A 72,089-nucleotide genomic window follows, 5' to 3' on the forward strand; every position below is an offset into this window, starting at 1 on the left:
CCTGTGAGTCCAGAAATCCTAAATCTCCATTTTCTCTCCATACTTGTGTGTTTAAGCTTGAAAGGTGGATCTTGGTGAGGAAAGGCTTGAAGATCAAGAATCTTTGAGCAAGGAAAAGTTGGGGATCTGAAGTCTACCTCAGTTTATCACCATTTGAAGGTATCAAGTCATCACCTTGAGCTTCTTCTAGCTAGATCCCTTTTATATTTGAGTTTTGGGACCATTTTGGGCATTTGGTGTTACATTTCGAGTGATGAACCAAGATCTGAAGTTGCAACTTCAGATCTAGGCTCATATTGGCTCTTATCATCATAAAGTATCAGTCTTTAGCATGTTGGTGAAGCCCTTTTTCCTAGAACCTCTTCTTTAGCTTGATTTGAGTCATTAGAGCCTTGCATGCACGTAAAGTTTGCAACTTTACGTTATGAGCATGCCTTGGGAAGTTGGATCTGCAGTGTGGAGCCTTAGCATGGCTTAAAAAGCATCTGTATGGATGAAGGACCGAAGGGACTCGGCGAGTGGCATGGTCGACTCGGCGAGTCCGATGAAGATTGTTGTAGACTCGGCGAGTCAGTAGAGTGACCCGACGAGTCTGATGAAGATTGCCTTGGGCTCGGCGTGTCAGATGAGTGACTCGGCGAGTTGGCAAGTTATGCAAGGAACTCGGCGAGTAGCTGAGGGCACTCGACGAGTTGAGGTCAACATGGACTGTTGACCTTGGCAGTTGACTTTGACTTTGACCAAGGGTTGACCAGTTGACTTCTGAGGATATTTTGGTAAATTGGATATTTATAGCAAAGGACATTGGTGAATATAGGTGTTGGAGTTGGGGTTACATTTGGAGGAGTTTGACACTATCTTCCGAGCTACTTGCGAGGTGAGTTATCCTCACTATACTCAAGGGTCAAAGACACCAAGGCCGACCCTTTGGATTGTTATCTGTTTATGTTATGCTAGTATGATCTATTAGATCGGTATCCTAGAGGGTAGGATAATATTATATGATATGTGGTATGACCTGTTAGACAGGTATCCTAGAGGGTAGGATAATATTATATGATATGTGGTATGATCTGTTAGATCGGCATCCTGGTAGATAGGATTGTGTCATGTGCTATGTGGTATGATCCGTTAGATCAAGTATTGTCTATAGACTGTTATGTGATTATCTATTATATGTGCACATGTTCGTTTAGCGGTTGAGGTTTATCTGCTTTGTGCTGAGGCCAATAGACCTGGGCATTCCAACCTGTAGGTTGTGGGCCGTGAGTATTCCATCCCGAGGATGATTGGACTCGTAGTATGTGGGCATTCCAACCTGTTGGTTGTGGGCCTGGGGTATTCCATCCCGAGGATGATTGGACCCATTGTATGTTGGCATTCCAACAGGATGGTTGAGGGCCTGGGGTATTCCAACCCGATGTTTCAGGTATTTTGGGGGAACTCACTAAGCTTTCAGGCTTACAGTTTTAGTTTATTGTTTCAGGTACATCAGGGGATCGCGGCAAGGCGAAGGCGTGATCGTACAGTGTCACACCCCCAGCCATTGGCGGAAAGACCGGGTGGTGTAACGTCATTCTTCGTATCACAGTTATATAACATACATTGAACAGTACTAAAGAAAATACATACCTTTATTGATAATTGAAAGTTACATAACTGTTTTTCTAGAACCTATTACATAATATCCGACTATGGCATACTTCTTAATGAACAGCAAGGTAATAGTAAAACTTTTTCTGTTCGAATACATACCAACTTTTCAAGTTCCTGAAAACACATGCATTTTAAAATACGTCAACATAAAGTTGGTGAGTCCACAGGTTTTGACTCCATAAAATAATACATTTTCCACGTTCAAAAGTATAGTTTTGAAAGTATCATTTTGACTCTCCAGCATTTAGTATGTATATTAGGTATAATAGTTTACTTATCAATTAAGTGATATACCTAAACATTCCTTGAGCCTAAGGTATAAGTAGGGGGAAACTTATACTTAACATTAATACTTGTATACGACAAAGTATAATGTTTCTAACAATTTGCTACCATGAGCCTGTAACCGTTGCTATGACATAATACGTCTGATAAAATACACTTATGATTTACCATGAGAAACAACACACTCATGATTTACCATGAGAAACAACACCGTACGCTTCATCGACACCGGAACAATAACAAGTAAAAGGATAGTTCATCACTCGCTTTTGGTTGACTGTAGCTAATAGTCATAAGTGGGGTGGTCAACCCGTATACTAATTATACACGACTTCCTCGCTCACACGGGATTAACGGTTACAATTCAGAGGATTTCCGCTAAGATCCCCAATCTTAGTTGATGAATACAATTACTCATGTAGACTTCGACGACTTCCTATAGCTCTAACAACAAAAGCATTTTCATGTCTAAAACCCTAAGTTACTAGACCATGCTTTTAAACATTACTCCTAACTTCATAATATTTAGGCAGTATAACAGATATAACTTGAAGTAAAACTAGGATTTATCTTGACATAAAACCAATAACAACAACAACATATAACATACCAAGTTTTATCTTGTCATAAAACTAACAATAACAACATACAACATACCAAGTTTTATCTTGACATAAAACCAATAATAGCAACATACTTTATAAATTAACATATAGAACTTCCGAATATAACTTCGGAACTATATCGCACACAACATATATATAGAATCCTAAGTATAACTCAAGATCTACATTAGTATAATAACATGCTGACAAGTTGATAATAGTTGTATATATTCAAAATATTATATTTAGAACAACTATACCCCAGTTATTATAACTATATACTATCATATATACATAATAGTAATGTATATACAATATTTAGCATGCGTTTTCCCCAAAATATTAGAAAGTGGGGCCGTGAAACTCACCCTAGTAGCGTGATTTTATGTAATCTAAGCAGAAACGGTCAGCGTACGAGGTCGTCGGGGCTCGGGATGCAAGAGGGCTTCAGCAAATGAGAGAAAGGAAAGAAGTTCAGGTGTAGGAATAGCTGAAGTCGGACCTGCTATTTATAGGAAGGATTTTGGACCTTCACGTCGTGAGCCATATAGTCTCACGTCGTGAGTTTGGATCTTATCCCCGTAGACTTGACATTTGCATCCCTAGCTTCGGAAGGTGGCCATGTGACTCCTCACGTCGTGAGATATCCTTGCTCATGTCGTGAGTTTGGATCTTATCCCCTCGTAGCCTCGTCACACACCTTTTAGATTCCGAGATATGGCCAAATAACTCCTCACGTCGTGAGTTTCTGTGCTCACGTCGTGAGCTCAGTCAGATTAGGGTTTCTGACAGCTGAATCTTAGGAAGGTCGTAACTTTCACATACGAACTCCGTTTTTGACGTTCTTTATATACATGTGTAGGTATTTACAAGTACTACAACTCTGTTTTAGACTCCAATAGCTAGTTCTAATTCTATTTTAAATTACTCTTATTATAGAGATTTATAGTGTTCGGTTTATCATAACTTCTTCATGCGAAGTCAGATTCAGACGTTCTTTATATTTTTGGAATCGTATGGACGTATACTTTGAGTTGTATCATAAAGAAAGTTCATATTTGTATTAGAATTTATCATGAACCACATAGCACTCTTATCACATTACTAGTTTAACAAAATCACATTACATGATTGGCATAATCACATGTGATTGTTTATTGACCTATTTTGACTAGTGTTACATTCTCCTCCCGTTAGAATAATTTCGTCCCGAAATTTATCTTATGGATGGGGTTTTGTCAAACAGTTGGGGGTATTTTTCTTTCATCTGATCTTCACGTTCCCAAGTAAATTCAGGTCCTCATAAAAAGTTCCATCGAACTTTCACTATGGGAATACGACTTTGCTTTAATCGTTTGACTTCTCGATCCATGATCTCAACAGGTTCTTCTATAAAGTTGAGTTTCGTATTGACTTGTATCTCTTCGAGAGGTATAACAAGAATGTCATCGGATAGACAGCTTTTGAGGTTTGATACGTGAAAAACATCGTGCACATTACTTAGTTCTTGAGGCAACTTGAGTTGGTATGCGACATAACCAATTCTTGCTAGAATTTCAAAAGGTCCTATATACCGTGGGTTTAGTTTGCCTCGTTTCCCGAATCGAATTACGCCTTTCCAAGGAGAGACCTTCAACATTACTTTATCTCCAACTTGTAATTCTAAAGGCTTACGTCTTACGTCAGCATAACTCTTTTGACGATCATGTGCAGCCATTAATCGATCCTTAATTTGCACGATCTTTTCAGTTGTCTCGTGGATTATTTCTGGTCCAGTACGTAGGGTATCACCCGTACGTTCTCTGGCCATCTGCGTATCTCCAACTTCTGCCCAACATATTGGGGAACGACATTTTCGCCCATAAAGAGCCTCAAACGGTGCAACCTTGATGCTGGTGTGATGACTATTGTTGTAGGAAAACTCAATTAACGGTAAATGAGTATCCCACGCATTTCCAAAGTCTATTACACAGGCTCGAAGCATATCTTCTAAAGTCTGAATGGTCCTCTCACTCTGACCATCAGTCTGTGGATGGTAAGCTGTACTCATATCTAGACGTGTTCCTAAGGATTTTTGTAGAGATTGCCAAAATCGTGAAGTGAATCTACTATCTCGGTCAGAAATAATAGAATTTGGAACTCCATGCAATCTGACAATTTCCTTAAGATAAACTCTAGTCAGCTTCTCCATCTTATTGTTCTCCTTAATTGGTAAGAAATGGGCGGACTTAGTCAATCTATCGACTATTACCCAAATAGTGTCGAACCCACTATGAGTTTTAGGTAACTTAGTGATGAAGTCCATTGATATCTGCTCCCATTTCCATTCAGGTATTTCCGATTGTTGAAGTAAACCTGAAGGCTTTTGATGTTCTGCTTTTACTCTAGAACAAGTCAAGCATTTGCTCACATAAGTAGCAATTTCAGCCTTCATGTTTGGCCACCAATAATGTACTTTTAAATCTAAGTACATTTTGTCAGAACCTGGATGCACGAAATATCTGGACTTGTGGGCTTCTTCTAAGACCAAGTCCCTGACTCCACCGAACTTAGGCGTCCAAATTCGGTTCATAAAGTGTTGCGTTGGTCATCTTTTTGTATAAGTTGCTTTTCCATTCCTCTCAAAGCTTCGTTCTTGATGTTTTCTTCTTTTAGAGCCTCAAGTTGAGCTTCTCTAATTTGTGCGGTAAGGTTAGAATGGATAGTTATAGTTAATGCTCGTACCCGTCAGGGTTTAATATATTCTTTCCGGCTCAAGGCATCTGCTACCACGTTTGCCTTTCCGGGATGATAACGAATCTCACATTCGTAATCATTCAACAATTCGAACCATCTTCGTTGTCTCATATTAAGATCTTTTTGGTTGAAGATGTGCTGGAGACTCTTGTGGTCGGTAAAAATAGTACACTTAGTACCGTATAAGTAATGTCTCCAAATTTTTAGTGCAAAAACTACAGCTCCCAATTCAAGATCATGGGTAGTGTAATTATTCTCATGCACCTTAAGTTGTCGTGACGCATAGGCAATAACTTTTCCTCTTTGCATCAACACACATCCCAATCCTTGATTTGATGCGTCGCAGTATACGACGAAATCTTCTGTCCCATCTGGAAGGGATAAGATTGGTGCACTACAGAACATTTGATTCAGTTTCTGAAAAGCAGCTTCTTGTTTGTCTTCCCAGTTGAACTTCGTATCCTTCTGGGTTAGTGTTGTAAGTGGCTTGGCTATTTTGGAGAAATTCTATATGAATCTACGGTAATAGCCAGCAAGTCCTAGGAATTGACGCACTTCTGTTGGCGTCTTTGGTGCTTCCCAATTCCTGATTGCTTCAACTTTGGATGGGTCAACATGAATTCCTTCGTTGCTAACTACATGATCTAAAAATTGTACTTCTCTAATCCAAAACTCACATTTGGAGAATTTGGCGTACAACTTTTCTTTTCTTAGTAGTTCCAAGATTATTTGCAGGAGTTGACCATGTTCTTCCTTGGTTCGTGAATATATCAATATATCATCGATAAATACGATCACGAATTTATCCAAGTATGTCACACCCCCAAACCTGAACGGCGGAAACGTTCGGGGGCGGAGGACGTCATGTCAAGTATCATAACAAATGAATAGTAAAGAAAGTACACACCACCATAATATAAATATATTTGAAAAGTTTACATGATTGTATGTGTTACATGTTTACAAAAGAAATCAAATACACTATGGTGATCCAAAATATGTTACTAACGCCAGCGCGTTAGTCTTCAAAAGTAGTTGCTACCTGGTTTAGCGGTTTCCTGAGAATACAAGTTATTTCAAGAAAAAATGTCAACAATAAAGTTGGTGAGTTCATAAGTAGAGTTTTGAGAAATGAATGCCATTCGAAAGTTCGTGTATGTTTTCCAGAAAATCCCTTATTTTCTATTAAATGTATGAAATGAGTATGAAAGATTCGTTGTATAAACTGTATGTATTTGAAACAGGAAAATCCCTTATTTTCCTAAAAGTGAAATGTAGTCTCAAATGACCAAAGACCGTAAGTTGTAAGCAACTATGATATGCTTAAAAGAATGATGTATAGTCTTATTATAAAACAAAACTATAAGAAGATCGTATTTGTAAATGAAAAGTGACTGTAATAGTCACTTTCCCCGTGAAAACATAATACCATAATAATTGTCTATCCAGTGTGTTTTTATAACCGTACTATCATAATTTGCATGTAGCGACGTTCTTCAGGCGTCGAAATGAGATGACACTTGTCACCCCGGGGACTGTAGCTAGCAGTCAGGGCGTGGGATCATTAGTCCCGTATAGATCTATACACACTTGTCACGTTCTCCGGACGGGAGATTCTGGTTCTAAACAGGACTTCTAGCAATACCTTAATAGGTATAATGAAGATGAATGTCTCACAGATTCTCAATTAAGTCCCGTATTAAAATGAATAATGTTGTTTCTGAAATGATTATCCTTTTTCACAATGTTAACAAAGGCATAATAAAAGGTGGATGTTCTTGTATGTATAAAAATGGTATACTGAAAATTAGTTACCCTTAATATGATGCAAACGTATAAATAAGCTTATAGTATTTATAATCATGTTTTATTCCGAGAGGGTAAAGTAAGGTAAGATGTTTTGCATGTTAACAGATCCATATGATAGTTATTAAAAACAATCTGAAATGTATAACGAAAGATAGATGTTTTCACACAAGATTAACCGTGTGTTTACTTGTATTCTCCCCCGTAACGTGTTAAAAGCATTTAAAAAGTATTTAAAAGCGTAGAAATGGGGGTATGAACTCACCTGGTTGAAGAGGCGGGTTGAAGAAAATAAGGCAATAATCGAGCAGAACTTCGACAGGAGAAAGCAGATTTCTCGGGATTCTCGGGAATCTCGAGAGCGTAAAACTTCCTTCAGGGCTTGGATATGAAGACCGGGGCTTTGGGATGGCTTCGAGGGTTTAAACGCAGAGCTTTGGCACGAGAAAGAAGAGAATTGAGCAATGAAACCCGGAACCCTTTGAGCTCTATTTATAGCCCAATTTTTGGGTCCCACGTCGTGGCAAAAGGGTTGCCCACGTCGTGGAGTCGATCCTATCCCCTTCCATGGACGAGACGTCTGCTGCCAAGCCTGAAAACCCATCAGTCATGGACCCACGTCGTGACCATCTGTGCCATGTCGTGGCCAGCCTGACAGCCTCGGATTTTGTGTCTCGAACTTGTAAAATCCGTAACTTCCGTGTACTAGCTCCGTTTTCGACGTTCTATATATGCACGCGTAGGTGAGAATATGATCTACAACTCTCGTTTAGATTTCGTCGACTAATTTTGACTTTATTTTTAATTAATTATTTTTAACAGGCCGGGACACGAAAACTCCGTCATAAATCCATAACTTCTTCATCCGACGTCCGTTTTCGTCAGACTTTTTACCGTTGCGCTACTTTTGTTGAGATCTTAGATTCTCATTTAGGTTGTTTCGGCCAAAAGTCGCTCGATCTCGATTTCGAGTTTTTTTTTGCTGTCTACTGCTATGTCCGAAACTTCGAAAAATCATAACTTCCTCATATGAAGTCAGATTTGGGCGTTCTTTTTATGTATGTTTACGGTTTTGGGATATCTACGACTTTCATTTAGACACCTAAGGTTGAAAAGTATTTTATTGAAATTTCTCGTTTTGTGCTTAACAGTGTTTTACCGGTATTGTCGCGCATCTTCGATCGGTCATAACTTCTTCGTTATAACTCGGATTTTAGTGTTCTTTATATTCTTGGAAACCTAGTTACGATATCTACCACATAGTATACTCAAACTGAGCTTTTTGAACATTTCATTTTTGACGCTATTTTATTATTTCACAAAGAGATTACCAAAAATCGACTTTTAGTCATTACAATGGTCTGAAATAACGGGTTGTTACAAAGTATGGTTTGCAAACACGATTCATGAGATCCATAAACACTGCTGGGGCAATTGTCAATCCAAAAGACATAACTAAGAACTCATAATGACCATAACGAGTTCTAAATGCTGTTTTTGGAATGTCGTCTTCTTGTACTCTAAGTTGATGGTATCCTGATGTAAGATCTATCTTTGAGTAGTAGCTGGATCCTTGCAGTTGATCGAATAGATCATCAATTCTTGGAAGCAGATAACGATTCTTGATCGTTAGCTTGTTTAGCTCCCGATAATCAATACACATTCGAAAGGATCCGTCCTTCTTCTTGACAAACAAGATTGGTGCTCCCCAAGGTGAAAAAATTAGTCGGATAAAGCCTTTGTCAAGAAGTTCTTGTAGTTGGCTAGAAAATTCTTGCATTTCGGATGGAGCCAACCGATAAGGAGATTTCGCTACTGGTGCTGCTCCTGGAATTAAGTCGATTCGAAACTCGACTTGTCGGACGGGAGGTATTCCAGGTAGATCTTCAGGAAACACGTCAGGGAAATCACATACTTGAGCTATGTCCTTGATTTCTCTTGTCTTTCTCTTCTTATCTACAATGTGGGCTAAGAATGCGCTACATTTCTTATGTAGATATTTCTGGGTCTTAGTACAAGAGATGACTTTGAGGTTCTTCCCAGATTTATCACCATAGATAATCATGGCTTCGCCGTTTGGTAAGGGTAGTCGTATGGCTTTCTCATGACATAGAATTTCGGCATGGTGTGAAGATAACCAATCCATGCCAATTATGACATCAAAACCACCGATAGACATTGGCATGAGGTTGACGTAAAAAAGGTAGTTATTAAGAGTTAACAGACAATTTTCTAGGATTTCATGTGTTTTCTCAGTTTGACCGTTAGCGATTTCTACTTCATAGATTTTTTTTAATTTGCTAGACTTATGACTTAACAATTTTCTAAACGTCGGAGTTATAAAACTTCTATCTGCTCCAGAGTCGAAGAGTATAGTAGCATATAAATTATCTATGAGAAACGTACCAGATACGACCGAAGGGTCCTGGATAGCCTCTCTGCTTCCGATCACAAACGCCCTGCCATGCCCTATGCCTCCTTGACTCCTTAACTTTGGACGTTCTTTCTTGATGTGTCCAACCTCCACACACTCATAGCACTTTCTTCCTTCACCACGACCTGTTCCAGTATTTGTTTGCTGATTGACTGTTGCAGGTGTTGTGCTCTTGCAGTAACTAGCAGTATGCCCCTTTTTCTTGCACTTCGTGCAGACAAAACAGTCACCTGGATGATGACGGTTGCACTGATTGCACCATGAAGACTTTGGCTGCGTAGGTACTGTTGTCGTGGCTGCATAATTGGTTGCCACTTCTTGTCTTTTCTCGGATGATTGTTTGGGATTCTCCTATTAAACTTACGCTTGTTTGTTCCAGATTTGGGAGACTCAGCCTTTGAGACCACTTCTGTTCCTTGGATCTTTGTGAGGGTTAGCTGATGAGCTATTCTCTTGGTGCTGTCATAGGTCGTAGGCTTTGATGCGATCACCATGCCTTTGATTTGCGATGCTAAACCCCAGATATATCGCTCAATTTTCTTATATTCAGGGGTTACAAGTGCTGGACACATTACGACAAGATCATTAAATCTAGCGGTATAAGCTTTTATCTCCGAACCCTTCATGGTTAGGGTCCACAATTCTTGTTCCAACTTATGTATATCCTCCCTAGGACAATTCTCCTCCACTAGAATCATTTTAGCTCCTCCCATTTCATGGAATTTGCAGTATCAATTCCCATGGTATTCACATGGCTGTTCCACCATGTGAGTGCTGCATCAGCGAAAGTACATGCTGCAAATCGTACTTTAAAATCATCTGGACAGAAGCTTATTTAAAAGACGAACTCTGTCTTTTCTATCCACCTCGTCAAATTAACTACCCCTTCATTTCCATGAAAGATTTTTGGCCTGCAATTCATAAAATCTTTGTAGGTACACGTTCTAGCGGTCCCTACATGACCTTCATTTCTAACTCCATCTCTTGTGACATTAGATAGAGCCGCAACAATTCTTTGAGCTATGATTTCTTCCAGTTGTGTTGTACTTATTGGGGGGTTTGGTTCTGGTGGTTGTTGTTGTGGTGCTGATCGTCGGTTAGGGTTTAGCCGAGCACTACTCCTCCTAGGCATTTTGTTTTAGTTCCTATTATAAATAATAAGAATTTTATAAGTTTTGTTAATCATTTAACACACGAGTACTAAATACTTCAATTATTCTTCAAAGTGTAAAACATAATGGATAACACAATGATTACTGTAATATATGCTTCATATTATTACCAGCGGTTACATCAGTTTATTTAGGTTTATAAGAGAAAAGTTTCTATAAACATTGCAAAATTTGCAAGGTTTTCTACATCCTTGCTATAAACTTTACTCTTCTTGCCTTAACTAGTCTGATTTCCGTATTTACACAACCACTAGTTTTAACTTATCTACCAGAAACCTAAGTGATGACCTAGCACGTCAGTGACATTAACCACTTGCTCCTCAAGTGCTTGAGTTCTCTGCTCAAGACTTCCCGTGCGTTCTTCATTTCTTGAGGTTTGATTGTAGAGCTCTAACTCTGCAATCCTTGCATCGTGAGTAATCATGTCGTTATAAGCGAAATTTATACGATGATGGACATCCATCACCGATTCCTGATCTCGCGTCCTTTGTCCTTTTAGCCTTCGTACTCTTCCGGAGAGATGAGTAGCCCTTCCTTCGACAATTTCCATCTTATCTTCAATTTTCACACTTTTCTCAAACAATTGAGATAAAGTGTTAACTTCAGAAGAATGTGGGAGATGTGGTCGAGATGATTGACCAGTCTCATACATCTTAGCATCTCTTTCTTCCGCCACCCACCTATCAACGGTTTGTGCGATCTGTGCAGGTTCATCTTGAACTCTATGACTTCCTGAAGATGTCGCCTTCTGATTCTTCTTAATCTTTTGCCATATCGGTATGGATTTATGTGCCGTGCGTTTCATTTTTGCTCCTCCTGGAACTTTACGGTAAAGAGTGTTCAGTGGTGGTAAAGATGATGACACCAATTCTGTCTTCTCCATTGATTCGCTTTCTTCCATTGGTTCACTCTCTTCCCATTCGTTGGAGGGTAAGGGTGCTCCATCGTCAGAAGGTATTGGATGAAAGGTGGTTGGATTTATAGGGTAGTAAGGATCGCCTACCATCATGGGGAATGAAAGTTCCTCTTCTTCATCCGTATCCTCGATGATTATCCATTCTCGTGAATGTGCCATGTCGAATTCCTATATATTTTGGATCACCAAGAGTTTTAGTCTATCAAATATTACTCCCAAATTAAATAGTTCATATGGTCTGATCATAATAAAATGTAGTTGCGCACCTACACCTAGTTGTGATAGGATATATGCACATATAAACTTTAGTTGGAATATTTGATCTAAATCCTTGAGATCAAAAACATTCCGGGTATTAAGGTGTATTCTCATCGCGGGTCTGAGTCTTTATATATGACTCTATATTCTTATTTATTGTATTCCAACCTGTTGGTTGTGGGCCTGGGGTATTCCATCCCGAGGATGATTGGACCCATAGTATGTTGGCATTCCAACCGGATGGTTGAGGGCCTGGGGTATTCCAACCCGATGTTTCAGGTATTTTGGGGGAACTCACTAAGCTTTCGGGCTTACAGTTTCAGTTTATTGTTTCAGGTACATCAGGGGATCGCGGCAAGGCGAAGGCGTGATCGTACAGTGTCACACCCCCAGCCATCGGTGGAAACACCGGGTGGTGTAACGTCATTCTTCGTATCACAGTTATATAACATACATTGAACAGTACTAAAGAAAATACATACCTTTATTGATAATTGAAAGTTACATAACTGTTTTTCTAGAACCTATTACATAATATCCGACTATGGCATACTTCTTAATGAACAGAAAGGTAATAGTAAAACTTCTTCTGTTCGAGTACATACCAACTTTTCAAGTTCCTGAAAACACATGCATTTTAAAATACGTCAACATAAAGTTGGTGAGTCCACAGGTTTTGACTCCATAAAATAATACATTTTCCACGTTCAAAAGTATAGTTTTGAAAGTATCATTTTGACTCTCCAACATTTAGTATGTATATTAGGTATAATAGTTTACTTATCAATTAAGTGTTATACCTAAACATTCCTTGAGCCTAAGGTATAAGTAGGGGGAAACTTATACTTAACATTAATACTTGTATACGACAAAGTATAATGTTTCTAACAATTTGCTACCATGAGCCTGTAACCGCTGTTTCAATTAACCGCTGTAACAATTTGCTACCATGAGCCTGTATACGACAAAGTATAATGTTTCAATTAACCGCTGCTATGACATAATACCTCTGATAAAACACACTCATGATTTACCATGAGAAACAACACACTCATGATTTACCATAAGAAACAAAACCGTACGTTTCATCGACGCCGGAACAATAACAAGTAAAAGGATAGTTCATCATTCGCTTTTGGTTGACTGTAGCTAATAGTCACAAGTGGGGTGGTCAACCCGTATACTAATTATACACGACTTCCTCGCTCACACGGGATTAACGGTTACAGTTCAGAGGATTTCCGCTAAGATCCCCAATCTTAGTTGATGAATACAATTACTGATGTAGACTTCGACGACTTCCTATAGCTCTAACAACAAAAGCATTTTCATGTCTAAAACCCTAAGTTACTAGACCATGCTTTTAAACATTACTCCTAACTTCATAATATTTAGGCAGTATAACAGCTATAACTTGAAGTAAAACTAGGATTTATCTTGACATAAAACCAATAACAACAACAACATATAACATACCAAGTTTTATCTTGTCATAAAACTAACAATAACAACATACAACATACCAAGTTTTATCTTGACATAAAACCAATAATAGCAACATACTTTATAAATTAACATATAGAACTTCCGAATATAACTTCGGAACTATATCGCACACAACATATATATAGAATCCTAAGTATAACTCAAGATCTACATTAGTATAATAACATGCTGACAAGTTGATAATAGTTGTATATATTCAAAATATTATATTTAGAACAACTATACCCCGATTATTATAACTATATACTATCATATATACATAATAGTAATGTATATACAATATTTAGCATGCGTTTACCCCCAAAATATTAGAAAGTGGGGCCGTGAAACTCACCCTAGTAGCGTGATTTTATGTAATCTAAGCAGAAACGGTCAGCGTACGAGGTCGTCGGGGCTCGGGATGCAAGAGGGCTTCAGCAAATGAGAGAAAGGAAAGAAGTTCAGGTGTAGGAATAGCTGAAGTCGGACCTGCTATTTATAGGAAGGATTTTGGACCCTCACGTTGTGAGCCATATAGTCTCACGTCGTGAGTTTGGATCTTATCCCCGTAGACTTGACATTTGCATCCCTAGCTTCGGAAGGTGGCCATGTGACTCCTCACGTCGTGAGATATCCTTGCTCACGTCGTGAGTTTGGATCTTATCCCCTCGTAGCCTTGTCACACACCTTCTAGATTCCGAGATGTGGCCAAATAACTCCTCACGTCGTGAGTTTCTGTGTTCACGTCGTGAGCTCAGTCAGATTAGGGTTTCTGACAGCTGAATCTTAGGAAGGTCGTAACTTTCACATACGAACTCCGTTTTTGACGTTCTTTATATACATGTGTAGGTATTTACAAGTACTACAACTATGTTTTAGACTCCAATAGCTAATTCTAATTCTATTTTAAATTACTCTTATTATAGAGATTTATAGTGTTCGGTTTATCATAACTTCTTCATGCGAAGTCAGATTCAGACGTTCTTTATATTTTTGGAATCGTATGGACGTATACTTTGAGTTGTATCATAAAGAAAGTTCATATTTGTATTAGAATTTATCATGAACCACATAGCACTCTTATCACATTACTAGTTTAACAAAATCACATTACATGATTGACATAATCAAATGTGATTGTTTATTGACCTATTTTGATTAGTGTTACATACAACTCCTCACGTTTTATGACTTTGTTTCTGGGATACTCTGATGTGATACATTTTGAAAACATGTTTTGCAATGGTCAATGGTTTTGGAAATGTTTTAAAAGTTTTAAATTGGCTTGAATTTTATGGGTGTTACAATTTTCATCATTCCATGTTTTACTCCCTTTATTTAATTAATAAAACCCTCTTACGTATTTACCGCCATACGGATAAAAGCGTCGATCATACTCACATTTATAGTCCTAATTAGACAGTTAGTCGATTCCACTTCGATTTTCATTAATTGAGGATCAAGAACCCTAATCCTATTTCCAGGTTGTGAGTTTCGATCAGGCAAGTTGATCAGTTAATGCAAATACCAATGTGGAATGTAAGGTTGTATGAGAAACCATTCAACGCAAGGATGGTTTATGGTATATATTTTTTATTTTGCTCACTAAGTTGCATTTTTTATGTGAAATCCTCTCATCCGAAACTTCTTTTTTGTTCTTGTTTTGAAGATGGACACCCTACTCTGTTTACCATCAAGCTACATTATGGGGGTGAGTTCACAAAGTTTCCAGATGTGAACTACATTGATGGAACTGTGACATACGTTGACATGGTGGATATAGAAGAGTTTTATGTTCATGAAATGGATGCCATCATGAAAGGGTTAGGATACTCAAGTTCCTCCAGTTATCTATTATCATTTTCGGTTGCCCAAGGGAGACATGCATTTTGGACTACGTGCCCTAGGAAACGATGATGGTGTTCGTAATATTGCCCAATATGTGAAGGAGCATAAAGTCATAATGGTGTACACTAAACACAGTATGAGAAAATTGCTTACTTACTTTATGGCGCCTAAACCTGTTAAAAAGGTTATTATTGAGCAATTACATGAAATTGAGGAACATGAAACCACCACAATTGATAACCAAGCTAGTGATAGGCCACATAGACACACATCCCCTGTTTTACATAATGATCTGGTAACTTCACCAAAACAAGATGGAATTATAGGCAGTGAAGGTGCTTTGTCATTATCCCCTGAGTATAATAGGAAAAGGAGTTGGACCAAGGACAAAGCTTTGTCATCATGCAGTAAGAAATTAGCCATGGATGATGTTGGTGAAGTTAATGTAGGTGGGGATAAGGATCATGCACCTAATGATTTTGATGAGGCAGCTAATGAATTTGATCTTGGGTTGTACCAACATATTTTACAGCCTAATTCTGAATTTGATAAGGGAGTCAATGTAGAGAAGGAAGGGGAGGAGGTAGTTAATGAAGTTAGTGATAATATAGATATGAGGGATTATGATATGGATGCTAGAGTTGAAGATGATGTAGATATGGGGGGTTATGAGATGGATGCTGGAATTGAAGATGAAGTTACTCGTAATGTAGATATGATGGAGGAGACTAATGAGAGTAAAAAAGAAAGTGATGAAAGAAGTGACGGGGAGGAGGATAGTGATGACAGTGACTATTGGGTAGATGAGGAGAACATAATTCCTGATGTAGAGGTATATATGAAGGATTTTTACATGAGTGTTGGTCTGGAAGATGAAGTTATGGAAAAGAGAGTAACAAATCCCATGTATAATGACAGTGATGAAGATCGTAAAGACCCTAAAGATTTGGATGTAATTGATAATGACCAATGAGATTCAATGGATGAGGGTTCTGATATGGAAAGGAAAAGGAAAGGTTTATTAAAAGAATTGGGGAAGGAGATAAGGTGCTCTCAAGGAGAGATACATAAAGTAACTTTTAGGATAGGACAAAAATATAAAAGTAAAAAGGAGTTAAAGGAAAAGATATAATTGCATGCATTGGAAACCAGGAGAAATATATTCTTCAAGAAAAACGACAAAACAAGGTTAAGGGATTTATGCAAAAGGACTGTAGCCTTTAATGAGGGTGATGTTGGTGAACCTACCCCATGTCCTTGGGTGATACAAGGTTCTAGGTCAACTAAAGATGGTAGTTGGATGATTAAAACATACAACCACAAACACAAATGCTTGCACACAAGAAAAGTTAGATCTGCAACTGCAAAGTTCATTGGTAAGAAAATAATGGATCAAGTTGAATCAAACCCAACAATCCCAGTGAAAGCTTTAAAAGAGCAACTGCAAAAGGAGTATCAAGTGGGTTTCTCTATACATCAGATTTTCAGGGCTAAATCTAATGCAAAAAAACAAGTTCAAGGAGATTACAGAAAGCAGTATGAGGTTCTCAGAGATTACATCTTGGAGTTACAGTCTACCAATCCAAATACAACTGTGAAGTTAGAATTTGAGTCTGAACCCAACTCCAATGCTACCTCAAGAAGGTTTAAAAGAATTTATGTGTGTCTGGGTGGAATGAAGAAGGGGTTTAGAGCTTTCGTGAAGGATTTTCTAGGTTTCGATGGGGCATTTATGAATGGCCCTTTCTCAGGACAGATTTTAACTGCAGTTGGTGTAGACTCCAACAATGGAATATACCCCTAGCTTATGTCATTGTTGAGTCTGAGAACATTCAAAGCTGGAAATGGTTTCTTGAGTCTTTAGGAGATGACCTGGACCTATATGCAAACTCAAACTTCACATTTATAAGTGACAGACAAAAGGTATGTAATTGGTAGTTTAAATTTTCTATATTTGGATGTAATATACTAACTATGTTTTATTTCCTTTATAGGGTTTACAGGCTGCCATTGCTCAGTTTTTCCCATGTGCTGAGCACATGTATTGTCACAGGCATATACATGATAATATGAAGAGAACATGGAGATCCAGTGAACACAAAGACCACTTGTGGAATTATGCCACAACAACAACAGTCCAAGAGTTCAACCATTTGATGAATGAATTCAACTTATTTGAAAAAGATGCATATAATTGGTTGAAGCAGATCCCCCCACAACACTGGACAAGAAGCCACTTCACATGTAATTTCCAAATTTGCCCCTGTGGTGTATTACTTTGTTAGTACAATATCTTGCTTACTATTTTCTTTGCTTTTGACAACATTTCAGGGAAAGCAATATCATATATGCTTTTGAATAATCTTTGTGAAGTTTTCAACAGCAAATTGATTGAAGGAAGGGACAAGCCACCAATAACTTGCTTGGAGTACATCAGGGAATACATGATGAAAAGAATCTGGAATGTCATCAAGGTACAAAATAAGTGTGTAGGGCCACTAACTCCTTCTGCAACAAATATTATGGACAAAAATGTCAATTTGGCATCTCAGTACACAGCTACATGGAATGGGTCAGACAAGTACCAAGTGAAAGGGCCATGGCAGGATCAACATGTTGTTGAAATGGCTGAAACTGAAAGGGTGTGAAATTGCAGGAAGCAGGAATTAATTGGCCTCCCTTGCAAACATGTCATAGCAGTCCTAAATGACAAAGCAGATAATGGTGAGAAGATTGGAGAGTTACACACTTATGCCCACAGGGTACGCTAGCTAGAAACTTGGAAAGCAACTTATGTCCATAAGGTAGAGCCTATTAAAGGGAGAGCAATGTGGCCTATAAGTGAATGTATAATTATAATCATCCCTCCTCTGCACCATAATCAGTGTGGGAGGCCCAAGAAAAGGAGAAGACAATTTGAGGGGGAGAGAAGCCAAAAGAAGGGAGAGAATAGTAATGGTGCTAGTGGGAGTCAAACTCATGGGGCTAGTGGGAGCAAAACTCATGCTGCTAGTGGGAGTGGGAAGTTGACAAGGAAGTTTATCAGTGTAACTTGCATCAAGTGCAAAAATAAAGGGCACAATGCTAGAACTTGCAAGGGCCAAGCAGGAAACTGATTGGGTTTGAAGCTACTTTGATGTCTTTTGGGGTTTAAATGTCAATTGCTTATGTTTATTGTATGTTAGGTAGTTAATGTCTTTTGGTGTGGAAGATACATTGATGTCCTTTTTGGTACTTGATAGTATGTAGACATGTCTAGTATGTATTTTGATTTGTGGGAACAGCTTATCAGGAATTTGATTTTATGGTTTATGGTATGTTTAATTTGATGTTAATTGCATATTTTACAATGTTTAAATCATATACAAAATAGAATGGTCAACATATAGATACCAAATATAATTTCCATTGACATTTTGTTGCAAAACATGTCTTACATTGCTTACATCTTAAACAAATTCCACTTTCATGCAACTTACCAAAAGATTACATTGCTTACTGATTACATCTTCAACAAAATACTACCCTACCCAAACTATTACATTCCAAACAACTTGTAAACTTGAACAAACACAAAGAAAATCTAACTGCATAACAAGTAAATTTTGAGTCTTGTGGTTTGAGCCTTCAATTTGTTGATTATCCTCAGCAATCCAGGTATGATGGCTTTTGAACGTTAACACATTGGACCATCATACCACCCAATAAAGCGACACTTGGATCCCTTCAAAATTAAAAAAAGCTAACACTGATCTTAACATGTAATGGGAGAATAATGATGAAAATACAAAATCCATTTTCTTACCTCAGTAGGGCATCCCCAGAATCGTCGACTTGGGTTTTTGTCGGTCCATGAAGTGCAAACAATAGCCATTTTACCATAGAAACACAACACCATTGTCAATTTCTTCAGATGAAAGAGTGAATAGTGACTGTGTTAGGGCTTGTGAAGAAGACGAGAACGAGGGGATAAAAGCTTGAACACCGTAGTATCATCGATCTTATAGGAGGGTTTTATTAATTAAATAAAGTGAGTAAAACAGGGAATGTCGAAAATAACCTCCCTTTGACAAGTCAAATGGATGGTAACGGGGGAAAAGTGATGGCAGTTAAGGTTTTAGACCAAAGTGGCAACAAAATGTAAACCTTTGGACCATGAGTGCTAGCACAAACCTTTTTGGCCCAAAGTGGCAATTTCCACCTAACCACAATGAAAAGAACGAGAAGAAGTTAGTTGGTGATTCGAGATTTGATAACAACTACTGTAATAGAAAGAATCATTTCGCAAAATGTTGCATGCTTAAGAAAAGGCAATTGAAAGAAGAATATGATAAGGATGAAGCTTACTGTGTTGAGAAGCTGAAAGAAATTCGTGAACTAAAGGAACAAACAAAAGATCTCTTACTTATTGCTCATGAAAATGATTACGAAGGCACACAAGTTTGGTCCTCTAGTTCAGATGATGAAGAGATGAGGCGTTTAACTCATAGAGCTTTCATGGCAACTCACGATTGCAGTTTCACAACTAACAAGGCTGAATCATTTATGATGCCAAGGGTATAATCACCCAACAAATAGTTTCTATTATCACTTCCAATAATATTCCTGTTTCCAAATATAAATATGACATTGATGAATTTAAAAAAGATTGCACAGTCATGACTCATGAGTCAAGGGATAGATGTTTTAGTCGTAGTTATTCATTTATTGAATAATTAAAATTCCCGAATAGGATAATTGTTAGTCGTGCACGTTACGGACTATATAGACCTTTTATCACTAAGCGATAAAAATAACATTTTTTGATAAAGATTCTTTAGGATAAATAATCTTGATGAGAGTTGTATTAGTTGTGATGACGATTCCGTGGGTATATAGAACGCTCAAATCTGACTTCGCATGAAGAAGTTATGATTGTTCGAAGTTTCACGTTCAACCCAATATGACAAAGTGTGTCGTGAAAATTGAATCGAAGATAGGTTACTTATTAGCTTAAATAATCTAAAATAAATTCTTAGTAATCGTAAAAGCGAAAGTGTGCATATAAAGGACACCAAAATCTGACTTCGTATGAGGAAGTTATGATTTTTTAAAGCTCCGATACATCAGTGTTTGACACATAAATTGAAATTTAAATCGGTTGAGTGTTAGCCAAAACAATATCAATAAGAGTTGAATATCTCGTAAATATGACTCCTTCGGTATAAAGACAACCGAGAATGGAGTTCGTATGAAGGAGTTATGATTTTTGCACAGACTTTAACAGTGTAATATCTATAAAAATATGAATTTAAAATAGAGTGAGAATTATCTATTGGGGTCTAAAGTAATGTTATAATACTCGTTGATAGCTACATGTAGATATAAAGAATGTCGAAAACGGAGCTCGTATGTGAAAGTTATGGCCGTTCGAAGATCTGTGAAAAATACTTGGCTTGATGAGCGTGCCACGTGGCCCAATGAGCATGTGACACGTGGCACCATGAAATAGCGACACATGGCGATGTTGGAGTCGGCATTTGAAAAAGAGGCGTATGATGGGATTCATAGGTTATAAATTTCATGTACAATGCGGAAAATAACACTTAACAATTATGGGTACATGCAAACTATTAAGGATCTATATCTTCACATTAAGGCATTATACTACGAACTAGAAACCCTGTACTATCCCAACTATTTTTGAAATTCATAGATTAGGGTTACACACCTTTTGAATTGTTATTGTAAACAATTCCTTTGATTCCTTCCTTTGTAGATCTGTAGAAGGCAAGAACCAAAATGATGATGCCTTTGATGGCTCACACCCAAAGCTAGAAGCTAGAACACAAGAGAAGAGAGAGGAGAGGGATGCAAATTTTCGGCTATGGTTCTCTAGAATAGAATGGATGAAATTTGCAAGCCAATGCCCCTTTATATAGTTGATAGGAAAACCTAGAAACCCTAGATTTGAACATAAAATAATATTATTTCAAATCCTGATAATTATCTACTTTCCTTTAATTAAATGGAACATTCTAGATTGCCTTGCAAGACACTCTAAAACTGTCCCCATCAAGAGGTTTCTAGAACCTCTCATTTGCTCAACTATTAAGCAATTACCAAGCAGCCCTTGCACTTATAATTAATTCTAATTGACCACAAATTAATTCCAAATTAATTATGATCAATTATTAATAAATTTAAACTATTTCTAATTAATTTATTAATCATATAATAAACTAATAAATTATTTCCTCTCTAAAAATGTTATTCTAATCAGTTTCTAGTTATGAGGGCAAGCCAAAAAGGATTTTGCTTCTAATTACAAGTTTATACCAATTTAGTTATGAGCTTAGACACCTTAATCCAACAGTCTCCCACTTGGATAATTCTATAACTACAACTGCTAATATTACCCTGAACCAAACAACAAATAGTGCTTTCCAAAACCGTTGCTGAATTCTATATCATATCGGACATTTAAGATAAGTGATCAACTACTCATTCGTTCTTCAAGATCGTATGGACACAAGACATGAATTATAATCAATCTCATTTTCTAAGATTATGTTTCCCGATTTCCCGATTTATGATGAAGTCATCATAATACTTATTGAACACATCAATCTAGTCCTGGCTGGGCCCAACACTACAATGTCAACATCAAATCATCGAGGGCCCCAAATATATCGCTTTTCATGTTAGGGCAAAAAGAACTATATAATCATACGCTTTACTTACCAAATCATGCATGGAATTACTCTTTATAACATCCAGTTACGAGAGGTGTTTGGGTAACCAATGCATAACTGATTCGTAAACTATGAACTATATATCTCCGCTTTAAGAATAGTAGATATTATCGTCTTAGAATTACTCGTGATAAAATCCATGAAGTAGTCTCTAAGAGTGGGTTTATTCGATACTCAAAATCCCCATTTTCCAAGTACTCATAGACAAGCTATAATCAATACATAACAATATTGATTCACTACTTACTTCGAAAAGTATGAACGACTGCGAAATTTGATAACAAAATTATTCAGGAAGTAAAACATGCAAAATGAAACACAATAATAAAGAATTAAAGAAGGCAGTACCAATACTCATAAATAAATCTCCATTATATAATCATCAAAAAAAATTACAATTTATTTTGTTTAAAAGTTTAAAATTTTCAACCTATCAACTAATTACTAAAACTAATGTCGTCTCTCAAACCAATGCTCTTAGCATGCTCGATGTGCTTCCCCTTACTTAGAGCCTTTGTGAAAGGATAAGTAGGATTATCTTATGATGACACTTGCTTCACTAGGAGATACCCATCTTCAACTATATGTCTAATGTAATGATATTTCCTATCAATGTGCTTGGACCTTCCATGATGTTTCAGTTCTTTGGTTAAAGCAACCGCGCCTTCATTATTACAAAAGAGTTCCTCAATAGTCGGAATGTCTCCAAGATCCCCGATGAAATTCTTCAAACAAGCTGCTTCTTTTGACGCTTCACTCGCTGCTATGTACTCGGATTCACAAGTAGAATCAGTCACTGTCTTCTGCTTGGAACTCTTCCACGTCACCGCTCCACCGTTCAATAGGAACACCCATCCAGATTGTGAACAAAAGTATTACCTTAAAAAAATATTTAATGTTTATACCTTGATATTAAACTTTTTTTATTAATTAACTCGTGTAATGCATATGTTTCACACCCTATATATATATATATATATATATATATATATATATATATATATATATATATATATATATATATATATATATATATATATATATATATATATATATATATATATATATATATATATAGGGTTGGGTTCAACAAGGAACCATTCCAAACCTTAGAACCAAGGAACCAATCTTTTCTCAACTTTTAGAGCAAATTTTTCATCAAAAAAAAAAACACTAAACATATAGATATTCATAATTTTTTATCCTCCATCCATTGATATCAAATTTGATTAAAAAAATGATCTGTTCAGACACTGTGAATTTGTTCAGATTTACCTTGTGAAATCTGTGCAGATTCACACTGTGAATTTGTGCAGATTCATACATCGAATTTATACAAAATTAATGATTTATAGTGCATATTCACAATGTGAATCTGAACTAGATAAAAAAAGTAAAAAAAAATAAAATTATCAATTTTTATATCAATGGAAAGAAGATAAAAAGTTATGAATTTCTATATTTTTAGAATTTTTTTTCGATAAATAATAAGATCTAAACTTGAAAAAATAATGGTTCATTGGTTCTATGGTTTAAAATGGTTTCTTGTTGAATTTTTGCCTATATATATATATATATATATATATATATATATATATATATATAATGAATCATTATATTTTATTATTATATTTAGTTAACTTATAAGATGTAATTAGTATTGAAACTTACGAATAATAAATAGATATACACTTAAATCAAAATAAATTAATAAATAACATCAAGAATAACAATTTCTTACACATTGACACCAATATCATAATTGATGAATCGTAATAATCAAGGAAAAGATTCAAAAATTGCAAATCTAATCATACCAATCAACATGCATGATTTTATGATAAATATCCACACCAAAAATTCTATGCTTTATATAGTGAGTTCTTAGTCATCTTCTTAGTCATCTTCTATCTTCTATTGTTTGATATTCTAAAAGTATATCATAAGATAAACTAGAATAAATTATATGATCATGAGTTCTTTAGTTCTTGCTCGATCAAATGCTCTTTAACAAGGTATTATATTGTTCTTGAAAAATCATGGAGTTGCAGCAAGAAATGGGTACAATCAAATCATCAGAGACCATGGAAGAACTGAAGCAACAACTGAAACAGGCTGGACCTCTTTGCTTAGTCAGTTTCTTAGATTACAGTTTGCAGATTATATCGGTCATGTTCATCGGCCATCTCGGAGAGCTCTCCCTTTCTGTTGCTTCAATGGCTTCCTCTTTTGCTGCAGTCACTGGTTCCCACTTCCTGGTAATTATAAAAAGAACAAATTTTCATTTCTTAACCCTTCAATCATCACCTTGATTTATGTACTGCTAATCTCCATGCATGTTTATCAACACAATCATATAAAGAAACTTGGGTTGTTGTTTTCCTGAAAAAAAAATGACCCATATATAATTAGCTAGGAACTGGAAGTGCACTCGAGACGTTTTGTGGACAAGCTTATGGAGCACACCAATATCACATGCTTGGAGTATACACTCAACGAGCTATGCTAGTTTTGATGCTTATAGCTATTCCAATATCAATCATATGGACTTACACATGCACTATCTTCATTTGGTTTGGTCAAGATGTAGAGATCTCAATGAAAGCCGAAACCTACACTCGTTGGTTGATTCCCAGTATTTTCCCATATGGGATTCTTCAGTGTCAATTCCGATTCTTGCAAGCTCAAAGTAATACAAAAGTGTTGATGTTGAGCAGTGGATTTACATGCTTAGTTCACATTCTTGCATGTTGGATTTTGATCTTAAAGTTTGGATTAATGAGTAATGGGGCTGCTTTGGCCTGTGCTATTTCTTATTGGATTCAAGTGTCGTTTTTGGCGATTTATATTAAGTTTTCATGCACTTTTGAGAAGACATGGACAAGGTTTTGTAAAGAAGCATTTCTAAATCTTGAAGAGTTTGTTTCGTTGAGTATACCTTTTGCACTCATGATCTGGTAAAATTTTGAAGTTATTTTTTGGTTTTTGTAGAGAGAATTTAGATTTAATTGTGGGATGTTTTATGTGAATTAGCTTGGAGTACTAGGCGTATGAATTTTTGGTTCTCATGTCGGGCATTCTTCCTAATCCAAAGCTTGAAATATCGATGATAGTCAGGTACATACACTGCATTTACAAATTTTAATTGTAGTCCAATAACATTATTATTTTGATTTCAAGAATCTAAATCAAATGATAATTAATCATAGTTAGGGTTAATTTGTTCTTTTTATGTTTATCTTGATAACAGTTTCCGTACAAGTTTCCTTACAGCAAGTCAACACTCTTGCTTGACCGTAAAAAATATATATACTTTGTGTTTTTAAATTGATTATTGCTAAATAATCAGCTAATTATAGGCTGATTTGTTCTTTTTATGTTTATCTTGATAACAGTTTCCGTATAAGTTTCCTTACAGCAAGTCAACACTCTTGCTTGACCGTAAAAAAATATATTTACTTTGTGTTTTTAAATTGATTATTGCTAAATAATCAGCTAATTATAGGCTGGTTTGGTAATTGTATATGATCTAGATAGGAATTTCGCTACAACCACCCCCTACATGCTCCAAATACGGTTGATATTGAAATATCTTTTAGTTTAAATCAAACGCTTCACATCTAAAAACTACTAAATTTAGTGTTTAAGAAAAAACCATTGGACTTTTAGAATCAATTTTTATAATTACGCTTAAAAATATATTTATATATTTATCTTTTCTAAACAATTGTTTTTAATGTAAGTTTACGTATTTTAAAAGTTTTCAACTACTTTTGTCAAACACTTATGTAACAAATAAAAGATACAGCTTGCAGCTACTTGCTACCAGCTAGTTTTTCTAAAAACGTAATTTGTGTTTTTAAATTGACTATTCCTTCTTGAAGAATGAGAATCAACTAATCAACTAATTAAAGTTAAGGGTGGTTTTGTAATTTTTTATGGTATAGATAGGAATTTCTTTCCAACAACTCCTTGTTTGCTTTTTCCAAATACGGTTAGTTTGAAATAATCAAATGGTTCTTCAGCACACGGTTTTTGGAAACTTCTGAATTATAAAATAATAGCTTGAAAAGAAAAAAAAAGTTTTGTTCGTCAAATTCAGTTAATTATGTGTTTTGAAAATCAATGAGATGTTTTAAATAAGTTCTCTTATGTAATTTAACATGTTTTAAAAGCTTTCTGTTATTTTTGTTGCATACTTATATACAAATATTATATACAAATAAACGTTACATGTATCAACTTGCAACTAATTTTATTGAAACACGTTCATTGAATGCTAAATTAAATTAATTCCACTTCAAGAATCATAATGAAATATTCAATCACCTAAAACTAAGGAAATTTGAAAATTAACTTTTGTTATAAGACCAGGAGGTGTGGTAATAAATCCTACCATACTTTTGTTCATGTCACCTCAAGGTCATATTATTTTTCACTCACCCCACAAAACGGATGATACCATACTTTACCTTACACACACAACTATCAAAAGAAAAAAGAAAAAAGGTGTGGTATACTCTCATTCTTTGCGGTAGCCTTACCGTCTTTCCCTCAACTAAAGGATGTCGTGTTCACCGCATCACCATGATGATACATCATCTACCGCGGCGTGCGACAACCTCTATACTAGTCTAACAATTCATTGCTTACACGTTTATTTTGGCTATAAACAAACAAATACATCCTTTTGAAATTATATTAGACTAGAGGGCCTATTACCTTTTATCAAAAAAAGTCACTCGATGCATTTAATTATTTTTTTTTGTTAATTCGTTATGTCACATTTATTGCCTTTTTTTCCTTCTGATCTCTTCTTTAAGATATGCCACCCCACACTATTTTTTCTGAAGAATAAAGTTTTTTTTTTTTTTTTTTAATATGTCAACTCATACATTTTAAGGGCCTTCATTATTTACAAACTAGGTGTGTTTCCGCTCGTTGCACATGAATAAAATTATACGGTTTAAAGTATGCGTAGGAAATCTATAACCTATATTAGGAACTATCATTAAAAAATAAATGAATGTAAAATTATAAAATCTTTGGATGAAAAAGGAAGACAATATTTACAAAACTTTCTTTTAAGTTATGATGCATACCAAGAACCGTGTAACAAACATATTGATGTGATGTACTGTTGATAAAAGTTTTTAATAGTTAATGACTTTTGCAAGAGATATGTATCCACGTTAATAAACCTTTGAACCATATTAATCCAATGAAAATTGTTTAATTATATAAAAGTTTTATTTTAATATTGAAACTTTTCAAATTTAAATTAAGATTATTTAGCATTAGCCACTACAACTCAAAATATTTTTTTACTTATGATAGTTAGATGATATTTATGGGCTTAGTTATATATTTTGTCGTTTATCCGCTACGTCTATATAAAACTATCTTCTTTAACATGTTAAATATAAACTAATTATATATAAAAAAATTGAATAAAATAAAATACAATAAAATTTCAAGAGACAATTTTATTTGCATCAAATCTATTTGAAACTCCACTATAACTCACGAGTTTTTTAATTTATTTGTACTAATGATTTCAAGTTTAAGTTAATTGATCACTATAAGAGTTTATTATTATTATTATTATTTTTAACTTATGGTTATTAATTGGTAATGACTTTTTTATTTTCCTTTCATTTATACATAATGTAACTATATTAGTAGTATATAAGTATGTTTTGATCATAAATTTTTTTAATGTGTTTGGACATATTTCTGCGATTCAAATATAAAGAGTTGAAAAATAAGTTTTGTCATATGTTATTACAACATGAATTTTTCTTCTAATAATAGAGTTTCTATATATCAAATCTATGAATTATTATATAAAATTTGCTTATTTTAATTTATATTGATAATAATATTTAATATTTTATGACTTTGTAGGAGATATGTATCAAATATTCAAATTATTTAATTAATAGTAAATAAGCGAAAAAAATCCTCTCTACCTAAAAAAAATATAACCTTAAAATTACGATAATAACTAATCATAATAAGTTTGGTTTATAAATCCATTAGTAAACACATTTCATCAATCATTTCTCTCTATTTTCTTTTTCATTAAATTCTTATTAGTTAGTTTAGTAATTGTTATTTATTACTCAGTTTCGTAATTACCAACAAAAACATCAATATTGACGTTTAAGTTTTTCAAATTTCTTTACACATATACTTCTAAAACAAAATTATTTAGTGGCCAATCAATTCTTTAAGTACTTTATATTTTTATTAACACTACTAGAAAAAGGTTAATAGAGTACGGTTGAAATTATGAATATAGTACGTGTACATGTAGGGCGTATTAGTAGAGGGGTGTATTAGATTACATGCATAATAGAGTACGGCTATTTAACCGTACTATATGTATCATATACCATCGCATACAATCATTACATACAATCATCTAATACGCCATATATACACATCTAATACACCAATACACAACCGTACTTGATGTCTCAAGTATCATCTAATACACCATATATACACATCTAATACACCAATACAACCGTACTTGATGTCTCACATCCCCATTCCTTCCAGCCCATTCTGGCTTTGCATTCCAGCCTTATTAATCAGCCAATTCCACTCCATGGATGCTGCGGAACACATGGATCACCATTCCAACTATTCCAACCGAAACAAACGCTTCAATTTCTGCAAAGCTTTTACCATGTGAATTGTAACCGAATGATCAATCTCTACAAAATACAAACCTACTATGATTCCATTCCAACCATAAGAAGTGGGACATCACTGATCATGTTTTCATTTTAAGAAACAGAAAAAAAAAATTACAATAACCATTTAGTTCATTAAGCATAAAAACATTCTTAAATTTGTTAATGTCACACCTCTGACCTCTCTTTCCCCTTTGTGGCTAATTCATTGTATGCCTACAAAAACAAGAAAACTTAGGATTCAAAATCTCAAATAATTTTTTATGATGAAAACTCAAATAATGTTTGTTAATATGTATACCTCGCTTCAAGATGTTTCGTTTTGGGTTTACCAACACTTCTTTTTCTGGTTTTTCTTTCTACCATACGGATCCTCCTGCTCTTGGTTGTTTGCACTAGTACCTCATCCATATGTAATGGTAAATTTCCGATGTATAACCTCAGACCTGTTGATAAGAAAATGAGCATACATATTGCTTAGGTTATAGTTTTTCATTCATTCCATTATGAAAATTTCAAAAGGATCAATGTGATTGAAGATTACACAAATAAAAAATCGATCGGTTACTTTGTAGTTTTCATTCCATTCTAAATGCATCTTTCTACTCAATAGTGCAAAGGTGGCGACTCAGGGGAGAATAAACTCTCTCTTCATTTCTGATGATTGGTATGTAAATTGCCTCATATTCTCAAAATCGACTTTATTTATTAAAATCCTGACATAGAATTTTATAGAACATTTTAGTAATTCAGCTGTGTTGACTTGTTTTCGAGCCAAATGTGGATGGAAAGGGAGCACACGAGTAAATATTCACATTTTTCACTACTTTTTTTCTTCATTTAACTGTTATATGATATTTCTCTTATTCTTTAATTTCAGGCTTTTGCAGATGTTAAATCAAGTTACAAAAGGATGAATGCACTCCCTAAAGTGAAAAAAATTAAGGAACTCACAGAAGATGAATTGAATTTGGAACCTTTGTGCAAAGATGTAGAAATCTTTTCTCCTATTCACTTTTCTTTTTTACCTACAGAAGGGTAAAATGGTCATTTACTCATTTACTCACATTAAGACAGTTGATATTATATGATTATATCTTGTATTTGTGAATCAGTTACTTGAATATTTTTCTGAAAGAATGATATCTAAAGAGACATTACGGAGAAATCATGTCATGCAAAGAAGATATGAAAAACAGGTAGAAAGAATTTACTAATTTACAAAACTACCCTTCTTCTCCATGTACTTTTGTTAACTTTTTTCCAATTGTGTATGCAGATTGTTATTGCATTTACTTATAGAAGAAAAAAAGAACTTGTTAGTTGCAAATACAGAGATATCTCAAAGAAATTCTGACAGGTGAAAATCGATATATCAAAACTTACTATTTATGGTAAAAATCGGTTGAATAAAGTCAAAATTGACATTTTTACCCTTTTAGGAAAGTGATACTGAAAAGATATTATATGGACTTGATGATATAGAAGGAACAAGTGATATCATCATAGTAAGTTTTCACTTTTTCATCTTGAAATACATAATCTTTTTTGGTGTTTCTAATTTTAATTCATCAAAATATTAACACATATGGACTACTTCTTGCAATAGAATAGTAACCATTAGTAAATAATGTTGAAAAGAGTGATCATTCCACAAGAGAAGGTTCTTACTTTTACCTTTGTGATATCAGGGACAAATAAGACCCATGGTGTTCTTCATTGATATCCACCTTAATAATTAAATAATCATAAGCAGAAGTAGGTTACTAGAAATTAATATGATTATGATATCATAGACCAGTTGAAATTGTCGATTACTAGAAATTTTTCTGATTATGATCTAATAAACCAACAACTGAGTAGCATATATACTTTTACACAGTATAACCATTATCGACTCCTAGCCAACTAGCAACATTGCATAAACACAACATTAATATGTCGTACAAAGAAGACATTGTCATAAACAGAACATTAATCAAAGAAGGCCGATCGTACCTTTAAACAACGTGAAAGAAGGAGGAGGCGGAAGCGGCTGTAGGCCGGAGTAGGAGACTTCGTCTGTGTCGTCGACCGAAGACCGGAGGCGGAGGCGTCGTTGGCCAGAGGCAGAGGCGTCGTCGGCTGAAGGCGAAGGCTTCGTCGTTCTCGTGATAAGCAAACAAGTATACGCAAAAGGGAACATAATTGCAATTTTGACTTTTGGGTCAATTTTGTTAAGTTTGCAAATTTTGACAGATGACGAATTGAAAATGTGTTCATATGGGCTACTGATGGCCCCCTTCAATATACACATCCATATAAAAGAAAAATGGGATTCTCGTCCATATATATGTAAAAAGGACAAAAGAAATTCATTTTTTTTTTGCTTTTGTTTCTTGTTTAATAATATACATATCTTTTGATGTATTATTTTTTTTGGTTTTAAATTTGATGTTTGTGTATATGTACAAAAACATAATGTATGTACAAAATTGTTTAACTTGAATCAACACATTTTTTGGAGAATTTTCAACCTTTTTTTTCATTTTTTTTTGTTTTTTATATTGGAAATACATAATACAACTTCAAACATAAAAACACAAAACATCCAAATTGTCAAACTAATACATCTTCAAAATTTCATTTTTTTTACACTTGGGTTTTGATGTCTATTTTGGTATTTTCATCAATTTTTTTTGCTATTTTTTTAATAAAATTATACAATTAGACTAAATTTACAAAAAATACACAAAGATTAATGTTCATCACTTACCACGTGACACTTACCAACATAACCACCCCATAAAATACACAAAGATTAATGTTCATCACTAAAACATGACTTTGTATAATATAGAACATATTACATGTGACATAAAAATCAAAAACTCAACATAGTTTTTTATCCTCGCATCAGGTTGATACTACACAAGTTTTTTATAATGCAATCATAGTAAATCTCCCCATGAAGAACCTCATTGCCCTATTCCTCTTCTCTCTCTGGTGGAAGACCACATGGCAACAACATTTTCTGCAAAATAAAAAATAAAAAAAGAATTACTTGAACTCTTATAACATTCACAATAGCAAAGTAATTTCATTGATTTGTTTCTTATAGCATCTTACTTAGCTTTTTTTTTTTTTTTTTTTTTTTTTTTTTTTTTTTTTTGCATTTAGCTTATCAAAAAGGAACAAAGTGAATATATAAAAAGTAACCACTCTATAGAAGGATAGTTGATGTATGATTATAATGATTATATAAAGAATAAATATATGCATAAAATTGTAGCGTTCTCTTCCAATTGATTTATTTTCTGCTATTGCAAAATATTAAAAGTTAAAACACTTTATCTCAATAAGTGAGAAAAAAATCAATTTGAGGTGAAAATCAGTAAGTCACTAATACTAATATTAAAAAATGACATAGATAAAAATGTCACTCACAATCTGTTCATGTCTGCATGCCCTGTTCCCACATACTTAGCTTGAAGATGCTCAAGTTGAGAGTTGATATTAAACCTGTCACTAGCCTATGCTCAAGTTAAGAATTTGAAGATTAGGGAATGACTTATTCAACTGGATTAATTCCTTATCATCTAATCGTATGGACTTGAGTGTTAAACTTGTTACCATTAACATCTGATTCAGATTTTCAACAGAAAGCCATGCGTTCTTCAACTCTAATTCAACAAGATTGTGACCTGAATCAGGCAAATATATCATGTGTTACCAAAAATGTTGATCATTAATAAGCCCGTTTCAAGGATAATTTGGTCCGGATAAAAGATTTAACTAAATACAAATCAAAAAGATTCTATTAAACAGTTGATTACATTGGAATTGATACCATTATTAGAAGAATATTATAGAAATGAAAGAATAACCATTGTTTATGAGGTACAGAGGGAATCTTTATCCTTTCAGTTGATGCAAACTCAAATGCTTACAGTAAACAAAAAAACAGCAATTAACCACCAATTTTATCATTTCTTGAAAGATTTTAGCCAAAATTTCAAGATTATTAAGCATGTATACATATTATGTTTGCACTATATATGTGTGTATTATGGAACTTAATCTGATATTTTGACAGGCTTGATGAAATAGGGAATGTGGTCTCTGTGAGTAAGAAGTTGATATGTTGAAATTGATTGGTATGAACTTAGTACTCAAGGACTGTTAAGCTTAACTGTCCAGTAGTATTTAACAAGAGGGTGTTTGAATTTTAAGATTCCAAGGTCATCTGGTTAAAATTAAACAATAAGTTTTCAAAATAGAGATCCTACCATTTGATTTTGCATCTCGATCACAGCCAAAATGCTTCCTTATCCTTCGTGAACAGTTGTAGTTCCTTTGTATTTCTGCCCTTGTTTTTCTATTGCAAAAACAGAAATCAAAGCTCTTACCTTTAAATTTGAACCGCTACCTGTGTTTGTCTATTGCAAAAACAGAAATCAAAGCTCTTACCCTTTAAATTTGAACCGCAGGTGTGGTTAATTTGTATGATGATGATGGTCCGGTGGTGGGATTTTTAGGTTGGTTGAATTATTGGAGGTGCGAGGCGAGGCGAGGCGAGGCTGGTCGGTGATGATGGTGTTGCGACAGGGGAGATGGAGATGAAGGACCAATTAGTGGTGTAGAGATGGAGAAAGGGTGGTGTTAAGGTGTTCGGTTGGGAGGAGACAAGTGTGGGATGAGGAAGCTAAGTATGTGAGGAGGAAGCGTATTCAATTTAGGTATTAGCCGTACTTAATCAAAATGGGAGCGTATTTTATTTAGTTATTTGATCTTGTTTCTAGTACATCTCATTAACTGTTTCTAGTACATCTCATTAACCGTATTAGATGCTGCAATTGTGCGTATTATATTTATTTATCCCTTTATAATACAGTTTTTATTTACAGCCGTATTAGATATGAGTGTATAATATAGCCTATTTTCCAGTAGTGTAATCTACTTTTATTTACATATTATTTATAAGTATGATAGAAAAACTAACTGGTGATTAAAAATCTTTAAAAATCTAAATAGTTTTCAATTAGCAATGGTAATTATAATGGTTTTTTTGGATTGATCGATGTTAAGTTAAATGGTTATACTCTATAGACGTCTAAATATTTATGTATCTTTTTTTTGCTAATTCTACAAATACAAAGATGGTTTAGCCTTCCAGAATGCGGTCTAACAACAATGCTAAAACCGGTCTGCATGCACCTGTTACGTTAATGCTAGCTAAGTTCAATAGTTATACTTCATATTCTTCTAAATATTTATGTACCTTTTTTTTTCTAATGCTGCAAAACCAAAAATGTTTAGCCTTCCAAAACGTGGTCTAGCAACAATGCGAAAAATGGTTTGCTTCAATGGTTGCACATGTTTTTGCTTATGATTACATAACAAAATCGGAAATATTAGGGAACGAAAAACAATGAGAGTAGCCAAACATGAAAATAAGGTTCTTATATAGGTAAAACATTTCAATTAAGTAATCAATTTTCAATTAATAAAATAAGTTGAAAAGTTAAGAGAGTTTCAAATGAATATGGTGCAAGATAGGTGAATTATCTTAAACCATATTCATTTGGATGACATCCTATAAAGATAGATTTTGAAAACCAACTTATCATTTACGTTCTTTATATATAATCATGGTTAGTAATTACACTCCTTTCTACTTTTAAATTGAACTATAAATAAAAATTTTACGCTCTTTATATACAATCATGGGCATACGAGTTTTTGGTTCTCATGTCGGAGCTTCTTCTTAATCTAAAGCTTGAAATATCGATGATGTCAGTCAAAACATTGCATTTACAAATATTGATTGTAATCCAATTAGATTATTATTTGACTTCAAAAATCTGAATCAAATGATTAATTTATTAAAGTTAGGGTTAGTTTGCTCTTTTTACGTATATCTCGATAACAGTTTCGTTACAGCAAGTCAGCAACTCTTGCCTGTTTCTCCATATACGGTTATTTTGACCTTAAAATAATTTTGTGTTTTTAAATTGATTATTGCTATTTCAAGAATAAGAATCAAATAATCAGCTATTTAAAGGGTGGTTTGGTAATTTTATATGATCTAGATAGGAATTTCATTCCAACAAAATGACGTGTTTTGCAAAACTAGCGAAGTAACATGTAAATTAAAAAATATCCAACCAAAAGTTTGATTTTATTCGGTTTGGATTATCTGAAATCCAATATAGCAAAATCCGACTATATCCGATCCAAGTAAAAATAATCCGGTTTGGATAAATTCCGGTTTTATGCACATCTACATCAAAATGCAGATGTGGTAATGTTAATTATTTTTGTTATCCAGCCTCACGACCAGTACGCTCATCTATAGGATTCCTTATGGTTTTGGCAGTGCAGTAAGGTAAATTTGGATCAAAATAATTAATCCATATATAGTTTAACTAATTATATGAACTACAAATTTATGTTGGTCTATTTTAATTACACGTGTCAAATTCATTGTTGAAGCACAAGAGTTTCAAACGAGTTAGGAGCCGGGCGACCTCAGGCTGCACACCGGGCTGCACATGTTGTGATGCTTGTGGCCATGACCGAAGGGTTAGTGGTTAGCTTCCTTTTAGTTGTGGTTCGTGACTTATGGGGCTATTTGTTTACGTATGAAGTGGAAGTTGTGAGTTATCATAATGCCGATTCTTGCACTTTCCAATTTTTGTGATGGAATTCAGGGGGTACTTTCAGGTTAGAGTTTCTAATTAATTGAGGAATAAGTTATAAACCTAAACAAGAAATTTCAGTATCTTGAGTTGAAATTGCCGTATGTATTCACAGATGTAGAAAATTTCAAGATTTTGACGGTTATCGAGTCATGACAATTTTTACACCAACTATTCACTTCGAGGTGGAAAAAAATGATACCACCCTGAAGTGCTTTCCGGTTGACTCTCGTGTAGTGGCACGAGAGGCTTCTGTTGAGGCAGTCCAACCGTATACTGCTCGTCGTTGGTAAATCGTAATGATTAAAACTATAAAGAATACCCTTAAAATTTTACTTGTGTGGGTATCCATTGATAGATCGAATGATATTATATTATTTATCTATGTTTTATTTATTAAATTTAACGTTTATCTATGTTTTATTTACTCAATTTAACGTTTATTCTTTTTATAATCAATTGATGTATTGTCGTAAAAAAAGGTATTGTAAGAGGATGAGGATGGCAAAAGATTGGTGCTTTTGTGAATCTTGGGGCATATTACCTTGTTGGTCTTCCTTTTGCAATCCTTTGGACTTTTGTATGTTAGTAATCGGACCGGGTACACGCAGCGGAAACACACTGTCACACACTCACAAACTCACAAAATAAAGCAAGAAGAACACAAGGATTTTACGTGGTTCGGATTCGGTGCAAATCCTACATCCACGGGCTGCAACTAGAGATTTTAGTATTATGAGAAGATTACAATTGTGATGAACACACTCTGCATTCTATGTTGTGTTTTTTGTTTGCTCGATACCTTCTGCATTTATAGGAACTCAAATAATTCCAATGGACAAAAGCAATGGTGGAGAATTAAAGAAAAAAAGCAACAAGTATTGATTGCCACTCCTTCTCCAATTTGTCTGCCATTTTATGAGTGGGTCTTCACACCACTAGCAATTATCACCATCCACTAATTTGGCCTCCACCAATTTTCTCCACCAACCAACAATCTCCCACTTGGAGAAAATAATCCAACAATTCTCCAGTAATCTTAAAACAACCAAGTCTTCCAAGCCTCCAGTTCCCAAGAACAAGCTAAACTTAGTCGAATTTCTCTAATTGCAGCCGCCCCTCATCATCATCTAGAAGGGCCAGTTGAAGTTCCCACTAGCTCCAACTCAGTCGTGGCTAATCCCACCACCGACTCATCCTCTGTCTCAACCGGTTTGGACACTCCACCAGATCCAGAGATACACCGAGGACCACTAACACTCTCCAAACATAGCAAACATCCAACATGAGAGAATTTTTCAATCTTAGTCTTCAAAACCCAACGGCTCTTTGTAACTTTACCTGAAACACGTCCCGTGCTCCTACTGTCACCAAATTCCCTGAATGGTTTAGACTTTCGAACTCGTTCAACTAACATCTCTTTGGCTCCAGAGTTCATGTTTGCAAAATGAACTCTCTTAGCACCAGATTTAGCGAACCAGATTTTGTCATGCTTAACCGGGACGGTCATACTTCCCTCAGCAGGTACCTCAACCATATACAATGACCCACACTTCATACCATGAGCAATCACCGAATTACCATTGACCACCCTCCATTTACCACCACCAAACCTTACTTCCAGTCCTTGTTTATCCAGCTGACCAACAGAAATCAATTTCTTTTTCAGCTCCGGAATTACCCTGACATTCTTCAGGTTCCATGTAGTTCCCAATGAAGTAACCAGATCAATATCTCCTATGCCCGTTACTTGAAGCATCTCGTCATTTGCCAACCGTACCTTCCCAAAATCTCCTTCTTTTAGATTCACCATCGTTTCCCCGTTGTCCATGGCGTGAAACGAAGCCCCTGAATCCATGACCCAAGAGTCTACAGAACTTTCCATACTGAGTAACAATGCATCATCCCCAGAAAAATTCTCAGCATCAGCAATGTTCAATTCTTTCTTTGGACATTGACTCTTAACATGTCCCACTTCTTGACAGTTCCAGCATTTCACATTCTTCAAAGTTGTAGAAGAACTTTTTCCCCGACTCCCACTGCTCCCACTATTCCTGCTATTCCCTCTACCTCTTCCGACATTTAATAAATCAGAAGTGGAAGATCCACCTTGATTCTTGCGTCTGATATCCTCGCCTAGAACCAAATCTCTAACCCCTTCAAAAGTCATACCACTGGTCCCCACGGAACTCGTAACAACAGTAACTGTTCCGGACCAGCTATCAGGTAGAGAAGCTAGTAGCAGCGAAGCTTGAGTCTCATTATCAAATTTAATTCCCACAGATGATAATCTGGACAGAATTGAATTTAGATTGTTAATGTGAACCGTAACTGAGCCTTCCTCATTCATCCTTGTAGTGAACAGCTCCTTCATCAAGAACACCTTGTTAGCCGCTGATGGTTTCTCATACATATTTGACAGAGCCTCCATCATACCACGCGCCGTGGTTTCATTCATGATGTTGAAAGCAACGCTCTTCGTCAACGACAATGTAATAACCGCCTTGGCTTTCTTGTCCTTTGAGTTCCACGCATCTTCAGCAGCCTTTTCCATTTTCTCCGGTTTGTCTCCGAGTACCATGTCCAAGTCTTTCTGACATAGCAATGCTTCTAATTGCATTTTCCACCAGCTAAAATCAGAACCATTGAACCTTTCGATTATAACCTTGTCTTCAGCCATTACGGCAAACAAAAAAAATAAGGTACACTCGTGTGTGACAGAAAAACGATCGTACCCTCCAAAACCTCGCTAACCAGGCTCTGATACCAGTTGTTAGTAATCGGACCGGGTACACGCAGCGGAAACACACTGTCACACACTCACAAACTCACAAAATAAAGCAAGAAGAACACAAGGATTTTACGTGGTTCGGATTCGGTGCAAATCCTACATCCACGGGCTGCAACTAGAGATTTTAGTATTATGAGAAGATTACAATTGTGATGAACACACTCTGCACTCTATGTTGTGTTTTTTGTTTGCTCGATACCTTCTGCATTTATAGGAACTCAAATAATTCCAATGGACAAAAGCAATGGTGGAGAATTAAAGAAAAAAAGCAACAAGTATTGATTGCCACTCCTTCTCCAATTTGTCTGCCATTTTATGAGTGGGTCTTCACACCACTAGCAATTATCACCATCCACTAATTTGGCCTCCACCAATTTTCTCCACCAACCAACATTGTATTCTCTTATGGAGGAAAGGTAAGAACAAGAGTTTTTGATGTTGTTATTGTTAATCAATTTCGGTTGTGCTTATCTTGGTTGTATTCTAGGGTTCGATGTTGGGACTCTGGATGGGAATCATCGGTGGGAGCAGCATCCAAGCATTACTTTTCATCTATATTGTCATGCATACAAATTGGGATCAAGAGGTACAGACATACACTATTATAACAACTTGGATTACATAGATAAAGTATTACTAAGAGCATCTCCAATCCGTACAAGTATACAACCTTCATACCAATCTACCTCACAATTCCACTTATATACAACTTACCCTTCAAATCCCTCCAACCCATACAACCCTCATACTAATCCACCTTACTCACATTCTTTAGATGTTTATCACTAAAAAGAACAAGAAAAATAAATTAATTTCTATATAACCATTGTATCATCATATAACTCCACACTTTATCTCATAACTCTATAATATATACCACACCCATGCAACTCTACCTCACCCCATACACTTCGTGTGCCATCCCCATTGGAGATGTTCTTATCACTGGTTATAACTTTGGATTTGAGGTGTTATAGTTTCTTCGACCTTTTTAGTTTTTAGATTGAATATGATGACTATAACTAACTTCTAGCTCTTACATCAGGCCAAAAAAGCTCATAATGGGTCCACTATACTAGCTTGCCCAAGTGATAATTAATCGTGCCCTCACTTGTGTTTAGCTGCCTTCTTCGCTATATAGTTTAATTCGTGTGAATGTTGCAAAGTATACGACTATACAAGTACATGGTACTGGGATATGATGATTCTAAAAGGTGATGATTCAATGTGGTTGGCAATGTCGCTTACAACACGTAACTTTCACAAATATTTGGATGCGGACTACATTATCATAAGTTCATATAAACTGAATTAATGATGGTTAATAAATAAAAAGAACACCTCACTACTAGAAAAAATGAAAATACCTACGGAAAAATTCCGTCGGAAATTACCTACGGAATTCCGACGGAAAACGATGCCCTAAATTACTCACGATGTTGTGACGGAACAGCTATAGAATACCGACGGATGTCACATCCGTCGGTAAATACCGACGGAATAGCTACGACACTGACAAAAAGACTAATTTGTATACTTTCCATCACAAATCCGTCATTTATTAATTTTTTACTATTATTATTATTATTATTATTATTATTATTTCAATTATTATTATTATTATTATTATTATTATTATTATGTATGAATGTATGCGTATGTATGTATATGTGTGTATATGAATGTATGTGTATGTGTGAATGTGTCTCTATGAATGTATGTGTGAATGTGTGTCTATGAATGTATGTGTGGATGTATGTATGAATGTATGTCTATGAATGTATGTGTGAATGTATATGTCTATGGGGATATGTGAATGTATGTGTAAATGTGTATGTGTAGGTGTATGTATGTATATGTACATATGTGAATGTGAATGTAATTTTAAAGTGTGAAAGGAGTAACGGATAAAAATGAGTACGCCACCGAGTTTTTTTGGCGTACTCATTTTTATCCGTTACTTCTTTCACACTTTAAAATTACATTCACATTCACATATGTACATATACATACAACCCCTACAAATACACATTTACACATACATTTATATATACCCATAAAAACATACATTCACACATACAATCTTAGACGCACATTCACACACACATAGATTCATATACACATATATACATACATACACATACATTCGTAGATACATACATACATACATATATCCATACATAAACACATTGACCAACCTGTATGAATGTATGTGTCTATGGGTATATGTGAATGTTTTTGTAATTGTGTATGTGTATGTATGCATATGTACATATGTGTGTATGTGTGAATGTATGTGAAAGAAGTAACTGTGTGAAAGGAGTAACGGATCTATAGGTGCACATGGTTATACACACATATATATTAGGTATAACTTGGTAATAGTATTGATGATTATGTATAATAGAAGTGCGAAAAAAACGAAGCGAAAAAAACGACATCCGGTGCCCCAAATGTCAAAAATAAAAAATATTCGTAGGTAATCTGTCGGAAATTACCGACGGAATAGCGACGGATGGTCTGTTCCGTAGGTAATTACCTACGGATTACCTACGGAAGAGGATATCCGTCGCTATTCCGTCGGTAATTTCCGACGGATTACATACAAATTTTTTTTTCGAGATTTCGGGCACCGGACGTCGTTTTTTTTCGCTTCGTTTTTTTCGCACCTCTATTATACATGATTATCTATACTATCACCGAGTTATACATGATACCTAGATGTTTATAGTGGCGTACTCATTTTTATCCGTTACTCCTTTCACACTTCTGTAATCCGTAGGTAATCCGTCACAATTCTGTCGGTATTTTTTTCCGTAGGTATTCCGTCGGTACTATATTCCGTAGGTATTCCGTCGCAATGTCGTCGCAAATGACTTCTGTCGGTAATCTGTAGGTAAGTGTCCGTCGTCGATATTCCGTCGCAATTCCGTCACAATTTCTCGCCGTAGGTATTCCGTCGGTAATTTACCTACGGAATATGACCGTCAGAATTCCGTCGCTAAGAATTACCCACGAGCAATTATGCTACGGCACCCATTTCGTCACAATTCCGTAGGTAAACCCGTATACCTACGGATCTTGCTGTAGGTATTTTCGTTTTTTCTAGTAGTGCCTATTTATTAAGAATATAAAAAAGGAAGAAGGAAACAACTAGACGAGTTTAAATGATCAAAGTTTTTAACATTGATGGAATTGTACAAATGAGTTGACACTCAAAAGTTGTAGTCGACTCACATATTTAGGCGAAGGGCAACTTTTCTTTGGTCCAATGTGATCACGCCAAAATCCACTAGTTTCCTGATTTTATATTTACCTCGTTTTTTGAGATTTTGGGAAGTTTCTTTTCCATTCGCATTTTAATGTAAATAATGTAAAAATGGAAAATAACATGTTACGTTAAGTAAAAAACGTTTCACTAGTATTACATGTAGAACAATAGAAGTAATTATTGAATAGATTGATTAAAAGATCAAAATTAATAATTTGAAATATAAGTCAGAAAAGGATTGTACTCGTTTATTATCTATTTTCAAATATTATTTTTGAAATTTATTAATTAGTTACAAGGTTTTTCGGTTTTAACTGGAAGATAGTTTTTTCCCACTGGAAGCGCAAGATTATATTACTATTAACTACTATCAAAAAGCAAGAGAAAACAAATTACAAGGACATAGTGGATAAGGTTGGGTTATAGTATTTTACATCAACCAATCTTGTTCATCTTATAAATTTTATATTTATAAAAAGTCCAGAAAAAACTAAGAAACTATTTCATCAGAAATATATTTTGTGTGGTTTAACAGTTTCAAAGAGAAGATTGTTCTAAAGCTACCCAAAAGGTAGTAATAATCACAACATCAAAACATTTGCATTGTATCCTATTCAATTTCAAGTTGTCTACCCTATTTGATCCGAATTTAATAGATAAAAATTCCATCATCAAGAAATAAGTCTCCAAATGTCCATTGTCAGAGGGCAATTAGTTAGTTGTCAATCTCTATAAAAATTATATGGCTCACAATTTGTTAGTCTCTCACTCTTTGTAACAATTAATTGGTTGTCTTAACAAACTTAGGCTATTTTTTTCGTATGTAGAAGCTGAAAAACTAGTTTCTAATTGAAAACTAGTTGATAGTAGCTTAGCTTATAAACTAGCTAATAAAAAAAATAACAATTTGTAAAATGTAGCTGATAAGCTAGCTGAAAAATATAAAATAACATAAAAACATTTACGATAATGAGTTTTCTATAACTAATTAAAGATTTAAGGGTGTATTAAAATATTAAAAAAAACTCATGAAAAGCTTGTGTAAGTAAGTTTCAAAAAAGATAATTTATAAGCAATTTTTTAGCTTATTAAAATGACAATTTAAAAAATAATAAAAAAATAAGTTAGTTGTAAACTATCAAAAGCCTTAATTTAACTTAAAGGTTAGTTGTAACCTATCAAAAGCCTTAATTTAACTTCAAAGTTATATTATAAATTCTAGCAATAATAGTGTTATAATGGTAGAATTTACTAACCATTATTATGAACATTATGGTTGAGATGTTACATAACTATTCATAAAGCTTTGCGGTATGGTCGGGAGGTAGCTACGCGTAGCGCCTACATGGCAAGGCCACCTACGCGTGAACACCGCCCCAGGTGTGCGTAGGTGCTGCTACGGACGAAGACGGGGCACGTGATTGGTTAATTTTTTTACTGTTCCTTTTTCCTTTTCCTTCGACCGTTACCAATTAAAAAAAATCAAACAAAAACTTAACACACACATATATAAATACATACACAGTAAACAAACACATTTCCATTCACATCACAAACATATTTCTATTCCCTCTTTCAAACAAACATATCTCTATTCCTTTTTTCAAACACACTTTCAAACATGGATATGAATAATTTTGCGAATTCGATTTCTTCTTTTTCATCTGATGATGATGGTAGCTCTGATGAAGATGACTTGGTGTTGCACATGTTGTTGTCCGCGACACGCAATAGGGTGCAACAAAGAGACGAAAGTTCAAATATCGAGAGGAAGCATATAATTTCGATACATAGGGATCGTATGGCGGCACACAAGCTTTTGGTACGTGATTACTTTACCCCTGATAGTTTGTACGATCTATCAAAATTTGAAGACCGATTCCGTATTAGTAGAAATTTATTTTTACGTATAGCTAGAGATTTGTAAAACAATTATGAGTTTTTTCAATTGAGATGGGATGCAAGAGGTAAACGTGGTTTTAGTACAATACAAAAATGCACAACAACCCTTAGACAATTGGCATACGACATAGCCGTAGATGCGTCAGATGAGTATCTGAAAACGTTTGAAAGGACTGGGCGAGAATGTGCTTATCTTTTTTGTGAGTATGTCATAGAGCTTTATGGTGACATATATTTGCGACATCTAACTAGAAATGATATCTAACAGTTGTATGCCACACATGAAGCTAAACATGGCTTACCAGGAATGCTTGGTAGCATTGATTGTACACATTGGGAGTGGTCAAATTGTCCCAATGCATGGCGAGGTCAATTCACACGAGGTGATCATGGCGTGCCGACTATTATACTAGAGGTCGTTTCTTCACATGACCTATGGTTTTGGCATGCATTCTTTGGTATGGCTGGGTCAAACAACGACCTGGATGTGCTTGGAGCCTCTCCGATATTTAATGATATTTTGCAGGGTAAAGCACCAAACATGTTGTTCGTTGTGAATGAACATCAATATAATTATGGGTATTACCTTGGTGATGAGATATATCCAGAGTACGCTACATTTGACAAGTCGTACTCATTTCCGGCCGATGAAAAACAAAAATTGTTCAAGTTAGCACAAGAATCGGCAAGGAAGGATGTGGAACGGGCGTTTGGGGTCCTCAAACAAAAGTGACACATTATCAAACATCCGGCACGGTCATGTGATAAGGCAAAATTGACGAAGGTGTTGACTGCTTGTGTTATTTTACATAACATGATAATAGAAGAAGAGGGTAGGGCTATTTGTATGTATAATCCAGAAGATATTCTTAACCCACCTGCAGTAATACAAGTCGGCAATCCTGCATATTTCACACGACTTTTGGAAATACAATACAGTGAAACACATCACAATTACCGTTATGATTTGACTGAACATATATGGCAAATGCAATTCCAGCAACACGGTGACAATGACGGCGACGGGGATGACGATGAGGATCAAACGAGGAGGACGATGAGTAATATTTTCTATGTTTTTTTTAGTAATTTAGGTTTTAAATGATTATGTTTTTTTAAGTAACGTAGATTTTAAATTTCTGTTTTTTAAATTAATATAAAATGTTTTTAATTAATATTTATGTTTTTATTTTTGTTTAATAATTATTTTTCAAATTATTCTAATGTAAAAAAAAATAAAAAAAGAAAAAGAAAAAATGATGTGGAGTGGTGACCATTTCCAAGAGTTAGTGGGTTGGTAGTGGAGCTGATATAGCGATGAGGTGACATCACTTTTTCAGTAGGTTGGGTGTGACAATACCCCTTAGCCTAAGTATAATGTACATTCTAATTCTAATATTTTGAGTATAAAATGCTAGTAGCCCAACATAGTTAGTTGTCTTTAACAAACTTAATTTAGCTTAAGAATCATCGATTTTTGAGTTACCAGCTCAAGGCAACTCATGAGAATTTATTTAAGTAAGAACAAAAATGGATTTTTTACGGCTAGCTCAAAGGGAAGGAAAGAGCGCTGTAAGAGAAAGAATGCCTTGAGAATAGGCTTTTGGTATTTTTACCGAAAGCAGAGGAAGCATTCGCAGCTGCCAAACAAAGTTAGTTATATAAAAGCATAGCTTTTGTAGGTATGTATGGTTAACCTTCATTATGAAATGAAAATTCCCTTGTCTCTCTGTTCTTAATTATTCTAAAATCCATCAAATTAAAAATTACATATGAAAACAAAAACTATATTATTACATTGATAGTATAATATTTTCACGAAATAATCTAGGATAGTATAACATAAAAGATTAAAATAAATCAACTTCAACTCCACAAATTCAACCCAAATTGATTTATTTAGGCATGATTTTTAATTTTGAGATATTCGGACAAAAAAAAGTATCGTCCTTCACAAAGTACCCAATGTATGTCGAGAAAAGTGATAAAAAAATGTTCTTTTTCTATATAAAAGTCGCTGTCCTTTTATCATAAAATCAGATGATTAGGAGGGTATTTGCCAGAACTTAATTATAAAATTAAAGTTGGTGTGATTATTGCCAACCAGTCCATGTGCAAATAAGCCGATACCACATGGATACTAATTCTCTCCTCCATCCTCATCTAAAAAGCAACATTCTTCCTTCTTCTTTCTTCAACACAATTTTCATCTCCTCACCTCCTCTCCAACATCACATTCTCTCAGCTCCCAGATGATCGCCAGATCGAAAACCACTGCGTCATGCTTGTTCTTTGTGCTTCTTTCATTGTACATCTTCATGTCTCATGATTCCGATCACACTGGATCACGGCGGTCGTCATTCCACATGTGGTCTATGATCGCAGGTGTTCTGTTGATTGCAGGTTTGATGGCAGTTATGGTGAGAGCCACCATCGTGACGTGGACCATGGTGCTGGTGATGATGGCTTTTGCAGGGAAACGCCGCCGTGTACTGGCGGTGGAAGGGAGGAAGATCACCGGAGATGTTGCCATGCATTTGTTGAAAGTCGTGATCAAAGAGAGAAGCATTGTTGCTGTTGCTTGTGCTACATTTTTGAGTTCCATGGCCATGGTTTGGGTTGCGTGAACCATAAGTCCACCAAACTCGCAGTTATACTTTTCCTTTCTGACCAAAAGAATTGGTTTTTATTTCATTTTAGGGTAATTTGTGAAATAAATTAATATATATATTTATTTTTGTATTGTAATTGGGGTTTCCATGTAAAGTTTGTAGATATCCGTCAATTTTGTATAAAAAGTTCTATTCAGAGTTGTAAAACCAGATGATCTTTATATATATACACAATAGGTTAGACGCTCATGAACTACATCAGTTGATTAAAATAGAAAATAAACAAGAATAAAAACATTTAAGATTTCTAAAACGATATTTTTCGATATGATCTAACTGAAGGTATTTTAACAGGTGTATTATGTAGGTTTATTGTATTTTTTTTTAACATATAGTTACAAGGAAAATATTATGGTATGATATGAAAAGAATTAGAAAACACAAAATCAGGTGAGACCATGTTTAAACACGGTCATAGAACAACTAGAAACAGTTGAGACCCCCGAAACCTTACTAAGGTTTTCAGTTATATTTTTGAGAGTTTTTAGTTTTTTTTTCATTGGCCTTATTAAATGATTTGATTAAAATTGTAGAATTCGTTTAAATCCGGTGTCCTTCAAATTAGGATTTTTAGGTATTTATAAAACTTCTAGTTTTTATTTTTGTGGCATACCAGTTCCTTTCAAGTTTCTTCACAACGTTATTATTATTCTTATTATTTTGAATAACTTAGAAATAACTTAAATATATAATATATAACAGTTATATATCAGTGGTCTGAAAAGCGAGGGGCGATGGCGATGGCCCTCCCTGGCCCCAAAGGACCGGTTCCGCTTCCGCATGTGATAGAGTACAAGGGCCATTTTGATGAACAGATAACATGTGCCTCAACCTCTTAAAAAAAAAAATTTGTACTGAATAAATAAAGTCTAGGATTAAACACATAACTAAACTATATAAAAACACCTACTTACTAATACTTACTAAACGTGGCACATAAAAAAACACACCATAAAATGGTTCGAAGCTACTAAACTGAAAAATACTATCGAGTCTTGAAGAGCTTTTATTAGTAATCATTATCCCAACCTACCAATAACCAGTACTCTTGGATCATGAAAACCCTGTGCACATAGCACCAAAGAAGTTTTTATGTTTTACTATAAGTTTTTTGGCAATTTAGATATGGCTCACTTTATTATGAAACCAACAGAGATTGGATATTTGGATTGCTCCAAAGATCGGTACTTTACCTTGGTTCGAACCAATTGGTTCCACCTACACCAGTTTTGATGGAACCGCAACACTCTTACAGGTGCTCGTCTCCTGGTCCTTATGTGGCTGTACTGCATCGAAAAGCAGATCTTCAGGTTCCACAATTCCAATAGGTTTCTTTTCACAAACTTCATTGTCTTTATCCATATTGGTATTCACAACTTCGACTTCTGGGTCTAATTTGTCATTGCACGCAACAGGAGATTTGTCACGGAAAAAAGAATAGGGTGAGAGATCCATTCTGATATAATCAGCAGCATCATCTCCCGTTTTCTCGAAGCAAGTGCAACACAGATCAACAATAATATTCCTATACAAAAAGAGTAATGATTCAAGAAATAACCAAAAATATTTATTAATATGTATACAAGTACTCTAACAAGCTTCGAAAGAACTTACGATTTTGATATGAATCGGGGTCCAATTATGGGACAAACTCCACACCCAACACACGTAATATCCTCATGGATTGTAAGACTGCCTAAGCCTTTACTACCGATATCGCCCTTCTTAAGAGGAGAGACACAAGTCCCACAAGGACATGAATGCACGATTGAGTCATTAGATAGAGGCATCCCGATGAATGGGCATTCGTTAAGGTCTACACAAGTCTCAAAATCATCGGATTTCCTCAGTTTGGCATTGTCATCATGTAAAGATGAAGCATCAGAGCCTTTAACAGTTTCAGACTCGGAATAAGGAACATTAAGATCTACATTTTCAAGAACTCCATCTTTCTTCACCGTGTCCACCTGCAAAGCTTCGTTGTTCGAGTCTGGGCTTCCGTCTTTACATGGTAATAATGTCTCAGATGCTTCTTCAATCTTCAATCCCTGTTGATCACCCATCATGTTTTCCCATGCAACGTCAAGCAAAAGCTTCAAAAGTGCATTATGTTGTCGCTCTGGCACAAATTTCAAGATCAAAGAAACTGCAGAGTTCAAGGAATTGATCTGAAGCTGGTCTTGTGTTGATGTAAGAGAAGATTTAGGATTCAATGTTACAGTCATCCTTAGTGGATTCAGAGATTGAGCCGCAAGATCATCGAGATCATTGTCATCACAAAGAGTGACTATATCTCCATCCTCATCGATGTAAGTGAGTGTAAAATCAGCATCAAGATCTAGACCGAAGAGGATGCAGATCTTCTCCCTCAACATGTCCATGTCAAAATCTAGAAGATCTTCCTCATAGATGCGCCTGAGTGTGTCTCCAAATTTAATCTGCACCAAACATAACACGTATTTGAGGATTATTTAAAAGTATATGTAGTCAAACCAACTGGTTTTCAAAGAAAACCAAGCACGCATTAACCATGAAAGTCACAAAAATCCATGACATACTTGCATAATGGTAAAATTGTATGTAATGCCTGCTTCAGTACGAGAATCATACCAATTGGAATTGAACCCGAAAACCACAAAAGTAAAATCTGAATCTTCTAAAACTAAAATACAACTCTCAAGAAACTTCAATTCACATGAGGTTCATCTACACTACAATAACGTGAACTCTTAAAGAGCATGTGAAAACACTAAACGAACGCCCTAGCAAAGTATGCCGATATTTTACTAATACGCATGCGACACTCAACCACACTTATGAAAACAGAATGAGAATTCGGTGGAGTAATTCAAAAAGAGAAGAAGAAGAAGGATATAGCTGAAAACAAACCTTGATTACAGTTGCCATGATGATGAGAGAGGACTAAAACCCCTACAATGAAAAGAGGGTAGTCGATGGAACAGAAATATATATAGCTGAAGCGAACTATTGATCGCTATCTGTAACTGTAATCCTAGAGATATCCGCGATTCTGTAGATTATGCATAGAAATATTAATATTTAACTTCAAAATGTAAATTGTTACCACTACAATAATCATCTAAATTTCAAGACTCTAAAACGGAAAATGACTTATAAGTCCAACGAAGTTTTCAAACCGTTCAAAAAACCAAATTATGTTTTGTCTATTCAAGAAAACCCAAGGAACTTAACATTTTGTCTAAAAAAACCCAACTAACTCACACTTTCGTTCACTTCTCATTTAGGGTCAACCGGCTAATAAAAGTAAACGAATGACATGACTTATGACGTGTAATTAAATATTAGAAAATGACTTGTAAGACCAACTAAGTTTCAAAACCGTTCAAAAAACCCCAATCATGTTTTGTTTGTTGAAAAAAACCCAACGAACTTACGTTTTTGTACAATTCTCATTAGAGGCAACCATATTCATTACGTATACAACTAGTTGAAAAATGACATGACATTATATTTAATGACATGGAATAAACATATTAGAATTGCCCTTTATGTATCGATTTAGTGCTTGGAGAAGAGAAAAACGAACGTCGTCTGTGTTCGATCTCTTGTAATAGCTACTTCTTATTCTTCATCTCAATCGTTGATGTCCAACTCAAGATCTACAAAGAAGATATTTGATGATGAAAACCCTTGTGGATGTGGACGACCTTCTTGGATTTGGACATCTAGAACGGAGGATCGTCCAGAGAAAAAAGTTCAGGGCTTGTTCGAACAGATGAGTAAATGTAATTGAAAGCTTTATCATGTCCATATTCTATCTATTTGTTTGGTTTCTTTAAAAAAAACTTATTAAAATGGACATGATAAAGCTTTCAATTACACTTATCCATATGTTCGAACAAGCCCTAAACATTATCTCCGGATGATCCTCCATTCTAGATGTCCAAATCCGAGAAGGGTGTCTACATCTACAAGAATTTGCATCATCAAATATCTTCTTTGTAGATCTTGAGTTGGACATCAACGATTGAAAGGAAGAAGAAGAAGAAGTAGCTATTACAAGAGATTGAACACAGACGTCGTTCGTTTTTCTTTTCTCCAAACCCTAAATCGATATATAACGAGCAATTCTAATCTGTTTATTCCATGTCATTAAATATAATGCCATATCATTTGCCAACTAGTTGTATACCTAATGAATCTGGTTGCCTCTAATGAGAATTGAACAAAAACGTAAGTTCGTTGGTTTTTTTTTTCAACAAAAAAAACATGATTGGGGTTTTGTGAACGGTTTTGAAACTTCTTTGGTCTTACAAGTAATTTTCCGATATTTAATTACACGTCATAAGCCATGTCATTCATTGACTTTCATTAGCCGGTTGACCCTAAATGAGAAATGCAAGTTGGTTGAGTTTTTTAGACAAAAGGTTAAGTTCGTTGGATGTTCTTGAACAGACAAAACATAACTGGGGTTTTTTGAACGGTTTGGAAACTTCGTTGGGCTTATAATTCATTTTCCCTAAAACAAAATTCATATTAAATATGTTGTTTAGCCTATGATTAATGTTTACTTCTTTTATTCATATTAATGATTTATAGAAATAAAAACTTTACAAAATTTCACAAATGGTCCTTTAGCTTTTTCGTTTATCCCTAAAATGGTTCTTATGAAACTTTTTTTTTCATGGATGGTTCCAACTGAGCAAGCCTTGCACATAAATGGTCATTATGAGTAACACCATTAGTTTTTTGTTAAATATAATATGAAAAGACTAAATTGCCCCTCTTTTATTTAATTGTTAACTGATGTCCCCTATCTTTCTCTCTCAAATCCACCACACTAGTCTTCATCTTCCCTCTTTCAAACCTCAAATCCCTGTAAAAATCGAGACACACACTCCAGATAATCGTCATCCCTCTCCCCACTTACAAGAAAACGATGATGAACCAGAGACTTGGAGAATATAACAAATTGGGATTAGGGTTTCTTTTGTTGTGTCTGTAGACGATAAGTGTGATGGTGATGGTTTGGGTGCTGTGATGGTGATGATTAGGTCAAAAAGAGGGCTAATAAACAGAAGGTGGTATTCAATTGTGGTTATGATGGTTAAAGACAAGATGACGAAGGTGACTGTGTGAGGTCTATGCTGAAATGGAAATGGAATTGTCTTGATCGCTTCTTCGATTTGTGTTATTTAATGGGTTTTTTTTTTGGATTTGGAACCTTTGGATATTGATTTTGGATATGAAATTGTGGTTTTTTATCCACTTGATGGTTGGAGTCCGAATTGAGGTGTCGACACGGAGAGATGAGAGTAGGAAAAAGAGAGCTCTGACCACTCGTCTGTCTCTTGTTGTAACACCTGTTTTCCTGGATGGATCGTTTTAGGGTTTCAAGGAGTCAAAATGTCGATTTTTGGAATAAATGGAGTGTAACACCCAAAAAAATACGACCCAAAATTTCATTTTTAAGTTTATCAAATCATAACACATACAACATTGTTTTCAAAACCATGAGGACACAAAGTAGTTTTAGTTGCATAATCAAGACAATACATGGAAAGTCATCATCAGAGTATAAATCCCGAAATCTCGAATGCTGAAAATCAAAGTGTGATGCGATGCGATCAAGCCGACCCTTTCCCCTTCGAGTTAGAGGTACCTGAAACACAAACTTAACCGGTAAGCACAAAGCTTAGTGAGTTTCCCCCACCATACCACATACAACATAACATACTGTCAGGCATATCCGGGTGCCCGACCTACCCTGCTGAGCATATCCGGGTGCTCAACCTACCCTGCCAGGCATATCTAGGTTCCCGACCTACCCTTGTCAGGCATATCTGGGTGCTCGACCTACCCTTCGGTCTTATTCCAACCGATTGCGGGGTCTATCTCACCCCTTACCACTACCATATAAAATCATGCATATCTCACATAAACATCAAACAATACATACCACCTTAATAATTATCACAAAGACAATCATTAAACTATATCAATACTAGTGGGCCGGCCTTGGTGCCTTCGACCCACAGATTCTACGAAGGGAGACTCACCTCAACTATAAATGTCGAATCGTACTCCGCGGATGACTCCGGGCTCCTCTCCCTAAAGCACAACAACTTCCTAATTAGTTATTGGATCCAACTATAACTCCAAAGGCCCAATTCTACCCCATAAGAAAATAGTTCCCTTATCTTTGTCCTATTGGGCCATTTCCTCCTAAGGCCCAACTTTCATAATAAAATGTCCATGTCCAACTAATTAGGCTTTAAGGCCCAATAAGTCCCAATACAATAATCCCAATCCTAGGCCCAAGGGTTTCAGTCCACATGTGGTTTGAGGCCCACCAAATCTAAGCCCAACACTCGCAGCCCAAAAACAGCCCTTGGCCCACTGTACGAGTACGTGCGGCGTACACAGTATGTACGCCTAGCGTACGCTAACCTTGACCAGAGTCGGGAAGCTGACCCGGTACGTGCAACGTACCAGGAGGTATGCCCAGCGTTCCTGCCTGCCACCCTAAGATCCTTCTTTTGACTTAATCCATTAAGTCCTAACGTCCAGAACACAGATCTAGGCTCCTAACAATGCCCTAAACCATAAAGTTATGAACTTTATGATTTTACATGCATGGATGGGGATTAAGACACACATTAAGTCCATAAGCTCACTTAATGGCCATCTAGCACTTGCATGGTTGAGGCTAAACCATCAAGATCCGATTTTTATGGTTCTAAACACCTCCAAGAGCCAAAAAGGATAGCTCATTTGGACAAAATCTTCTAAAACTCAAAGGACCTCAAGTATGGGACCAAAATGTGACATAAAATACCCCAAAACTAGATTTAAGCATGCAATGATCAAGTTTAAAACTTTATACCTCAAATGGGTCAGAAATGATGCCAAACTTCTGCATCTACAAGCCCTCTCCAAGTTCTTACTCCTTCTTCAAGCTCATTCTTCTTTAAAACCACCAAAATAACACCAAAATGCTCAAAGTAAGCTCAAGATACATGCAAGGGGGTTAGGGTTCAAGTTGGACACTATGGGGACAATGGAGGATGAGAGGATAAGTTTTTGGAGGGATATATGATGCTTAAATAGGGTGCAAACCCTAAAATTTAGGGTTTACATCTGACCAGTCTACGCCCAGCGTACGCATGGGGACTTCCCGCTTCGCGCCTCACTTGTGTACGCCGTGCGTACACCTTGTACGCCCAGCGTACGCCCCAACCCACAAAATCCAAATATATGCATAAATATAACTTGAATAAGAAGCAACATAATTACCTGACAATCTCGGGCATTACATGGAGTCTCACGACGTAAACTTTGAGTGGTCATGACGTGACATAGGTTAAAATGTAAATTGTGTCCGGGACTAATCTCACGATGTGAGGCATAGAGGCTCATGACGTGAGAACTACCGCAACCCAAGCCCATGATTTTTAGGGTTTCCTTTGTATTTAAGCCTCTCCAAACCATTGTTAGGGATCACTTTCAGCCTCTAACACCCTTTCACCTCAGAAAACCCTAACCATGATTCCTTGCTTGATTCTTGAGATTTTTGGAGCTTTTCTTGGCCTAAAGAAGAAGAGAAGAAGAAGAAGAAAGTGATCTTTTGGTGGATCTTGCAAGGAATCAACATTATCATCACCTCATATTGTCTCTGGACCCTTGTAAATGTCAAAGCTTCCACCTTTATTGCTGCATAAGGCTGGATTTAAGTTTTGTCCCACTCTTCTCTTTATTGAGAAAGTTTGAATGATTGGAAACCATAAAGTTGGCAACTTTATGGGTCGTAAAGGTCCTTAGAGTGTCATAAAGTTTAGATCTAGTGAATGGTTAGATTTTGAATGTTTGCATGAAAGTTGGATGTCCTTTTATACATTTTTGGTCCCAAATGAGATCTATACATGTATTTGACATACATATCCATAAATCATCGACTTTTAAGTATGTTATGGAGTTATAAGACCTTCTGTAAAGTTAGAATAAAAGGCTTCATGGATTAAGGACTTAAATTGTTGGATTTTGGCTTCAAACCGTGCTTAAGACGTGAGACATAAGGTCTCACGATGTAAGTAGTGAATGACCCCGTTTTTGCTAAGCTTTTTGGGGCTCACGACATGACAGAAGGCTACTCACATCGTGAGGTCAGCGCAAATGATTTTCCTTGACTAAGTTGGCTAGGTTGGGTCGTGACGAGTTGGAATCAGACCTAGTGGACTCTCATGACGTGACCAAGGTCTGGTCACGACGTGAGGCTGGTTAGTTGGCATGGGTCGGACCGAGTGGACTCTCATGAATGGACTCTCATGACGTGACCAAGGTCTGTTGACTTTGACTTTAATCGTTGACTTTTGGCATGGGTTGAATTTTGGTCAATTTGAGGGTTTTGGAGTGTAGACTGAGAGGGTACTCTTTATTGCTGTTAGGTGCCATGTAGGACCAGTCTTCATCGGGTGAGATCTATGGTGTTTAGCTGCTACTTGATAGGTGAGTCCTCTCATTAAACTTACATGTGCGGTAGTATATGTTGATTGGTTAGGTCTTATCTGTTGATTGTTGCTGTATGTGAATTGGGTTGTTGACAACTTCTGGACTGTTGTAAGTCTATAGGACTGCTAGTAGTCCCCAAGGTTGCTGATAACCCCTAAGGTGTGTTAATAATCCATAGGGCATGCTGTAAGCCCATAGGGACCACTGATAGTCCCCAGTGTTGCTGAAAACCTACGGTTGTTATATTGTGTGTTGTATGTGATATTCGGTATTGTTGATAGCTCCAGGGATATTGTTATATGTTGTGTTGTATGAGATTTTTGGGGAAATTACTAAGGTTTGTGCTTACAGTTGTGGATTAAACATTTTGCAGGTACTCTTCGGATTGCGAAGGCATGACTGTACACACATCAGCAGCTTTATGATTGAAGATTCCACACTGACTTCATTAAAACTCTAATTTATGAACAATGGTTTATAAGCAAATGATTCATTCGGAATGTTACTTTATTGAAAATGGATGTTATATTATTTTAAAAATGAAAATTTGAGCTTGGGTTTTTGGGACGTCACAAGTTGGTATCTGAGCCATGGTTTGAGGGATTTAGATGAACACTCGTGGGATTCCAAACTCAAACTATGGAGTTGAGAGTTTTTATAAACCTCTTTAGAAAAGATTCACTTCAAGAGTAGAAAAAAGAAGATGCGATTTGTACATTCAGCCAGGCTCGGAAAAAGTGATTTCCCAAGATATCCATACTTGCTTTATATATGTTGTATTTGAGTTGTTGTTATATGTGTTATAGTATGATGTGCATGCTATAAGTTAGGCTAAGGATCTACTCAGGGCTTCATGCTAGAGTGCCTGCTTAGGAAAGATGTCTTGTATGTGTGATATGTGTTGGATTAGGTGTCTAATACCATAACTATAATTGGTATGTACTTGACCCGAGAGTAGCATGGTCCATTTCGGGTTGCATATCACCAGAACAATTTGATAGGATGGATACTTGAGTAAGAGGTTACTTATGATTTATTAATATATTATAAGTTCTAATATATTAATATGAAATCATATTATTTAATTAGTATTGATCAAGAATTAATTTGGAATTAATTATGTGATCAAATAGACTAATTAAATATATGGGGATTGATTTGGTAAGTCAATGATTCTTATAGTGTGGGCCAATTGTTATTTAGGATGGGCTAAACCAATATGGTAGTCCATGGATAGTCCATGGAGGTTTAACCCATGGATCATAAGTAATATGAAAGGTCATGGGCATTAGGGTTTGCATGGATGTAACCCTAGACTTTGCCACACTATAAAAGGACTTCCTTAGCACCCAAAATCCGCCACTAGAGTTCTTGGAATTCATTAGAGCCTATTTTGGAGCTAGCAACATCTCTCTCAAGTTCTCCTTTGTCCTAGGTGTGTTGTGAACCGTTTGAGGCATCACACTTGGGGTGCTAAGTTCTTAAAGGCCAAATACAACAAGTTCTACAAGCTACATAAAGAAGTAAACTCCTAACTAGTGTTTTATGTTGTTTATGTCAATTGTATGCTATTTGTAGGCTTAATACTTTGGAAACAATATTGCATGTATAATTAGAGAAAACATAGATCCAAAGCATTTAGGGTTGTATGTGCACCATAGGATGTTGTAGCATACTAAAACCCAACAGTGGTATCAGAGCCATGGGTTGTTTTCAATTATATTGATGCAAATGTTTGATTTTCAAAGTTGAAAAAAAAGAAAAAAAACATGAAGTTTGTCAAATTTTAAGATAACTACTTGATTTTATGAAAAACTAATTATTTGTAAAATTTGAGTCATTTTACTACATGAGTTGAATTAGGTCAATTTATTAAAAGATAGAATGATATGATTATTTTATTTGTTTTAAAAGTTTGATCTAAATGTTTTTAAGGAGTTACAAATTTTGTCATAAAATTTTGGAACTCAAAAGTCTTTTTTAAAAGTTATGATCTTAAGTGTTTTGAAACTTCCATAAGTTATGGATGTGATAAGTCTCATTTATTAACTCTTTAAGTTATGAATTCCAAGAGTCTTCAAATGTTACAAAATTGTTATAAATGGCTTTGAGGAGTTTCATAACCTGCCCTCAAGTTATGGAACTTGGAAAGTCTCTTTTATGGAATTCTAAAAGTTTTCAAGAGTTACAAAACTTTCCCTCAAGTTTTGGAATTTGAAAAGTTTTTTTTATGAAACATTGAATTCTAAAACTAAAGTTATTTGAAAAGTTTTCAAAAGTGTAACTCATGAGTTCATAACTTAATAATAAATTAAATAGTTTTAATTTTGTTTTAGCATCTTGATGTTTTGAATAATTCATATTACATCTTTATGGACTTTATTAATAGTTAATTAAAGTGTTTAATTAAAAGAGAATTAATAATTGACATGGTTTAAGTTTAATTAAATTAAGAGTATAGTTTAATTAATAGATTAAACCACTTAGTATTTTAAAAGTTTAAAATACACCCTTATATTATTATAATATTAAAAGTTTAATATATTATATGTATAAGTAAAAAGTCGGTCTTACCGTTAGTAGACCTCATTCACGAAGTCGGTCTATAAGGGGGGTATAAGGTTACTGATTATAAAATGGCGGTTTAATGGGTGTCCACTCTCACCCACCGCTTCCTTAACTGGTGGAGGGTCGTTAGCCGAACGGGTAGGATAGGACATTAATTATCATTAAAATTATAATGAAAATACCAAGTAACTAAACACTTATAAATTCTCAATCTTAGTTACTTAGGAAAAATGTGAATTTGGTGCTAACCCATGAAATTGCACTTTGCACCTTGTTAAGTCGTTAGTGGAGCGCGTGTGGTTAACCGGCACACTAATATGGGACTGACAGTGTGTGGAAAAGGTTAGCTTGATGTTAATCATAGATCAATGGAGTGTGTGTGGTTAACCGACACATTGATTAGGTGATCTGTAACATTAAGTGTACCAAACTAATTTGCATGGTTATTCACACCTTGTTTGTGATCCTCGACATCCCAGTCACAAACTTGAAGGGCACAATCGAGATTTAAACATGCCATTGAAAAGTTCAATGAATCTTAAAAGATATAGGAATTTCAATTCATTTAAAACTTAATAATCAATTTCGTTTTTCATAGTGGAAATTGGTAAATCGTCATTTACCCACCTTCAAATATTTTGCAATTGGATTACGGCATCCCTCTTCCAAATTGTAAAATATTGTATTGGGTCCTAGCCTTAATATTTCATTTTGGGTGTTATATTAAGGACTTAAATAAAATAAACTTGAATTTCTCCCTGTAGATGTCTAGTTTTGACAACTATGGTCTTCCCGAATCTTTTAGAAAAAGATTTCCTCGTGAAGACGATGTTCCCCGAAATCATACTTCACTTCCTCCACCTCCTCCAATAATTCTCCCTCACCCACATGTTCGAAGACTTGAAAAGTTCAAGGTCACTCAAGCCCTATTGGCAAGCAAACATGAAGATGGAAAGTCTGTATGTGCTCACGTCTTGGACATGAAGCTGCATATTGACAGGCTGGGAATGTTGGGTGTCGTGTTCCCAAGGAAGTTGGCTGTTAACTTGGTTCTTCATTCACTTCCCAAGTCATATAGTGAGTTTGTTAAAGACTACTATGTGACAGATCACGACATGACCCTTATCGATCTTACCTATTTGCTAATTGTTGCTGAATCAGAAATGATTTGGGGCACTGGTAAAGCAAATTTGAATGGAAGATCAATTTCCCAAGCTTCCATGGACATTGACAATGGAAACATTGGAAGTCCAGAAAAGATTTCTCTTTCTAAGGGAAAGGGAAATGCTAAGTCTGAGATTGTCTCATGTGCCGATGCGAAAGAAACCATTTGTTTCTACTGCCATTTACAGAGATATTGGAAGCGAAGCTTCCCTGACTACCTGAGAGATCTAAGAGATGGTAAAGTCAAAATGTTTGACTCTACTTCAGGTAAGTCCACTGTCTAACTCTATTAAGTTCCTATTTGGAGATTCTTAATACATGATGTAATGTAATTACATTTTGATGTTTTGTAGAATCGAAGAAAAGAAAGGAAGCTTAAAGGAAGAGTAAGCTGATTCTGATAGCGAAGAGATGGATTTCGATCGCATGGCTCGTTGATCAGAATTTTGAGCTACTGCTTAAGAGTTATGATAGATTGCTTAGAAATAGATAACAACATAGTTTTCATTTGTATTTGCATTGTAAGGACAAGTTTTCCGCACTTTTATAAATAAAGAAAAATTTTGAATTTTATCTTATTTTAAATTTCCTTACAATGGCATTTGTGAAAATATTGTTGCTTATATGTTTCCATTGATAGCAATATTGAAAAATGGATTTGATTCTTTCGTTTGTGGTAGTGTCAAAATTTACCAAATAAGGAAAGATTCTCATCATCCAAGTTTCAATTGTCCAGAATCTTGGGATCGTGCAACTTTTATTGTGTGATGGATGAGAACCTTCGTCTTTGGGAAATTTAGACTGATTCCTTATTCACATGTATATGTGAGTCAAGTGAAGGACTAGGAGATTGGGTACACTTGGTTGTGCGCTGGTTAGGTCCACCACAAAGATCGATAAGACTATTCGTCATGATTTACTAAAAGTTAGTATATATGGTTATGCTTACAAGTTTAAGTATAATTCTGAAACATTGAAAAAGTTTCAATGTATGACAGAACGAATGAGAAGAATCAAATTAGGCAGAAAGATAAAGGTTTCTCCAATCTGAAAAGATGGGAGAGTACTTTAGTATCGTGTTTTATGATCATCTTAATGATTATGGAAAACCATATCACAATTGATCCTCTAAGGATATCTTAGTGCATTTTTATGGCTAAGAAGAGGAATCGTGAATTGTTGAAATGGTTAAGTCAAAAGGTGAATCATACTTCCAAAATCAAATCTTAGAGTCAAAATCCAAGATTGAGCCTTGAGTGACATAATCTTAAGAAAGGTTTATAACACTTATCAAATGTAGAGTAAAATGTTTTCTACTCTTGTACATTTGAAATTGATAAGTTGTGATGTTTTGGATAAAACAAAGACCAACTAAGGCCAATTGTGTGAAGTGTTTGTCTTGATAAGAAACCGAACTAACTCTTGAATATTTGTTTTGTCAAGGAATGGTTCATGACAAGAGAATCTTATATGTCAAGAGGGCAGTGGGAGTCTTAAAGATCTTGAAAAAGTTTCAAGAACTAATCTAGAATAAAACCTATTGTTTATCACTAACACACGACTTAAGGTTTGCAACCTATCGTGTTGACATATTCTTGTTTCTCTGCCCATTCCACTTAAAGTTGACTATACATGTGAGTTCTATGAGTGCTCAGTTGTTTGCATAACAACTTGGAAGCAATGGTAGGCTCTTGTGCTGCCAGGTGGCAAGAAATTCAGATTGAACAAGTTCAGTCCATATGAGTTTGGATTTGTCACTAACCTTGTCTTGTGATTATGGTTTTGACAAATTCACATGGATAGGAACACATACACCATAAAAATCTAAGTGTCATAAGGTTTTTCTCCAATTCATGAAAATGATTGTGAGGAAACGCTTTCACTAAGTAGATTCTAAGGAGATAGCAATTATGGTACTTGCATTCTCAAATTCGATTATGATTATGGCATCCCTCTTCATAGTTCGAATTGTGAGAAATGGCAAAAGGTCTAAACGTTTGAGACTTATTGCTGTAAGTTCTAAAATTGTTTAGACACACATATAAGCTATCTAAGGAAAGATGTATGAGGTTGAGAAGCCTAGATAAAGTCTTATCGAAGCATCTCGTATCAGAAATCTGAACTTTGGTAAGAAAGTCAATAAGTATTGATTTCTAGAAGTCCAGCTGATTTCTGGGTACATGTCAAAGATAGTGGGAGCATAAGTGTTATGTTAGTAAGATAATAATTATTATGCTAGCGGGAACATAATTATTATGGCAAGTGTTGCAAGTTAGCAATGTTAATTATAGAAAACAAAACTTTCAATTTGCAAAGATGCAGGGTTTGAAAAGTTGTTTTGCTATAATTAAGGGAGAGGAATTCATACTTCATTTCAAATCTAAAAGCTTAGATTGAGATTTTAATCAAATTTAGTCAAAGGATATATATGAATGTTATGTTGAAAAGATTCGACATAAGGAAATTATATATATGGAAATGTTATAGCAAGAGACTAGTAAAATATCACGTCTTTATGTAAGACATTATGTATCGTATCCCATATGCTTCGGGTATAAGATCGATTACATATGCTATAACATTAATCAGTTCTAATTTTCCAAATGCCCAGGGCATTAAGAGGGAAAGGAAATGTGACAACCGTCAAATTCTGGCCTAGTCAAAGTCAAATAAAGTCAACAAGTCAAACCGGTCAACCCTACTAACACTTGTATACTAGGGTTCACCTTATGTAATTACCGTACAACTCACTATTTTAATAAGAAATCATCACATGAAAAGTTGTATTTTTAGATTTCTTGAACCCTAATCGGGGTAAGTGAGGTAGCAAAGCGATAAAACACTATTACATACCCTTCGGAGGTGTGTAAGACTCTTAATCATGGCTTAACGAGGTTTGTGGACCTTACGTTTCAAAGCCAAACACTCAAAAAGGTCACAAAAGAAATCTCTCCCAATCTCTTTCACTCTATCTCTCCCTATCTGAAATCTCTCCAAGTATGTCAAATCTCTCCCAAATCTCTCTAAGTATGCCAAATCTCTCAAAGTATGTCAAATCTCTCCTAAATCTCTCTAAGTATGCCAAATCTCTCCAAGTATGTCAAATCTCTCCCAAATCTCTCTAAGTATGCCAAATCTCTCCAAGTATGTCAAATCTCTCCCAAATCTCTCCAAGTATGTCAAATCTCTCCCAAATCTCTCTAAGTATGCCAAATCTCTCCAAGTATGTCAAATCTCTCCCAAATCTCTCTAAGTATGCCAAATCTCTCCAAGTATGTCAAACTCTCCCAAATCTCTCCAAGTATGTCAAATCTCTCCCAAATCTCTCTCAAAATCTCTCTCAACTGTTTATAATCACTCGGGGCATCCCGACCCTCGAATTTGACGAAAACAGCTCGAAAACGGAAGTCTACGCGAAAAACAGCCTTAAGGAGGCGAAACTCCTCTTAGGAACCGAAACTCCTCTTAGGAAGCCGAACCTCTTAGGAGCCGAACCTCCTGAGAACCGAAACCCTCTCAACCGAAATGGACCGAGCGCTCGGTCTATTTCGGTCCCCTGATCATGCTAAACCGAGACTGACTTTCGGCTCTCCTTCTCACCTTCGGTCCGAGGACCTGACCTTCGGTCCGAGGACTTGACCTTCGGTTCCGAGATGCGAGCCTGGACCGAACCTCGCAGATAGCCACTGAGACCGAGCCTCGCCTTCTGTTCCTTCTCTTCGCACCTTCGGTTCCTCTCCAGTGACCGAACCCTCCTCTCGGCTCCCACCTACTTTCGGTTCTAAGCATCAGGAACCGAACCTCCGGCCCAGACTTCGGATTTTCGCCTATTTTTCCCGGTTTTTGACCATTTTCACGTATTAAGCCCGTTTTTCGTGATTTCAACGCGGGATTTTCTCCAAAAATCATATTTTAACATATAACACCCTAAATATTCATAATTTAAACATATGTTTATGGAAATCTTTATTTAAGAATAAAATCTAGTGGGTGAATATTTGAGGTGGAGTGTTGACTTTACTTTAGTGTATGACACAAGCAACCACCCCATACCCACTCCAGGGACCAGCCATTGTCCTTCCACCATACCTGGTCATTCAAGAGTACCTTCCCCACCATTTGACCAACCACACTCTTGGTCAAAGGCTGAAAACTCTTATCTCTCCTCACCATTCTCTCATTTCTCTCATTTTTCCTCCAAAAGACAAACACCATTCTTTCTCAATTCTCTCTCTAAATTTCGAGATTCAAGGCCATTCTCCAAGCTTTTCTTCTACTATTGGTAAGTATTATCATCCTCCACAAGATTATTTCACTTCTTTCTACTCAAATCATGGATATCTTACATAAATATCATCACATTCATGTTAGATCTTCGAACCTTCAAGGCATCTTCTTAGTGTTCTTGAGTAGAACACTTCTTTACTTCAACATCCATCCACTAAGAACACACAAGGTGAGTTCATACCCCTATCTTTTCATGTTTTTCTTAAGTTTTAAGGGGGGAAGGGGGGGGGGGGGAATACAGGTTAAAACACTAGGAACATAACTAAACTCATTTAACAGCCTTCATCAGAAAAGTTGAACTCCATTCACGGACTGTTTTGGTCAACTTAAACATTTTAGTTTTCAAAACTGTATTAGGTGCAAATAGCTCAGGTTCATACCTTTAAAATTACTACTTGCACATCTCCATACGATTTTTCTACAATTTATGGTGATTTTTACAAAACTGACTATCATTTCAAGAACAAATCGGGACCAGTCTGTGATTAAGGACATTTTTACACAAGTTGGAGGTCACTAAAAATCATAATAAAATTTATGAACAAACTAGACTCATTTTCCAAACTCTCAGAATTTACAGATTCTGATTTGGATCTTTGATGATTTTTCTATAAAATTTCTAACAACAGAATAGAAATGTTAATACTAGAAAAATGCTATCAATTTCATTTGCACCTTGTAACTTGTTGAGCAAGGTGTGTATCATTATGTGAATATATGTTTTTACATTATATGTCATTTCGTCTTAGTGTAATGATATACACCAGAAAACAAATGGATTTACCTTCACAAGTATGGTAATTAGTTTAAGGTTATAAACAAAGTTTACATCCATTTCATACAAACATTTGATAAACTACGGAAGAATAGTTTATATTGCTTTACATTACAAACGATTATAATAAATTATAATAGGTATAGTTTATGTTTCATTACATTTCAAACTCTTTACCAAAGGTTTTCAGTTCACGTAAATCTGTTAATGAATAAATGTGTGAGACATTCGCTTCGTGTTACATCCATGTAACAAAATCAAAAGTCCTGTAATTGTAACCAGAGTCTCTTGTAGGGAGAACGTGATAGTTGTGTATAGATCTATATTGGGTCTGACAAACCCACACCTGAGCTGCATGCAACAGCTAGACCGGCAGGTCTGTGGTGACAAGTGTCATTTAACTTGCGACGCCTGAAGAACGTCGTATTACGAGGCCGTCTGAGTCATAGTATGGTTATAATAACTCACATGTGGTATTAACAAAACATAAGATTTGCGGGTTTTACTTCTAAATTTAACGAGTTTACGTCGATTTAAACTTGCATAAAATTACTTTAAGTATGGTAAAATACTTGTACACTTCGGTCTTGATTTTTAAGGCTACAATGCATTACATAAGAAAATATGGGATCTTTCTTGAACAAACATCATACTTACAAGAAAGGGATTTTAGCATCGCTTTCAAAAGCTTATGAACTCACCAACTTAATTGTTGACACTCTTTCAAAACTACTTGTATTCTCAGGAAATCAATAAACAGGTAACCAAGTGCTTTTGAGGATGGGACGTAAAGCCTCAAACATTTCATTTTTGTCAACATAATGTAATTGATTTGGAAACATATAAACGCATACAATGATGTAACTCTTTCAATTATATTTATGTTGGTTGTGTTTACTTTGATCACTATTGCAATTTGTTGTTATGATACTATACATGAAGTCCTCCACCCCCGGACGTTTCCGCCATCCTTTGTTTGGGGGTGTGACAGATTGGTATCAGAGCAATGTTTATAGTGAACTAAGTATATCGAACCACATAAGATATACAAACTATAAACACATTTGGGACTAAAAGTCTCTGATTAAACATTTTTAAATGACTATACTTTTAGAAAGTAAACGGTTTCTTATTAAAAGTATAAGTACATGCACATATGCTCGCATAGTGTCATAACTAGGAAGAACATAAAGTAAAAGAGGAGGAGTTGTACGTTACGAGTATGCCTTGGAATATGTGGTCAAGTCTGGGACGGATATAGCCTGATCAACTATATCTTTCCGAGAAGTGACTTGCATATATTGGGGGATAGTCGTAGTGGACAACAAATCTGACAACCTAACATCACCCTATAAAGAATATACTAAGAACCAAACATAACATTTAAAAATACTATGGGAGTATTTTGTAAATTTATAACTCGACATTTTAGATTCATTTCACATCTCTTACACCCCTATTCTCGTACAGACAACATGGTGGGATTCCATCTACCTGGAGACCCTTACTTCCCTAATGAGGGAAACGCTGGATGGCTCGGGACAGAACCCGAGGAAATGATCGAGGAGGATCCGGAGGAAGACCCCGAGGAGGTTGAAGAAGAGGAAGACGAAGAAGAAGAATCAGAGGACGAAGATGAAGAAGAGGAACCGGAAGAGGAAGTCATCAACCCTCCTTACATTGCCAGGGTGCCAGCAAACCGTTTTGGTTACAACGGGCCTGAGCCCCGTTGGGCAACCACGATTGAGAGATGGAGCCGACAACAACGACAACGATCCCCTTATGGCGATCAACGAGGTTACTACGACCTCAGTCACGGGGGACCAGCTGACAGAGCCCTCCCAGTCGTGATCCAACAGATCACGAACCTTGGAGACCAGAATAGGGAAGTGGCAAATCAGGTTCGGGATCTCAACGCTGCTGTAGACGCCTCGGATGCTCGTACCAGGGACTTGGAAAGAGACTTCTACCCCATTGACCAACTCATCTAGGACCTTACCACCGCTCGGGCGGAGGTAAGGGAGTACCAGATAAGGCACACAGCTCTCGAGGAGAGAGTAATCGCGGCCGAACGCCGGATTGCAGAGCTTCAGGGAGCCTCGACCTCATCTCAAGGCCTCAATGGACCGGATGCCACCCGCCACGAGTAGTGCTTACACTACTCACATTTTGTTATAAACTAGGATTTTGAGTATGCGTTGGTGCTACTCTTTTTGCATGTAAGCTAACCCTGCGATTAAGTGATTACACTACTCAAGGGGCTATGTTATGCCAAAATTTTCCCTTACATTGATGTAGACCTGCTTAAAGGTCAAATTCTCCTAAACAATATGTATCAAATTATATCAATGAAATTGGCATGTATTTTATTTCGTTGCGATATTTTTATGACAAATCTCATAGCATGACAGTGCAAACAATTTGCTTTCAGTATTTCTGAGATTCTTAATGTGCACCTCCTGGTTAGTTGTAATTCTGAGATGATCGACTTAGAAATGGTGAGTCCGCCTTAGGTCCTGTTCCTTGTTTGGTTGTGGACCTAGGATAGACCCATTTAGTTCAACGGCCTATTGGACCATAATCACAAATAACTGGGGTGCATCGAGTGATCATAGGAAAGGACCAGGCATGAACAAAGATTACAAAATTACATTTGGGTCATTGCTAAATTCGGGGAGTTTGAGCGCAAGAACTTTCTTCATAAATCATTTCTGAATGTTTTAAGTCGGGTCATATAACAAATAATCAAATTCAGTAAACTCCGACTTACAATTGAAGACTTACCGATTTTTCGTCTTTGTAACTCTTGACAGAGCTATGGCGCCAAGGAAAAGACCCAGACCTTCCGGCAGCACAACACCACCTCCTCCGCCGCCACCTCCACAGTTTGATTCCGTGATGTTCCAAGCTGTAGTAACAGCAGCCATGGCGGCCGCAATGTCGCAGATAGGGACAAATGGTGCTGGTGGCTCTGGATCGGGTGCTACGCACTCTAACCACGGGGACAGTACGGGTCGTACAAGAGAGTGTTCTTACAAAGACTTCACGAATGGCAAACCTGATTTCTTTAATGGAAGCGGGGGAGTGGTCACGCTAATGCAATGGTTCGAGAGGACTGAAGCAGTTTGAAATCTGCGCTTGCCCCGAAGCAAGCAAAGTCAAGTATGCGGCATTCACTTTCACCGGTAAAGCTCTCACTTGGTGGAATGGCCGAGTTAAGTCACTTACTCCTGCAGTGGCTAACTCTATCAGCTGGGAAGACTTGAAAGCTTTGATGCTAAAGGAGTATTGCCCGAGGGGCGAAGTGCAAAAACTGGAAGAAGAACTCTGGAACCTCAAGATGTCGGGCACAGACCTTGAAACCTATACTACCCGATTCAATGACCTCGTACTCCTATGCCCAACAATGGTCACTCCAGAAGAGAAGAAGGTAGAACGATACCTCTGGGGGCTATCATCCCAGATTCAAGATAGTGTGTTGGCCTCGAAACCCACTACTTTTGACAGTGCCAAGGAATTGGCACAACAACTTATCGATCATAGAGCCAGCCACGATACTGTTACTACCACACGTGATCAAGCTAAGGGGGGGAGCAATAAAAGAAAATTCTAGAACAACAAAAAGAAGCAGTCGGTGCCAGACTCCACCAAAAGGCAACAGACAGTTGCTGTCCGTGCTGCCATTACTCCTGTCACTCCAGCACCACCGAAGCCATATGCGGGAACCCTTCCCAAGTGCAATAAATGCAATTTCCACCACACCGGTGCTTGCCGGGAAATGCACTGCAAAAATTGCAACAAAAAGGGGCATACCGATCGCTTCTGTAGGACGCCAGCCCAACCAATCACTCAAGTCGCCAATTCGGGGGCAAGTCAAGCCTGTTACGGCTGCGGGGAGACAGGGCACTTCAAAAGAAACTGCCCAAAAGCACAAACCCCTAATGCTGGTGGCGTGGGGAGGGTCCTGGCTATAGGACATGGAAAAGCAATCAAGGACCCCACGGTGGTTACTGGTACGTTTATTCTCAATAACTCATATGCATGCATACTCTTCGATAGTGGAGCGGAGAGGAGTTTTGTGAGCCATCAATTCAAACATTTACTTAAACAAGATCCCCAATTACTAAAAGACACATACGTCGTAGAAATGGCAAACGGAAAGGCAGAGCGCACTAGCGATATATACTCAGGGTGTACCCTCACTCTAGACAATCATTCATTTAAAATCGACCTAATGCCGGTAACAATAAAAAGTTTCGACATAATCATCGGTATGTATTGGTTAAGTTCTCATCGTGCCGACATTCTATGTTACGAAAGGGCCGTTCGCCTCAATCTGCCAAGTGGCGAAACCCTTCTCGTCTACGGTGATAAACCCAGTGCAAACCTACAAATCATCTCTTGCGTCAAGGCTCAAAAGTATCTCCGAAAGGAATACCACACCTTCTTAGCCCACATAGTAGATAAGAAACAAGAGATGAAAGATATCAAAGACATTCCAGAAGTGTGCAACTTTCCTGACGTATTCCCTGAAGACCTTCCAGGCGTACCCCTCGCACGACAAGTCGAATTCAGAATCGACTTGGTCCCCGGAGCTACCCCAGTAGCCAAAGCTCCATACCGCCTAGCGCCGGCAGAAATGCAAGAATTGTCCAGCCAATTGAACGAGCTGTTAAGCAAAGGGTTCATCAGGCCAAGCTTTTCACCTTGGGGAGCACCGGTCCTGTTTGTAAAGAAGAAGGACGGATCTTTTTGCATGTGCATTGACTACCGCGAGTTAAATAAGCTTACCATCAAAAACCGATACCCTCTACCCCGAATCGATGACCTCTTCGACCAACTTCAAGGAGCAAGTTACTTTTCAAAAATCAATCTGAGGTCGGGTTACCATCAGCTACGAGTTCAAGAAGAAGATATCACCAAGACAGCTTTCAGAACTCGCTATGGGCACTACGAGTTTGTAGTGATGCCCTTCGGGTTAACAAATGCACCTGCGGTTTTCATGGACCTGATGAATCGAGTGTGTCGGCCCTACTTAGACAAGTTCGTGATCGTATTCATTGACGACATTTTGGTTTACTCACGAAACAAGGAGGAGCACCGTTAACACCTGCAACAAGTGTTAGAGACATTGAGAGCTGAGAAGCTTTATGCTAAATTCTCTAAGTGCGAATTCTGGATCCGAGAAGTGGATTTCCTTGGTCACGTGGTCAGTGAGAGAGGGATACATGTGGACCCCTCCAAAATCAAGGCAATCGATAACTGGTCAGCACCTACAACCCCAACGGAAATCCGATAATTCTTGGGGCTTGCTGGATACTACCGAAGATTCATCCAAAACTTCTCCAAGATCGCTAAACCACTCACCACCTTGACTAAAAAAGGTGTGATGTTTAAATGGGAAGATAAACAGGAAGCTGCCTTCCAAACGTTAAAACAAGCCCTGTGCAGCGCACCGATCCTGTCTCTGCCAGAGGGAACCGAAGACTTTGTAGTCTAATGCGATGCATCAAACCAGGGGCTTGGGTGTGTATTAATGCAGCGAGGAAAGGTCATTGCCTACGCATCGAGGCAATTGAAAACACACGAGGTCAACTACACCACGCATGACCTCGAATTGGGAGCAGTAGTGTTCGCCCTAAAGATCTGGAGGCACTACCTTTACGGAACAAAGTGTACTGTCTTTACCGATCACAAGAGCCATCAACACATTCTCAACCAAAAGGAGCTCAACATGAGGCAAAGACGATGGGTAGAACTACTGAACGATTACGAGTGTGAAATTCGTTATCACCCAGGTAAGGCAAACGTAGTAGCGGATGCCTTAAGTCGAAAGGAATACTCGGGACGCCGAGTAAAGTCATTAACGATGACGATCCATTCACACCTGTCCACACAAATCAAAGAGGCTCAATGGGAGGCCTTGCAACCGGAAAATGTGGCGGGTGATGCATTAAGAGGAATGGATAAAAACCTAGAAGTCAAAAACGACGGAGTTCGTTACCTCATGAACCGAATCTGGACACCGAAGTTCAGTGGTTTCCGAGACGTCATCATGAACGACGCACACAAGACTCGATACTGCATCCACCCAAGTTCAGATAAGATGTATCTGGATCTCAAGAAGTTGTACTGGTGGCCAAACATGAAAGCCGAAATCGCTACCTATGTAGGCAAGTGTTTGACTTGCGCCAAAGTCAAAGTAGAATATCAGAAACCCTCAGGACTACTACAACAGCCTGAGATACCTGAGTGGAAGTGGGAACGGATAACCATGGACTTCATAACCAAGCTACCCAAGACCACGGGCGGGCTTGATACCATATGGGTAATCGTAGACAGATTGACCAAATCAGCGCACTTCCTGCCGATAAAGGAAACCGACAAGATGGAGAAACTAACTAGGACGTACATCAAAGAGATTGTACGACTGCATGCGCGTGCCAAAATCCATTATCTCAGACAGGGATAGTCAATTTACCTCGCGATTCTGGCAATCACTTCAGAAGTCCTTGGGAACTAGACTGGACATGAGTACAGCCTATCACCCACAAACCGACGGGCAAAGTGAGAGGAATATTCAGACGCTAGAAGACATGCTTAGAGCGTGTGTGATAGACTTTGGTAAAGCTTGGGATACCCATTTACCACTTGTCGAATTCTCGTACAATAACAGTTATCACACTAGCATCAAGGTTTCACCATTCGAAGCCCTCTATGGCCGCAAGTGCAGGTCACCTCTGTGCTGGGCTGAAGTAGGTGACACGCAACTAGCTAAGGGACAAGTCCCTAATAGCACCCTCACTGGCCCGGAGATAATAAGAGAAACTACAGAGAAGATTGTTCAAATCCGAGAACGATTAAAAGCTTCTAGGGACAGACAGAAAAGTTACGCGGATAACAGACGAAAGCCTTTGGAATTCCAGGTTGGGGATCATGTGTTGTTAAAGGTCTCACCCTGGAAAGGTCTAATACGTTTCGGCAAGCGAGGAAAGCTGAACCCTAGATATATCGGACCATTCGAAATTCTTGCCAGGATTGGCCCGGTAGCATATAAACTACGTTTGCCACAGGAACTTAATAACGTACATCCTAACTTCCACGTATCGAACTTAAAGAAATGTCTATCCGACGAGACCCTCGTGATACCACTCGACGAAATTGAAATCAACGAGAGTCTCCAATTCGTGGAAGAACCGGTAGAAATCATGGATCGAGAGATCAAAAGAACAAAGCAAAGTCGTATTCCCATTGTAAAGGTCCGCTGGAACGCTAAGCGAGGACCCGAATTCACCTGGGAACGCGAGGATCAGATGAAGCAAAAGTATCCGCATCTCTTCCCAAATTCTTGAAGTCCCAGTCAAAAAGCAAATTTCGGGACGAAATTCCTTCTATCGGGGGGATGATGTGACAACCGTCAAATTCTGGTCTAGTCAAAGTCAAATAAAGTCAACAAGTCAAACCGGTCAACCCCACTAACACTTGTATACTAGGGTTCACCTTATGTAATTACTGTACAACTCACTATTTTAATAAGAAATCATCACATGAAAAGTTGTATTTTTAGATTTCTTGAACCCTAATCGGGGTAAGTGAGGTAGCAAAGCGATAAAACACTATTACATACCCTTCGGAGGTGTGTAAGACTCTTAATCATGGCTTAACGGGGTTTGTGGACCTTGCGTTTCAAAGCCAAACACTCAAAAAGGTCACAAAAGAAATCTCTCCCAATCTCTTTCACTCTATCTCTCCCTATCTAAAATCTCTCCAAGTATGTCAAATCTCTCGCAAATCTCTCTAAGTATGCCAAATCTCTCCAAGTATGTCAAATTTCTCACAAATCTCTCTAAGTATGCCAAATCTCTCCAAGTATGTCAAATCTCTCCAAGTATGTCAAATCTCTCCCAAATCTCTCTAAGTATGCCAAATCTCTCAAAGTATGTCAAATCTCTCAAAGTATGCAAAATCTCTCCAAGTATGTCAAATCTCTCCCAAATCTCTCTAAGTATGTCAAATCTCTCCCAAATCTCTCTCAAAATCTCTCTCAACTGTTTATAATCACTCGGGACATCCCGACCCTCGAATTTGACGAAAACAGCTCGAAAACGGAAGTCTACGCGAAAAACAGCCTTAAGGAGCCGAAACTCCTCTTAGGAACCGAAACTCCTCTTAGGAAGCCGAACCTCTTAGGAGCCGAACCTCCTGAGAACCGAAACCCTCTCAACCGAAATGGACCGAGCGCTCGGTCTATTTCGGTCCCCTGATCATGCTGAACCGAGACTGACTTTCAGCTTTCCTTCTCACCTTCAGTCCGAGGACCTGACCTTCGGTCCGAGGACTTGACCTTCGGTTCCGAGATGCGAGCCTGGACCGAACCTCGCAGATAGCCACCGAGACCGAGCCTCGCCTTCTGTTCCTTCTCTTCGCACTTTCGGTTCCTCTCCAGCGACCGAACCCTCCTCTCGGCTCCCACCTACTTTCGGTTCTAAGCATCAGGAACCGAACCTCCGGCCCAGACTTCGGATTTTCGCCTATTTTTCCCGGTTTTTGACCATTTTCACGTATTAAGCCCGTTTTTCGTGATTTCAACGCGGGATTTTCTCCAAAAATCATATTTTAACATATAAGACCCTAAATATTCATAATTTAAACATATTTTTATGGAAATCTTTATTTAAGAATAAAATCTAGTGGGTGAATATTTGAGGTGGAGTGTTGACTTTACTTTAGTGTATGACACAAGCAACCACCCCATACCCACTCCAGGGACCAGCCATTGTCATTCCACCATACCTGGTCATTCAAGAGTACCTTCCCCACCATTTGACCAGTCACACTCTTGGTCAAAGG

At 36.5% G+C, this 72,089-nt stretch overlaps 4 protein-coding genes and 1 pseudogene across 4 annotated transcripts; 3 read left to right on the forward strand and 2 right to left on the reverse strand.

The window, feature by feature from the left end:
* The first annotated feature begins 16,180 nt into the window (after positions 1–16,180).
* Positions 16,181–17,849, forward strand: LOC145113735 (uncharacterized). The gene is made up of 5 exons (XM_079049790.1): positions 16,181–16,248; positions 16,354–16,845; positions 16,953–17,124; positions 17,196–17,445; positions 17,533–17,849. Exons 1-5 carry the CDS (start codon positions 16,181–16,183, stop codon positions 17,847–17,849), a joined length of 1,299 nt encoding a protein of 432 aa, XP_078905916.1.
* An 11,450-nt stretch (positions 17,850–29,299) lies between these two features.
* Positions 29,300–29,996, forward strand: LOC145113742 (primase homolog protein-like). The gene is made up of 5 exons (XM_079049795.1): positions 29,300–29,306; positions 29,375–29,442; positions 29,520–29,630; positions 29,755–29,838; positions 29,919–29,996. The coding sequence occupies exons 1-5, from the start codon at positions 29,300–29,302 to the stop codon at positions 29,994–29,996; spliced, it is 348 nt and encodes a 115-aa protein (XP_078905921.1).
* A 1,369-nt stretch (positions 29,997–31,365) lies between these two features.
* LOC145113749 (uncharacterized protein At4g14342-like) lies at positions 31,366–32,344 on the reverse strand (annotated as a pseudogene).
* Positions 32,345–45,535: 13,191 nt separating this feature from the next.
* On the forward strand, positions 45,536–45,910 carry LOC145113756 (uncharacterized). The gene has a single exon (XM_079049808.1). It carries the CDS (start codon positions 45,536–45,538, stop codon positions 45,908–45,910), a length of 375 nt encoding a protein of 124 aa, XP_078905934.1.
* Positions 45,911–46,982: 1,072 nt separating this feature from the next.
* On the reverse strand, positions 46,983–48,890 carry LOC145104666 (protein NBR1 homolog). The gene is made up of 3 exons (XM_079041874.1): positions 48,845–48,890; positions 47,570–48,393; positions 46,983–47,480 (listed from the first exon to the last, which is right to left on the reverse strand). The coding sequence occupies exons 1-3, from the start codon at positions 48,860–48,862 to the stop codon at positions 47,174–47,176; spliced, it is 1,149 nt and encodes a 382-aa protein (XP_078898000.1). The 5' UTR covers positions 48,863–48,890; the 3' UTR covers positions 46,983–47,173.
* Positions 48,891–72,089: the final 23,199 nt, after the last annotated feature.

This window comes from Lactuca virosa, chromosome 1 (assembly GCF_052849685.1).
Source record: "Lactuca virosa cultivar CGN04683 chromosome 1, Lactuca_virosa_CGN04683_v6, whole genome shotgun sequence".
Classification (NCBI taxonomy): Eukaryota; Viridiplantae; Streptophyta; class Magnoliopsida; order Asterales; family Asteraceae; genus Lactuca; species Lactuca virosa.

Coding starts and splice junctions, on each gene's coding strand:
- LOC145113742 (XM_079049795.1), top strand. Junction 29,443..29,519: donor GATGGAAAGGGAGCACACGA/GTAAATATTCAC, acceptor CTTTAATTTCAG/GCTTTTGCAGATGTTAAATC. Junction 29,631..29,754: donor TGGAACCTTTGTGCAAAGAT/GTAGAAATCTTT, acceptor TTTGTGAATCAG/TTACTTGAATATTTTTCTGA.
- LOC145104666 (XM_079041874.1), bottom strand. Junction 47,481..47,569: donor CCCCGATTCATATCAAAATC/GTAAGTTCTTTC, acceptor CTTTTTGTATAG/GAATATTATTGTTGATCTGT.
- LOC145113735 (XM_079049790.1), top strand. CDS start 16,181: ATGGATGAGGGTTCTGATATGGAAAGGAAAAGGAAAGGTTTATTAAAA. Junction 16,249..16,353: donor GAATTGGGGAAGGAGATAAG/GTGCTCTCAAGG, acceptor ATTGGAAACCAG/GAGAAATATATTCTTCAAGA. Junction 17,125..17,195: donor TTATAAGTGACAGACAAAAG/GTATGTAATTGG, acceptor TTTCCTTTATAG/GGTTTACAGGCTGCCATTGC.
- LOC145113756 (XM_079049808.1), top strand. CDS start 45,536: ATGATCGCCAGATCGAAAACCACTGCGTCATGCTTGTTCTTTGTGCTT.